This window comes from Mustela erminea, chromosome 15 (genome assembly GCF_009829155.1).
Source record: "Mustela erminea isolate mMusErm1 chromosome 15, mMusErm1.Pri, whole genome shotgun sequence".
Classification (NCBI taxonomy): domain Eukaryota; kingdom Metazoa; phylum Chordata; class Mammalia; order Carnivora; family Mustelidae; genus Mustela; species Mustela erminea.
This window is the reverse complement of record NC_045628.1, coordinates 22,372,027-22,444,115: the sequence shown is the minus strand read 5'-3', so window position 1 is coordinate 22,444,115 and position 72,089 is coordinate 22,372,027. Positions and strand designations below refer to the sequence as shown.

At 34.7% G+C, this 72,089-nt stretch overlaps 2 pseudogenes; one reads left to right on the top strand and one right to left on the bottom strand.

The window, feature by feature from the left end:
- Positions 1 to 25,125: 25,125 nt before the first annotated feature.
- LOC116574176 lies at positions 25,126 to 25,595 on the top strand (annotated as a pseudogene).
- Positions 25,596 to 37,785: 12,190 nt separating this feature from the next.
- LOC116574050 lies at positions 37,786 to 62,008 on the bottom strand (annotated as a pseudogene).
- Between the last annotated feature and the right edge of the window lie 10,081 nt (positions 62,009 to 72,089).

The window sequence follows — 72,089 nt, the reverse complement described above, 5'->3', positions numbered from 1 at the left end:
GGTTGCTGGAGGGGAGAGGGTGGATTAAATAGGTGATGGGCATTAAGGAGGGCACTTGTTGGGTTGAGAACTGGATATTATATGTAAGTGATGAATCATTAAACTTTACTCCTAAAACCAATACCACGCTGTATGTTAACTAACTTGAATTTAAATTAAAAATTAATAAAATAAAATAGGGGTGCATGGGTTGCTCAATTGGTTAAGCATCCAACTCTTGATTTCAGCTCAGAACTGATCTCAGGCTCTGGGCTGGGTGTGGGGCCTACTTAAGATTCTCTCTCTCCTTCTCCCTCTGCCTTTCCCCCCTAAAATTAATTACTTAGCTAGTTAATTAAAATAAAATAAATTATCTTGCTTAAGATTCTCTCTCTCCCACTTCCTCTACCCCCCACTTTAATTAATTATTAAAATTCTGTAGTCACAGAGCATATTTGTATGATTTCACCAATTTTGTATTTGTTGAGACTATTTTAGTCCAGTTTATGTTCTATGCTGGTAAATGTTCCATGTGTACTTGAAAAAAAGTATATTCTACTCTTTTTGGGTAGATCCTTCCATAAATGTTAAATGATGAAAGTGTTGTCAAATTCTTTTGTGACATTACTGATTTTCTGTCTGTTCTATCAATTATTGGGAATACAATGAAATAAAAAAACACTTGTGAATTGAAACTTCAGTTACATTAACTCATTAAATTTATCCTATAGCTCAGCGGCATTCCTTCCTTTTCTATGGGGAAGATAAATCCTGTCTTTGATATTTCATTTTGGTCCAAACCTAAGTGTTATGTTTCCAGTCATTTACCTACCCTGGATCTCTACAGAGGAAAAGCAACTACCATGATCCAGTTTAACATACCCACAAGACATCTCCCTTACTTCATTTTAATAACTGTGTATCACTTATTATTTTGTGCCCTATGCATTTAAAAAATCATATGTTATAGTTTCTGTCTTTTATTTTTTGTTTTTAGAAGATCCACATAGCAATTTCAATACTACCTTTTGAGGATTTTCATAGAGGTATACACATAATAACATAAAGAGTATTATTGGCATTCAAGGCAGGTTTAATTGGGAACTTGGCAGATATTCAGCAAATGCTACCTAGAAGAGTTGATTACAGAATTACATTTGAATTGATGATTTGGAGTTCTCAATGGAAGAAGACACAGCATGAAAACATTTCAGACATGGGTAATATGAAAAAATGTGCAAAGGTGTGAATAGAATATAATGTGTTTGCAAAATCTCAAATAGACTGCTATTTCTGGATTATGAAGTGGAGTTCTGGAATGTTAATTCAACTTTGAAGGATGAGGTTGAGCTTGCAGGCTGTTACCAGATCAAAAAAGACCTTGTCTCATAGCCAAACCCTAGCTGAGTATAATACTTTGATGGGGGTAGACTAAAACACTAAATAAGGACAATAAAGTCTTTGATAAGCCATATTGAGTGTCCAAAAAACACTAAAACATATAATTTGTAGAGTTAATTATTCATATAGTTATAAGATTTTGGCCTAGTATCATTAAGTCATCATGAAATCTCTATAGCAAAGGACAGATAATAGGTTGATTGTAGGTGTAGGTTTGTAAAGGCTGTTCGACTGATGAAGCAGAGCCAGGGGTTTTATGGACGATGCTAGGAAACCATGAAATGATCAGTCATGAATTTCAGGGTTAAAAAAAATGAAAATAATGATTTTAGTAGAAGTAGGTTATAGTTGGAAAAAATAGGAACTTGTTTTCTGAAAGTTGAATAGAAGAATGTAAGATTTAGGAATCAGCAGTTTTATTACAATGATATTACACAAGATAAAAAAAAACTGTTAACCAGTTTCTCTCATAAGTTTGTGTCTTGGAAAATAGTATTACCCATTGCCAGTGCCATAGCAATTTATGACAGGTATCAATGAAGTAAAGCATGATTTATATAAAACTTCCATGCCTAAAGTCAATCTCTATATCATGGCCCCCTTCGATATTCTAATCCTAAATAGGACCCCCTACAGTTCAAAATGCATAGAAATTTTCCATCCCTCCCTTGTGTCACTAACACTCTAATCTGAAACTGGTGGCACATAACAATGCATATCGGGACCCTCCTCACAATTACCTTCTCTTTTTTTGGACAAACTCCTGCTCATCCTCGAGGTTTCAGCTTTAATGTTACATTTTCCAGAAAGCCACATGTTCACTTTTCCGTGCCACCCTCTCAGTGAGGTTAATGTGGCTTGTCTGTAACTAGGAAACACCTCTAACTCTGCAGTTATTCTGATGTGGTATTGCCAGATTTCTTGGTCCTATGTTGAAAACCAATATTTAGAGCAAACCTTAGCAGTCTTTCTGAAAATCACCAATGGACGTATGAATAGGTTGTTCCCATTTCTTCCTCTTTCTTGCTCATGACCTCATTGAAGGAATCATTTTTCAAGAAGGAGCTTTTCCACTGAGTATCTGTATTTTTGTTTTCAAATAGTCCTTAAAAGGTACTGAGAGAATCATCATGGATTGCGTGTTGTGCACCCTGGAATCCTTGAACTGTCTTCTGATAGATCTATGTCACCTGTGTTTGCTTTGCTAATAGTAGCCTAGGGAAAAAATTATACTTTCACTGGCACAGTGGCAAATGTTATTTCTCTGTTTTTGTCAATGTCTAGGATGGGAGACTTACAGGGCTCCTTAAGCATTTCTATCCAACATTGCTGCCTGAGGGTGTCTTTGATAAGCTCACAATCACCATTGTCAGCACCAACTTTTCTGGACCCGCTATTTTCCTATTCTTATTTCTCTTTTGGTTCTGGCTGCTATTCCCCGTGGTGGTTATATTTACTGCAGAGCATACATCTTTACTGCTGGCAGCGGCTGCATCACATTGCTACATTAATGCCTACAGAATTGCCAACAGTGTCAATGCAGAGATGCGTGGACGCTGTTTCCCTGTGCCTCCATGTCTTTGTGGTGTGCTATCAAGTACAATGGTTTCATTCATTCCCCCAGCAGTGACCCTGGGATTCTAATGAGTCACAGAACCTCTTTAGTGAAACACATCTTTCTGGTTTTTATTTGCTGTTATCTCTCCCAGGAATTCTGATCTCAGTCTATAGGCATTAGAATGGGCAATTAAATGTACCCATTTGTGTAGGCATTTGCTCATTCCATCAACATATTTTTATCGAATTCCTATTAAGTTCCAGGTGCATGGGTAAAGAGTGAAAAGGCAACAAAGGTACTGTTCATTGCCAAATCCAGTGGATAGTCTAATCTGGTGGAAGAGAAAAAGATTCAAGTTGTTTTTTTTTTTTTTTTTCATCTTTTAAAAAACATATGTCTCTCATTCAGAATAGAGTAATAAACGAAATTGACCAAGAGCTTGCTGTTTTGGAAGTGAAGTCTTTCTCATCATGAAGAGAATTAATGAACAATAAAAACATAAATAAGTAGTGATAGCTGTTCTGAAGAAAAACAGCAGAAGAATAAAACCATATTATATATGATGAATTTATAGGGGAGTAGGCTTTAGATAGAACATCTTCTCTAAGAATTTGTCGCATAAGCGGAGCTCTAAATAAGGATAAGGAAAATAGACTAATCAAAAGGACAATAGGCAATTACAGAAAAAAAATTCAAAGCCACTGTTACTATTGGGTTTTAAATAATATCTCTTTTAAATAAATTTTATTTTGATTATTGCCACATTTACTGAAGCATTGTGTTCCTCTTTCCATGTTGAGTATATGTATTAAAATTATTCTCAAAAGCCTTTTGCCTCCTCTTTGCCCCTCCACAGTTAAAACTATAACACGAATGAACTTGGGCAGCAAAAAACAAGTGAATTCAATCAAGCAGTTTTTCAATTTAAAACACCGACGTAGTTACTGGTTACTAAACGTGGATTTAAATGTAGTCAATCTATTCTTCCAAAAATCAATCATTCTTTGAAGTCAATAGGCAGAGGCAATCTAAACATGCATATTGATTAATCAACTAACAGGAGTGATTGCATCAATGAAGTTACAGATGATCATTCCAGCCATTGATAATAGGTAATTAGATTCGTTTAATGCCAAAGGGAGTTGGGGGAGTTCAGATCTAGTTCTTTTTTAAAAAAGGATTTCATTTCTTTATTTGTCAGGGAGAGTGAGAGAGAACAGAAGCAGGGGGAGTGGCTGGCATCCAGAGACAAAGGCAGATGCTTAACTGACTGAGCTATCCAGGTGCCCCCAGATCTAGTTCTTTAGGAATAGTTTACTCTGAGAGACTGATCCTCTTTTCATGTCATTGTTATTCTAAAGGGACACTACACAGACTGATATATATTTATTGTTATATATATATAGAGAGAGATCAGAAAACTCTCATTCTTATTTTGTCAATGCAATACAATATAAAAGCTCCTAGAGTGTACAAAATTGATGCTAGGTTTTTTGAATCCATGATAACTTTGGGGATTTTACACACACACACACACACACACACACACACACACACACACACGTATCTAGTCAGAATACATTTTTTTATGTTAGGAAACTTTGCATTGTATGTGATTTTTGTCCCAGAAGTGATTTTTTTTCCCATTGTCAATTGACTCACCAGTTAAAATTAAGAAACACATTGATAAATTTGGAACTACCTCTATGTGTGTGTGTGTACACATATACGTGTGTGTATGTGTATGCATATATATATTTTGTTTTGCTTTGTTTTGTTTGCGGTTTTTTGTCTTTTGGTTTTATTTTTTTTTTTATTTTGAAAGAGAGCACAAGTGGGGTGAGAGGGGCAGAATGAGGCAGAGAGAGAATTTTAAGCAAGCTCCAAGCCTTGATTATAGAGCCTGATGCGGGATTCTATTTCATGACCCTAAGAGCATGATCTGAGATGAAATCAGAGTCAGACACTTAACCAACTGATCCACCCAGGCAGCCCTGGAACTACTTGCATTTTTAATGAGTAAGATAAACACTATTTTTAGCTATGATTTGTCATAGTTCTTTATTTCTTCATATTTAATAATGTGCATTTAAAAAGACTGCCCAAACATTGTGTGGTATATCTAAAAGTTTGGAGTGTCATTCTTAGGGCATTGAGTTCCAGACATATTTATGATCTTTTGAGTAGACACAAAAGTGTATGCAGACCCCTATAATCTACCTCAGGGATGTTTAATGACTAAATATAAAGTCAGTGTATAAGTTCTCAGAGGATTTCATGTAGCATAATCCTCAAGGTAATTTCCAATTTGGGTTCTATCCAGTTGGTTTTCTGTCTGTCTTTATACTCGGATAGGGTAAGGAGATTCTGATGTCCTAGGTCCAGTTCAAGGGTAAAGTAGTAGTCGCATACTTTCAATTACCTTTTCCAACAGTAAAACAATAAAAATATAAAATTTTTAGAATGTTTTAAAAGCTTAAATTTGATTTACAAAATCAAATTTTAATCATGAATCTTAAAAATATATTTTCTTAAGCATTATCACTTCATCACTGAGAAAACCTAAAAAATAATAATAATAATAATAATAACAATAAAAATTAAAAAATGACTCGGAAGCAATGTACCATATTTTCACCTAGATCATGTGAGTAAATGATCAGAGACTGGAGATTTGGAAAAGAACTATGTGATTGTAGGACAGCTTGTCCCAGAGATCAAGGAAGAACACTCAAAAAAAGTAGGTTTTTTTGATGACACCAAACCTAATATAAGGACATGCTGCTTCCTGAATATTGAAGGATATGTGCATAGAACTAAATATTACTTTTCCACTGGAATATTCGAGAGGAAAGTATTTCCACCATTGTAGGTACTATGATCTTCACTTCTTATAAGAAACAAGTCATAGATGACAAGTCATTCACATTTAATGACATTTCTAATGTAAGGCTGTCATGTAAGAAGAAAAACTATAGTATTATAAAAGTCACCATTTTGCTCTCTTTAATGAAATAATAGATTCAGAAAAAATCATCAATAATTGTTAGCATTGGTTGAAAGGTGATGCCTTCTTAATCCATTTATTACCTTCTAATTGAAAAAGGGACATGCTTTTACAATGGAGAAAGCTGGCAGCCATCACTTTAAAAGATTAAAATTAGCATCACTAAAAGTTAAATTACCTATAATAGGTGCTGCTTAATGAAATGTAACATTAAGTAACCAGAATTACTATGAAGAATGCCAAAAATATTTAACCTGATTCCAATTAAAGTTTAAAGTTATCCTCTCTTTGGACACAAAATTAAATGATACCACAGGGAAATAGGTAAATTTAGAATGTTTAATTTCTATGAAAACTTGTTTGATTGCTTTAAAAATCCAAGTCACTGAAACAAAAAAGAGTGATAGATGCCATTTTAGTTTAAAAGAAATGAAGAATCATAACAGCAATATACAATTGAGGAATCTGAATCCTGGATCTTAACTTGAAATAAAGGTCCATTGTAAAAGCCAAATGCAGAAACTCAGTGTTAATAAATGGTATTAGGAAAGTTCATTTCTTTTGGTATGAAAATGATACAGGGTTTTTTATATAGACTAGGGTTCAACGAACTACCATGGCCTTGAGCAACGAGTGGGTATGCTTGCTACCCATTATAAAAACTTGGTTTCCTAAATTTGAAATTCTCAACCCACTGCACGTTTATCTCGACACATCTGCATTGCGCTCCCATGTAGCACTAAAATAGTTCTACCATTTAATGAAAAATCAGAAATGAAGATAAACTGTATTGAATTATTTGAGTAGTATGAGGAGTGCAGAAAACAGAAGATTTTGTTTTGTTTTGTTTCTTGTTTTACTTATAAAGAAGAATTAATTTCTTAGTAAAATACTATCAAGTCACTTCTGGCAATGGTTTGATTCTTTTAATGCATTTCAAGAATATACTTTGGCTAGTTATGTCTTATTTCACAAATTCCATGTCAGTCTCCTTTACAGAGACTTTATTATAAATATTTATATCTATAGATAAGTGACCAATAGAAGGTAGTAATTTTGATGAATTAAAATCATTAAACAACAAAAATTTTTTTTTCCATTTTGTTATGTAGATATAACCAAAAGTCTGTCTCAAATTATCTTGTCATCAAAGGAAATCAAGAGATATCACTTTGTTCAAGAACAAGACAAATATGTCTGCTTTTACTGTTATTTCATATTCTTGTGGAAATTTACTTAATGTAGTAAATAGTAAAAAAAATACTGGAAGGTGAGTGTATTGCCATCTTTCCTACATGTAACTATTACTGGCTGATAAACAATACAAGAAAATAAGAACATCAAACATTGGAACAAATATTGAGATTATATTGATACAAAACTTACGTAGAGCAATACAGAAATAGCTATCAAAAATTTAAATATTAACTTTACCTCAACAGTTCCAATTTTAGGATACATACATCTAAATTCAGATACCTAGATATCTATATCTGTAGTTATATCCATATCTTTAGATATAAATATATATCAGCATTATTTGTGTAGGAAGTTATTTAAATAATTTGAGCATGAAATAATGAAGACCATAACTCTAGCAATATACAATGTATATGAAGAATTTAATGCACTTATGAAATATTTTGCAGTTGGAATAAAAAATACTTCTTGTCTGTTTTAATATGAATAATCAGTAGAAAATATAACCTTAGATTTCTTCTGGGCTTTTTCTTATGATCACTGGCAATGGGGAATGCTAATAGTAGAATTTAGAATATGTGTAGCAGAACTTATTTGTCAAAGATTGATGTGAATTTAGATTTGGACTAGTTGAGTGTGTGATGCTCAGGACACACCCAGGTTACAGATATCCGTGGAACAATCAAGGAAAAAATATTATAAAATAAATAAATAAATTATTAAACGATGTTCCAAGTTAGAGGTCTGGGTGAAGATTTATTCTGAGGATATAGATTTTAGCATCAGCATCATATAAATGATTGTTTAAACCATGACTATGAATGAGGACACCAATCTGCATAGCTTTGCCTTTTTCTGCAGTAATGTTGAGAAGCAAATGTGTAGGAGTAGAGAAATCAAATATTTATATGGATGATTTATGGCTACAACTTGACCTAATATAGCATCTGAATCCTAAGAGTACAATCTTTTCTTATACATTAATCATATATTTCGCCAAAGTTGGTTGGTGACTTTTCAATGTATTGGTATATATCCTGCCTAAATTAAAACGCTTGTGTGCACAAAAGCACATACACACACACACCATGTAGAATATAGAACATGCTATTCTCATTTAGTCTATAGAATATAATGCTCTGGAAATGATATTAGCATTTTATTATTTCTAAAAAATGTCACTTCTAACAGTACAAATCTCCCTATACTAAGTATAAAAATAATTTATGGTTAAAAGTTATTAAAATTTATTTTTATATTGATAAAGCAAAATAGTGTGCTCTTATAGTCCACCAAATGCTTACAGAGTCTGACATGTCATTAAATGTTCTCTTCAGACCATTTGGCTCATCCTGCACTCGGATATTGGAAATATTCCACTTTCTAAACCTTATATTAACATTTAGACACATGTGGTGATTTTGTATATTGCTCAGTAGATGGCTTCCAATTTTACCCAATATGTCAAAAGTGGAGAAAACTATGTAAAACATTAGGAAAAATCTCATATGCTAGGGATAATTCAAAAGTCTGTGACCAGACTGGTAATTTAAATATGTGAAGTGGCAAGTGTAATACTGTTGTGAGCTTCGGTCACTGCTCTACCAGAAAAAATAGAATCCCACTTTGAAGCATCAAAATTTATTTCACTTGCAGGGAGCCATGGACAAACAGGGAGCCATGGCTTACTAAAGGTTCTCATGAGTGGAAAAAACATGGGAACCAGTTCTGGGTCAAGAAACTTGAACTGAAAAAAAAAAAAAAGAGAGAGAGAGAAAGAAAGAAACCTGAGCTGTAATTGATAAATTTCTGAAGTAACATTGTGGACAAGTCTAATAGTTAAAACTTTGGAACCCAGTCTTGGGGCAGAGTGGAACAATTTTTGTGTATTTCGCCTCCAGGAGCTTGACCATCTTCAATAGTTAAGTATTGGAGAAAATTCCCTCATGCTTCCAGCAGGGGGAGAAGAAAAGGAATTATCTTGAAATATTCCAGAGCACTGTTCTTAATAAGGCCTGCCCTCAGCAGAGACTGGTTAACCAGATCCTATACTGCTGGGGTATTTTCAGAGAAAAACTGACCTGGAAGAAGGGAAATGCCCAACTCCAGCCCACTCTAGCCGTTGTCTTCCACCAGAGTGGGGAAGAAAATAATGTTGCTCCACCTATTCATTCGTTCCTCTACTGTAACCTCTGACAACCACTGATCTCTACTGTATTTTCAGTTTTGTCTTTTCTAGAATGCCATAGAGTTGGAATCTTACGATATGTAAGCTTTTTCAGATTTGATTGCTTCACCATGTGCATTTATGATTCCTCCATGTCTTTTCATGACTTGATAGCTTGTGTCTTTATAGTGTTGAATAATAGTCCATTGTCTGGGGGTACCAGAGATTATTTATCCATTCAACTCAATTGCTTTCAAGTTTTGGAAATTATGAATAAGACTGCTGGTATAAATGTCTATGTGTAGGTTTTTGGTTGAAATAAGTTTTCAACCTCTGTGTGTAAATGCCAGAAAGTGAAATCATTGAATCCTATGGTAACAGTATGTTTAGGTTGGTGGGGTAGGGAGAAACCTGCCAGGTTGCCATCCAAGGGTCTGTACATTTTACCATCTCACCAGCAATGAGTGAGAACAACTGGTATTCCATGTCCCCTCTCTAGCATTCAGTGTTATCAATGTTCTGGATTAGGACAATTCTAGTAAGTATATAGTGTTATCTCATTGTTTTAATTTGCATTCCCCTAGTGATATATGATGTGGAGCACCTTTTCACATGTTTATTTACCATCTGTTTATGTTCCTTGATCAGGTGTCTGTTAAGGTCTTTGGCCCATTGATTTAGTCAGATTGTTTATTTTCTTTGAGTTTTATTTGTTTGTTTGTTTGTTTGTTTAGAACTGGCTGAGATTCTAAGCAGGATCTGCTGTGGTCTCAGAGATGGTGTCAGCTTGAGACTGGGGCAGGCTTTGATTGGTCTGGGCTGAAAAATGCATACCCACATGTTCTGCCTTCTGGTAAATGCCTTGGTTAGGAATAAGAAGAACGGGTTCTCAGAAAGCTTGCTTCAAAACAAAACCTAAAAAGAAAGATAAACCAGGATAGATAAGATAAACCAGGATAAACAGATAATTTTGGAGGCTGGCTCCTGAAATTATATTATATGTATGCTTATGCAATTTTGGCTTTAGTGAATAGTAGTATACAATACTTTTATTATATAGACTGTGGTCATTATAGTTGTTACTTTAAAATTTCAACCTCTTTTAGACTTTGATTCACAATATGTACCATCAACAATCATGAGATACTGTTTTTTTAAATTTTTGTTTTTCCTGATTCAGCTCATATTCATTTTGAACAAACTTAGGGCATTCATTATTCCTTCATTTCTCTTAAAGATAAGCCTCTCAGCATTACCTAAATCACCATTTTTGTGTCCATTAATTATTTTTCCTTTTTTTTTTTTCATTTGTTTGCCTTTCATGAACACTCTCCTTAGTTTTAATGGTATCATTTCCAATGTTTTCAGGTTCACTCTCTGCCATCCTATCTGATTTATCATTCAGCTTGCTCCTGTATTATCAGGGAACACATTATTAACTTTATTGCTCTGTTTCTCCTGGCTGGCATATTTAACAGGATTAAATAAAATTTTCTTTTCTTTCAGTTAAGATGAAGACTCACTATGCTTTTCACTAGTAATGACTTCCTTACTATATCTTTTCATTATTATGATTATGTTCAGTTTTCTGGGTAGTGACAATTTGACTGATTATCAACCAGAGTTTTGTTTGTGATTCCCTGTGTATCTATGATTAAAATCCATGAATTCTTCATCAGGTAATTCAATATTAATTTAATATATAGCTTAACACATTATCATTTTATTTCCCTATTTGCCTAATTTACACAGTATTTGGTGTAAGCTTTGGCTTTGTTTAGATTGTTTATAAGTTGTTGTCACAAGGTTAATCTTATGTTTATAATTTACTCAATAATTTATCTTATAGTATTGGGGAGAAAACCATATTGTAATTCACTTGTTTCTTATTTACCATATTTATTATAGATATACACAAATGTAAAAGTCATAGTTGAAGATGTTAAAATCATACAGATTTATTAATTTATTAATGAACTGAAGATGAAACAGAAACAAGATCAAAGTCAGAGCAAGTTTACTGTTGCTCAATAAAGTAAAGAGAAGTTGGCCCACATAGACTTCAGAGAGATTCAGGGCTCAGAGTCAGCAGGCAGGAGAGTTGTAATGAAATTCAAGTTAAAACTAAAGGAAGCAACTCAGAGTCTATATTAGAAAGCCTGTTCTAACCTGTAGTGTTATACTCACGGGAAACAGAGACTAGGGAGCCTGGGTTACCCTCAGACAATCTAATACTGATGTGAATGCCTATAAATAAGGCCTTCTTGTATTAGCATTTGTAGTGTCATTAGGAGTGTCCATAACCCAACAGCATTCACATCTCCTCATCTTTTTTTTTTTTTTTTTTTTTAGATTTTATTTATTTATTTGACAGAGAGAAAGAGAGTAGGCAGAGACGCAGGCAGAGATAGGGGGAAGCAGGAGGCACACCGCTGAGCAGAGAGCCTGATGTGGGGCTCAATCCCAGGACCCTGAGATCATCACCCGAGCCGAAGGCAGAGGCTTAAGCCACTGAGCCACCCAGGCGCCCCCACATCTCCTCATCTTAAAGTGAGTTCCCCCGGTTGCTTTTCAAAGGTGATCTCTGGAAAGCTCATTAGGAACAGTCTAGCTTTTAACAGATTCACTTAACCCAACAACAAAGAAGATAAATTCCATCTATACTGTCAGTGGGCTTAATTTATGAATTAAGAACAATTAATCATCCTCATACTTAAGGAAGAATTCTTAGCATGATCCATGACAACTAAACAAACAAAAAAGAAAAACAATAAATAAACACATATCTAACCAAAAGAAACATATTGTTGAGAAAAAGGGAAATTTTACAATAAGCTTAATTTAAATTTAACCAATTAAAATGCATTCCTTAAAAATTCTATGGAAAATAAAAATTAAAAAAACAAAAAACAAAAAAACTAAAAAACTACAGGCACCTGGATGACTCAGTTGATTAAGCATCTGCCTTTGGCTCTGGTCATGATCCCAGAATCCTGGGATCAAGTCCCGCATCAGACTCTCTTCTCAACAGGGAGCCTGCTTCCTCCTCTCTCTCTCTTTCTCTCTCTCTCTCTGCCTGCCTCTCTGCCTACTTGTGATCTCTATCTGTCAAATAAATAAATAAAATCTTTAAAAAAAAAATACTCCCCCAAAATCAGGGCACCTGGGTGAGTCAGTTGGTTAAGCATCCAACTCTTGATTTTGGCTCAGATCGTGATCTCAGTGTAGTTGGATCAAACCCGGATCTCTCTCACATGGAGAATCTTCTTGGGGTTCTCTCTCTCCCTCAAACTCTGTCCCTAACCCTGCTCTCTCTCTCACTTTCCATGTCCCTCTGAAGTAAATATCTTAAAAACAAAAACAAAACAAAAGAAAAACTTTGCTCCAAAATGTAGAGAAAAATACTGAAATCAAACTGGCAAAAGAAAAGATGGACATAAATAATAAATTTTAGGAAATGTACAAACTTAAGTGTAAGTGTGGATGATTCCATTCACATGTATGAGGAAATCTTACTTAAATTATGTTAAGAATGTATTTGCTCCTGTATCTGAAACGTCCAGAGATGAGATAAGTAACGGAAATTCTGTGGAAACAGCTCAACCTTTTTTTCTTTGTTTTAGCTTTGCTCTGCTCCCATGACCTTTGTTCTCTGGCTGCAACAGCAGTTTCTCCATTGATACTTATCCAGATAAGTGAATATTTTTCCAAGCAGATTCAGCACAATGGAAAGAAAGCTTCTTTTCCAGAAGCCCTAGCCAGAGTGAACCTCAGAAGCTTGCAAGAATATTTCAGAAAAGGTTCACGGTGACAGTTTTTCTAGCCTTAGCCTGGGAGCCCATGGTGTGTTGAATGAGGCTCCTGATTCAACAAAGCCTTTTGCCCACCTCTTCTGTAAGTACCAAGAATACCCTGGAGGGAAGTTTGTAAAACCGTGGGGATCACCTGTCTGCTATTGGTTAAGGCTGTGGAAAGTGGAAAGAGGAGGTTGACTTCTTTATCCTGGGGGCAGGGGTCCCATGGTCTGCTGTCTGGCAGGAGGAAGGATAGGCACCTGGTGTGTTGCATGAGTAGTCTTACTGTAGGTCAATGGGGCATCTGTCAGAGTTTCTACTCACCCTACAAATACCCTGAGGGTTCAATGCCAAAGGGAGCATGACATTAAATAGCAAATAAAAACACATCAAGAAAGAGACAAAGAAAGAAAGAAAGGAAAATATGTTATATTGTGATACCTTTCATGGCACTTGTCCCCCTTGCTTTTTGAACAGACCCTCTGTTTTCATTGCCATGAGCCCTGCAAATTAATTATCTGGCTCTGGCCTCAACATATATTTTTTCTTGGTATGCATTGGCCTAAATTGTGTCATATGTCCAACCCTGAATTAAATAGGATGGCCAGGAGAATTACATGTAAATTTGAAAGAAAAAAAATAAAGATAGAGGTAGGATAACTACTCTGAATTTCATTGTTATATTGTATTGTTGTAATAACCTCAATAAAACTCAAAGTTCTATTTACAGGAGGCATTCACTGCTAAGCAAATGTCTACAACAATCTATGCAATAAAATAGCTATAAAAAGAAGAGGAAAAAATGGATGTGATTCAGCTATCAAATAAAAGAAATTTACTTAAGACATTAAGTAACATAAAGGAGTTAAGATGAACAGAATAAATGAAAAAATACTCATATCTATACACACGTCTATAGAATTTCAAAACACAAAAGATATATAGAAAATCCTTAAGGCAGAAGAGAAAGAGAGGGGGGGAAAAAGTGTATTTCCCAATACTGAAAATCAAGATAGCATCAGGAAGCACTTGATATTACAGATACTGCCGTCTTGCTGTCAAATTTCTGAGGGAAATGATGTTTGGGATCGTTACCTAAAATTCTGCTCTCTGCTAAATTAATAGTCAACAGTGAAGCCATAAAAGATGTTTTAAAGGACAATGAAAATTTGTTTCTGCTGACTTTTTTAATGCTCTGCCGAAACTGTAAGGGCAAAGGTGTCAGAGGGGTAACCATATAGAAAGTATGGCCCAGGAAGTGATGATTCCATGTATAAAGCATTAGATAAACAACTTACAGTAGTCTTGTGAGTGTCTTCTCAAAAGCATGCAGAGGCATTTAAAAGGGATATTTCTAAGAAATAAGGGATATTTCTAAGAAATAAGGGATCAGGATAAATAAGTATGATGGAAAACTGAGAAAAAGATGATGGTGATACAGGCAGAAAAATAAAAAATTAAGAACAATCAGAGGTTTCATAAAAAATATTTATGTATAAAATTTACAGTGCAAAGACACAAGAAGGTAAAAGATGTGATGGAATGATCAAAAAATTCAAGGTTATAATAAAATCAATATATTTGTTTCTGAAGCTAAGGATCATCATAGTTGAGGATAGAGTGATAGCCATGCATAAATGAGAATAGAATATTTAAACTATTGACACATAATTAAGCATAATTTTCTAGTGAAAATAATGCAAAAATTATATTGCTTCATAGTCAATCTAGGGACACATTATTAAAAAATCAGTTTTAAAGGTTGAACATAAAATAACTAAAAATCTTGGAAATGCTAATTTAAACATATTATCAATAGATACTGGGGAGATTGGAAGGAAAAATTACTGCACTACAGGTCTGAAATTCTGTTAACAGTTGATTGAAATAGATATAAAATTTTATGTTGATTTTAAAGTTGAAACCATAATCAGTGATCAAATGATTCAAAGGAATCAAAAGACTCCATGCTATAAATATTATTTAGGAGGGGAGACAAGAGGTTAGGATAAATATATTATGTTTTATATGAAGGAATCTGTGCATATTTTCTTACAATGATAAATGGAAAAATGAGTTAAGCATGTTTAAAAAAAATAACAGAAAAAAATTAAGAATTTGCCTATGAGGAGTTTGACTTGGATGGACAAGGAAGGTTTTGTAGAGACCATGGTATTTGTCCATGAACCTTGGTCATTTTTTACCCTGTGGATATAAAAAAGACAATTATCAAATCGTCATGCCTCCGTTTGGGATCATGCAACTATGGGAAGTGAGTCAGCTCATGAACAGCTCCCCACTTAAACTTTTTTTTTTTTTTTCCTCCTATCTACAGCCAGAACCACTTAAATTAGGGCTGCCCAGCACAGAACAGCACAGAAACCCTTCCAGGATATCCACATCACTTTGAAAGAGCAACAAACATTTTATGTGTCAAGCTGCAGAAATTTGGGATTTGTATTTTATACCAGCTAGATATAATCCCACTAAATAATTTAGACAAGAGAACTGTTTTTGTGATAAACTCTTCTAAGTGCAAATGATATGTTGTCATGGGTAGGTATCATTCTGATGAAAATTATTTTTAAAATGGCAAATAAAACAGAAGAAAGAACTTTTGCTCTTGTTTTACTGAAGTTAAAATTGCATGCAGTGCCATTTTCTCAATATTATATCTACAATGCCAGGTTTCAGATTTACACTATACGGAAAGTCTATGATTTCAATGTCTTTGAAGTTTATAAAATCCGTATTTTTCTGAAGGAAGTGAAACACTAACTCAAAAAGATATATGCATCCCTGTGTTGGTTGCAGCATTATTTATAATAGCCCAAACATGGAATCATCCTAAGTGTCCATCAGTGGATGCATGGATAAAGAAAATGTGGTATACATACACAAAGGAATAATATTCAACCATAAAAGGGAAGGAAATCTTTCCATGTATGACAACATGGATGAACCTTGTGGACATTATGCTAAGTAAAATAGGTTAGGTGGACAAAGTATCATATTATCTCACTTATCTGGAATCTTTTTTTTTTTTTTAAAGATTTTACTTATTTGACAGACAGAGATCACAATTAGGCAGAGAGGCAGGCAGAGAGAGAGGAGGAAGCAGGCTCCCCGCAGAGCAGAGAGCCCGATGCGGGGCTCGATCCCAGGATACTGGGATCATGACCTGAGCCGAAGGCAGAGGCTTTAACCCACTGAGCCACCCAGGCGCCCCTCACTTATCTGGAATCTTAAAAACAAAACAAAGCAGAATTCATAGATACAGAGAGCAGATTGGTGGCTATTAGAGGATAAGTGAAATGAGTGATAGTAGTCAAAGTTACAGACTTCTAGTTATAAAATAAATAAGAGCTAGAGATGTAATGTACACTATGATGGCTGTAATTAATAATACCAAATTGTATATTTGAAAGTGCTAGGAGGGGGCGCCTGGGTGGCTCAGTGGGTTAAAGCCTCTGCCTTTGGCTCAGGTCATGATCCCAGGGTCCTGGGATCAAGCCCCACATCGGGCTTTCTGCTCAGCAGGGAGCCTGCTTCCTCCCCTCTCTCTCTGCCTGCCTCTCTGCCTACTTGTGATATGTCTGTCAAATAAATAAATAAAATCTTTAAAAAAAAAAAAAAGAAAGTGCTGAGAGTATAGATGTTAAAATTTCTCATCACAAGAAAAATATTTATAATTATATATAGTGATGGATGTTAACTAGATTTATTGTGACGATCATTTCACAATATATGCAAAGAATGGAGCATTATCTTGTATATCTGAAACTGATATTATATGTCGATTATATGTCAATAAAAATAAAAATAAATGATGATATATGTGTATATTTAAATGAAACTAAAATGTTATTAGAATAATTAATTCAGTAATATTCATACTCATAAGTGAGTGCCTTCACAAGAAACAAGATAAGGCCACTTTTTTGGCCAAAAATACATTGAATAAAAGGGAGCGAAGAATCAGCATAGAGCTCAAACAAACCTCATAAATGAATACCGTATGGGTGCTTTTTGAGGAACTCACAAAAATGCATGCAATAATTTAAACCTAATGGACTATAGTAATGTTACAAAACTGTTTTATTAATGCAGGAGAGTGTGAAAGAAATGTTTTTGAGGACATATTTACAAAACCATAAAACGATTACTGATTATTCTGCAGTGCACTCTGGCATATTAGTAAGCCTACTTCGATATTCATGCGATACATTAGCTTTACACTGCCCCATCATAATTTAACCTTTTAAATAGAAGTGCTACCCCAGACTACTTTGTTTACAAAGTATAAAAGCATCAAGAGTGCATCAGTCAGATTTTCCTGCATGGTAAACTAATACAAATTTAGTAGCTTAAAGTAAAATCATTTTATTTCGCCCATAATTCTGTGGCTCAGCTGTGTGATTCTTCTGAGGCAGCTCAGCTGATATATGCTGGGTTCTCCCATGCATCTGTTGCCAGCTGCTGAGTCTCCCAGCTGCTAGATGTTCGAGAATGACCTGACTCAAGTGTTAGGCAGTTGGCAGCCTGACAAAATAGGGAGATATGCTGGGACAACACATTTCTGCATCTCATGGTTCCTCATCACCCATTAGGCCAGCCCAGACTTCTTTCTGTGATATTTCATGGTAGTCTCAGGATTTCAAAGGGCAGCAAGGAAACGTGTTAATGTGTGAACAACTTTTACAATGTAATAGAAAAGGCAACTTTCAAAAAATTAAATGTCAGAGTTAAAATATACTTTAAATAAGTATATACATTTCTATTTGTGCATTTGTGCAAATGATATGTACATATACTATTATATGTACACTAAACATATATGCATAAACACATAGTTTAGGCCTTTTTTAAAGCATAAACTGATGACATTATGGAGTCTTCCTTTTTAGTTGCCTTCATGGACCATCACCCAATCCCCAGAAATCGTATCATCCTGGGATTCACCTGTTCAGAACTTGGAGAACACATATTATTCTCTAGTTCAGGGACAGTTCTTTACCTAGTCCATGAATATCTACTGAGTTCCTATAAAGTATAAGCAGTATTCCATACACTCGATATTTAGCAATGATAAAAATTTTAAGTCTGTAAACTAATTTTTTAACACAAGTAGGAGAAAGAAAAGTTAAAAATATACACATTGAGAAAGCATTTTCAGACTTTGCTTGTAGATTCTGGCTTAGTGTATCCACAAAAAATCAAGAATGTGAGTTTCTTCTAGGATAATAAATATATAGGCATTCCTTTGCAAGTATTTGATTACAAGTACTTTCCTATAGCAACATATTTTCCTTTTTATCACTACTCCTTTCATAAAGAGATGATTTGAATTTCATGTAGAACAAGACTTCAGTACTTGTGTGCTTCTGAGAAGTGATTAAAGTGAAATGTAGTGAGTAATTTTGAATTCTACAGTAGCCCTAAGATTCTCTTTCTTCCTATAATGATACTATGACACCCTTGTCTTGTAATAGTGATATACCCATATACAGTAAAAAATACTCTTATCCTCCTAAATAATTTAGCATAATTACATTTAATTGTCTTCAGCTTTCTGTGTAGATTAAATAGTTCAAACATACAGTTACTATATCAGTTGTTGGTTTACATAATTATAACACTTCTGCTGGTACATTCCTGCAGATCTTAATTTTTTTATTTATTTAAACACAAAAGATACCTGGTATAATATACTTAATGAAAGGCAAAAGCAATCATTAAACTAAATTTATCTAATTTTGGGGTAAGCACAAAATAAACATATCTCCTTTATTCAAAATATCTGAAACCTGCAAGCAATCAAGAAATTTTTCAGTAGGTAAATTGCTAAAAAAAAAAAACCAACTATAGTCCATCCCCACAATAGAAATATTATTCAGTGATTAAAAAAAAAAAGAGCTATCAAGCCACTAAAATGCATAGAAGAAACTTAATACATATTAAATACTCTAGAAAGTAGCTTTCTGAAAAAGCTAAATACTATGCGATTCCAACCGTATGACATTGTGGAAAAGGCAAAAGACAATGAAGAAGCATCAGTGGTTTCCAGTGGGTTGAGGGCAAGGTAGGAAGGGCTGGTAGGTGGTAGGTGGAGCATAGGGCCTTTTGGGGGCAGATGATATTGTTCTGGATGATACTGTAATGGTGGATATATGTCATTATGAATTTGTTGAAACCCATAGAATGTATGACACAAAGACTGACCTTAATAGAACTTGGACTTTAGTTAGTAATATTGTATCAATATTGGCTCATGAAGTATAACAAACATACCTCACTAGTACAAGATGTTAATAAAGGAAACTCTGTATGTGTGGGTGTATGCTTGTGTCTGAGTGTGTGTGTGTGTGTGTGTGTGTGTGTGTGTGTGTGTGTGTTGGGGAATAGGAGCATATGAAAACTTCCTGTACTCTGCTCATTTTTTTGAAACTTTTTAAGTATTCTAAGAAAATAGAGTCTATTAATTTTAAAATGACATTTCTATAATGTAGACCCCCAGCTAAGCCAAATAACACACAGAGAAACACACAAAGGAAAATTGTAGTTAAGGGGTAAAGACTTGTGCTATGAAGGAAATAAAATAGATCTTCTTTTTCTTCAGAGTATGCAGAGTCATATTTATTTGGACCTCAATTGAAAAGCCTAATTCCCACTAAAAGGATTAGGTCATAATACTTCTTCACCTTAGTGCACAAGATATTACATCACAGAGATGACATCAGGGAGTTTGACCAAAGCCACTGGTAGCAGTTCTACTGGTGCTACTAATGGTGATGGTGAGGGTAAGAAAAGAACAACAATGATGATATCAGTGTTAACTTTGCTTTTGGTATATGACAAGTTCTTTATGAGTCCATTTCATGTCTGGTCTCATTTTATCCTAACAACTCTGTGATGCAAATTCCTAGATTACAAGGGAATAAAAGAAAAAAACAGAACTGAAAACAAATACTCTGACATTAAAGCCAGAATTTGTAATAGATAAGGTAGTGATACAATGTCTTCGTTAAACATAGAGGGAACAATAAGCAGCACTTGGCAAGGAAAATAATAGAAGTATGTTAAAAAAAAAAATTCATGGCCATACCAGAGTAAGAATTTGAATATATACTTTTTAAGAAAGGACTTTTTAATTGATATTGTATTGCTATAAACTACAGTATGTTAATTATAATATTGACTTACAATTTCCTTACTTCAAAGGGAATATTTAATATGTATCTATATTATCTATGTTCTTTATTTAAATATATATGCATACTGATAAAGATGTCACATGGCAATGCTACATATTGCATATATACATATGCATTAATATATAATGTAAGTACATACACATATACACATGCATTCATATATGTATATTTACATATACACAATATTGTAAAATTCTTCTAGTTCTTATCGTGTAATGTTTTAAAGTATTATCAATAAATAACTGCATGATTTAAATTATTCCCAATATAATTAAGATTCAGGACCCCAACTTAGAAATATAAGTTAAATAATAATCATTATAAAATAACTGCTTAATTTAATATTTTTAATTCTCTTTGGAATGTTAAGCAGTACAAAAGCAGGTCAAACAGTTCTAACAAACAAAAAATCATGGTATATATTAAAAACTCATGAGCTAAACTTCAGTTGATTTTTTTTTTTTCTGAAGGATAAAATCTCAGACTTCTAATGAAACATTGGACTCTCAACAGTTATTTCTAATATATTTAATTATGTATTTTCAAGGTGTGACTAGTGAGAATGGTGGTGAATGTGTTTGAGGTTTGTTTTTTTTTTTTAAGATTTTATTTATTTATTTGATAGAGGGAGAGAGATCACAAGTAGTCAGAGAGGCAGGCAGAGAGAGAGGAGGGGAAGCAGGCTCCCCGCTGAGCAGAGATCTTGATGCAGGGCTCTATCCCAGGACCCTGAGATCATGACTTGGGCTGAAGGCAGAGGCTTAACCCACTGAGCCACCGAGACACCCCTGTTTGAGTTTTTATTGTCTCTTGCACTTATCCCCTAAATAGGTTCAATGGCTTCCCATTATTTTAAATAACCAAGAAAATAAAACTTATAGCAATGTTTAGTTATTGTTGCATTTACCTAAAATACAATTCTATCATGTGTGTTTTGTGTATATGTGTGACTATTGTTAAGGTTATTTGGTTATATCTATTTGTTTAAGAAATAATAATAGTGATAATTATAAACTTACCTATGCATCGATATCCAATCTGCTATCATTTACTAATAGAATGTGATTTGCATGATTCTGTTTTAAGGATAACTGTTTAAAGCTTCCCTTTCTAAAATAATAAATAATGGCTGCCCAATATTTCAACTAACCATGAAAAATATTATTCTCTTTTTTAGTAGTTTTTGTATAGTATAACATTTGTAGCCATCCTCCTTCAATTGTAATATATTTTTAATCTCTAGAAAATACCGAAAGGACATGTTAGCTCTTAGGGGAACTGAATATGCTGATAAATTAGCATCTTCAAACTTTTCAAACAATTGGATATTCCTTAACTATGCCTGCTTCAAAATTATAGCTGCATGTAATAAATGTAAAGAAAAAAATATTAGAACATTCTCCAGTTCTAAGATACATCATTTAAATGGGATTTCTGTTCTGTAAATTGAATCAAACCATTTACAAAGTAGTGCTTTCATACTTTTCTTGATGGATGTGAATGAATTCTTTATCATTGTTGCTATCATACCATAGTAGAGAAATCTAAACAGATAGCTACAATTTGCACTAAGAACAAGATCAATTTCACTTTTTGGCAGTTTCTAAATTGTGTTTGTCAATTGTTAGTGAAATTATGGAGATAGATGATCCCTGGTCCTGACCTTTCATTACTCCAAGGCCATGGTGTGAAGGAGCAGGTTGCTGCCATGTTTTCTTGCTTTGTTTCAATTTGCAGGATCTCAGGGTTATTTCTCAAAGCACAAAAGGAGATAACTGGAAAAACTTATGGAACTTCCTCTCTGACATTTTAGATATCAGATCTAACTTCCAGGGTTTTACAAATCTGCTCATCCTGTTGTGCCCTCTTACAACTCAGTTTGTTTAATTATACACCTATAAACTTAGATTTTTTGTTGTTGGTGGTGGTGTAACTGTCCCTGGTCCTTTTATTTATACACTTATTTTTTGAGTTTACTTCACTATAATTTAAATTCCTTAGTACGCAATACCTAGATTTGCCCTTTCATTTTGAAAAGTGTTTCAAGCTTAACTTTTTAGCAGGAAAAGTGCTTCCATATGCCACAGATCTCCCAATTAACTTTTTTTTATGCAGATTTATTTTAAAATCAGGAGTTAATGCAGAGAGTGATCCAATGGTGATCCGGAAACAGCTCTGGACTTTTCTATAAACACTCTTGATTTTGAGTGACAGTACAGCTATGAAATATAGCATGTATTGGGATCTCTATTGCTGAAATAAATCCAATATATATATGCACTGGTATCATCCAGTCATCTATAGGATGGAAAAGTAAATAAATAAGTCACTAGTCACTTAAAGATTTCATATATGTGCACTTACATTTTAATTTTGAGAGCAACACTTATCACCATTCCTACTGCCCATCCACAGCTCCCACCGCCCCCAAACACACCACTCCAAGGAAATGTGTTTTGAAGAAAACTATACCTTTTGATGAATAGTTTATACTCACAAATCACTCTCTAGAAAATTGTTAATATCTGCAATGCCAGAATCCTCCATCTACATTGCGAAGACAGACAAGCTGATTATAATTTGAGGCTTGAGGGTTATTGCAAAAGGATCTTATTTCTTTCAAAATATTTTCGTTTATGTTGAAACCATTCAGTTATAGTTTGTACTAAGGTATTCTCATTCCAAGAGCTTTCTATTAGTTAAATAAACCTTGGTGGTAGTATTCTTATGTATTTCCATCCATTTTCATCACTGAGATAGATTAATATTCACCAGGAATCAAAGCTCAGTGTCCTAAGGAATGTGATAAGACCATTCTTGAATATAAGAAAGTACCATGTGGATGTTATTGCACAACAGACTTTAAGAAGGATAAGAACTAACACAGCTTCCTTATAGGTTGTTTGGGCAGATGGTAACTATGTAAGTTAGAGGCTTAATCTCTCTTACCTAAAGTTTTATTTGCTAATGCTTTATTATTTTTATACATTTATTTTTCTGTTGCAGCTTTCTATCATATTGCTGTCCATGCCTTAAACCTTAGATGCTATTTATCTTGGGTTTCCAGTGTCATAATAAATAGAAAAAACGAGGAATTTCCTCCAAAATGATGGAAGGGAATGCAATGATTTTTTTTATCCAATAGACTCCAAACTCTGAGTGCCTGGGTTTTTCACCCCCAGTTAATTAGATCTCCTACTCTTTCATACACTGTAGAGAAAGTTAGTAAGATTTTTTTGCTCCTGCATATGGCTACTATAAGGTTGTATAGTTGACCATTTCAATAAAATTCTGTAGCAGCAACAATATTATTATTATTATTACTATTATTATAAAGAAATCATTTTAAATACATCATGGGCTTTGGCCTGTTATACCCTTTAAGTTGCAGGGTATTGGAAGACATATGTATTTTGCTTTGTTATCATTTGTCTTTTTTTAAAAGATTTTATTTATTTATTTGAGTGAGAAAGAGAGCATGCCCATGAGCTGAGGTGGGCAGAGGTAGAGGGAGAAGCAGGCTTTCTGCTGAGCAGGGACCCCAACTCTGGCTCCATCCCAGAACCCCAGGATCATGACCTGAACCAAAGGCAGATGTTTAACCAACTGAAACACCAGGCATCTCTCTCTCTCTCTTTTTTTTCATCAATGTTAATTTCACTGTCACTTAACTTAACAAATTCAATTAATATGTAAAATGAATGGGAAGACTTTTGAAAAAATTCTGTCCATGTTTGTCTTCTATAGACATATAAGTATACAAATTCAAAGATTGTTTTCTAGGTAATTATCAAACTTATTCTTCAATGTTTCCATAACCTAAGAAACTAAAACATTTTACTTCTTACTCTAAAAAATCTGAATAAAGAAAACTATATTAGAGCATTATATTTTTATTATATTCTTCTCATTATATTTTAACATTCTACTATGTGCTTAAAAGAAACAATTGTGTTTTACTCTTTTCAATTTATGCTCCTAGTTTTTACTTACATGTAATTTTTTTTTCTACTTAGATTTTATGTTCTTCCTTTTCCATCTATCTGTAATGGAAAGCAAAGCATTGTGTTCTTTCCATAATTTTTTTATGATCTCCTTATACTGAATATCTGTTAAAAAATGGAGAGAAAAATACTTTAAAATGTAGTAAAGGGAAATGGGGAAGATATGACAAAAGATAAAGTAGAAGCTGGATGCTTTGCTTGGAAGGAATTTACATGTAATCACAACACTGGGAAGACTATAGTTTGTGGCCATTACCCAAACTGAACCCAGGATGTAATGATGTAATGCTAGGTTTGTTTTTTGTATATAGCCTCTTTTGTTCAATATTATGTTTAGAAGCTCATTCATGTTATGTAGTAATAGTACATTCTCTTTCTTATTTCATTTTTTTAATGTTTCATTTTAAAATAATTATAGATTCAAAGGGAGTTTCAAAAAGAGTATGGCAGTGTTTCCTGTACTGCAGCTAAATTTTTAAGACTATATAATATTGGTGCCCAAATCAATTATAAGACAATGTATTTATTCACAGATTTATATGCAAACATACAAAGATAATATATTGGCATATTAAATCTAGAAACAAAGTTTAAAAAATAAAACCGTGATTAAGTAAAGTGTATATTGTGAATCTAAGAATGTGTTAGTATTAGAAAGCTGCTCAATATAACTCAACAGAATGTTGAATTTCAAAATTAATGGAAAATAAGCATACAATTATATCAATATATTCATGAAAAAACATTTATATTATATTGGTTATAATAAAGTTTCTATATAAATTTGGCCTTTTTACGAAGATGGCACCGAAAGCTAAGAAGGAAACCCCTGCCCCTCCCAAAGCCGAAGCCAAAGCAAAGGCTTTGAAGGCCAAGCAAGCGGTGCTGAAAGGCATCCACAGTCACAAAAAAAAGAAGATCCGCACATCACCTACCTTCCGACGACCCAAGACTCTGCGTCTCCGAAGGCAGCCCAAATACCCTCGCAAGAGTGCCCGCAGGAGAAACAAGCTTGATCACTATGCCATCATCAAGTTCCCCCTGACTATTGAGTCAGCCACGAAGAAAATAGAAGACAACAACACACTTGTGTTCATTGTGGATGTCAAGGCCAACAAGCACCAGATCAAACATGCTGTGAAGAAGCTATATGACATTGATGTAGCCAGGTCAACACCTTAATCAGGCCTGATGGAGAGAAGAAGGCATACGTTCGGCTGGCCCTTGACTATGATGCTTTGGATGTTGCCAACAAAATTGGGATCATCTAAACTGAGTCCAGCTGGCTAAATCTAAATACAGTTTTTTCATGATAAAAAAAAAAGTTTCTATATAAATTTGAAGTAAATGAGAACTTAAATTTCCAATACAATATATTAATTAAAAGCTTTGATTAATCAATTATACTTGTGAAAAATTTCTGGGTTTACTGTTAAGTTGTTAAGTTGGTGGATTTTTACGGTCACTGTCACTATTTTTTTATTTTCCTGGAGTTTTGGTTATCTCAATAAATATGGAAATATCATTAAGAAATTTACCTGTTTATGATCAAGGCACTTTATAAAATAGAGATAAAAGGAAATGCTTTACTTAGCAAGACAATAAGCTCAGGAAAACCAGAATTCTTACATGAAAATATTGCTAAATATGACATCATAAAAAATGAGAAAATTTTTAGCAAAAATACTTTAAACAACAACAAAAATTGATTAATAGGATTAGTAACTTCTATGTGTAACAGTTATTCAATTTTTTTGATATATTAAATGTGTTTATACATCATCTAGAAATATTGTTAAATTATACATCAATAATTTTACATAAAAAATAAATTAAGGTTACTTTTACATCCATGGCACAATATTGAATTTGGTAATAATCAAGTAAATTTAAATTAAAACAACAATGAGGTGCCATTTAAAAACATCAGTATAGGGGCGCCTGGGTGGCTCAGTGGGTTAAGCCGCTGCCTTCGGCTCAGGTCATGATCTCAGGGTCCTGGGATCGAGCCCCACATCGGGCTCTCTGCTCAGCAGGGAGCCTGCCTCCCCCTCTCTCTCTCTGCCTGCCTCCATGCCTACTTGTGATCTCTGCCTGTCAAATAAATAAATAAAATATTTAAAAAAAAAAAAAAAAAAAAAAAAAAAAAACATCAGTATAGCAAAACCAAGTAATTTATAATATACATTGCCCAAGAAATTATAAGAAAGCCTGAACACTCATATGCTCTTTATTGATATTCTGAATTGCTTCTACAGTTTGTTAGGGGTTAGGTGTGGCAGAAATGGCAATCTTTGGCCATTAAAAAAAAAAATTTTTTTTGCTGTGATTCACAAATTACATCTCTAGGAATTTACCTTACACACATACTGATACGCGAGGGCAAATTGTAAATAGTAATGTGCTATTTTTTTAAAAGCAGTATCTGGATGCCTGGGTGGCTCAATCAGTTAAGCATCCAACTCTTGATTGCGGATCAGGTCATGATCTCAGTCTTGTGATTGATCTTGCATCATTCTCTGCGCTGAATGTGGAAACTGCTTAGGATTCTCTCTCTCTCTTCCTCTGTCCCTTCCCTTCTTTGTTCTCGTGGGTGTGCATGTGCACTTTCTTTCTCTTAAAAAACAACAACAACAACAACAGTATCTGTTACTATAAATATACTAGCAAATGACTGCAAACAATCTGATCACACTAAAAATGCTGTATATCATCATGACTCAATGCATTATAAATGTAGTGAAGCCAGTGAAGAGAAGTAAAAATTATTATGCATAATTCCCTTATTTTTTAACAATATCTAATGATTCTATAAAATTCTCTCCCTTTGTCAATCCATTAGTTTACTTATATTCCTCTAATAATGGAATATTAAATGCTTATAACTAATCAATGCAATTAGAAGATAAACTTAATTATCACCTCTGTGAGGGTAAAAAAGATAATTCTGAAAATCCATAGGTCTTAAAACCCTCCATTATATTCAATAGAATATATCTACATAATTTTTTCTCATGTTTATCACAATTATATGATTATATCTATGTTAGGGATCCAAAACTACAGAATCAACTGCCTAGGCAAACAGGATAAGCTCTGTCAAATGAATGAGCTGAAAATTAGCATCATTTCACTTAATGTATCTAGATAAATCTATTTAGATGATTTACTTTTCTAACACACTGAAGAATGTTTATTCTTGCGAAAGCTGCAAATTATAAACCATATGGTTTGTTAATTTGGCTTGGGAGCATGTAATCTGCACCGTTTTTACTAAAATATGTATCAATAACATATTAAACTTTTTAAACAAGTTTTAATTGTAGGGTAAAGGCACTATATAAGTTTGTCTATTTAGAATGACCCTAAAATACTAACAAGAGTTCTTTTGCTTTATGATGTTTTGGTCACCTTCAGCTACGAATTTGCAGAAATATATGTTCTCTTATTATTATTTCATAGTGGAAAATATTCAGTGTAATTATTTTAGGGGAGTTCCTTATTTAAATCTTTAATCTTTCAATCTATTGGTATATCATTTTACTCTAATTTTCAACAATTGAAAGACTAATGATCATCAAATATTTGAGTATATATCTGAGTATATATATATTTTATAAGAATGTTTAAAGCACTTTTTATCAAAAGAAGGGCATACATGTGGTTGAGTGAATTTTTTTTAATTGCTCTTTTTCTTTAAAAGAGATTTCTTTGGCATTTCTAATAATTATCATCCTTTCCTTTCTGGGGTTTCTATTATTCTCTGAGTGCTGGCACTGTCCAACTGCCTTGATAATTATTGCTTCTAAACTGTGATTATGTTTCTTGATTTAAGAGAGTGTTTTTTTTGATCACAACAGAATATCTAAATTAAAACTGAAAGAAAATTACTTTCTCAATGTTTCCATTTATACTCTAAGTATCTATCTACCTATGTATCTAGGTATAAATAATATAATATGTGGAAAGTAATTTAAAATACAAAATGTTTAATTATCCAAGAGTATTTGATCTTTGGGCACCTGGGTGGCTCAGTCAGTTGGGCAACTGCCTTCATTTTTTGTTTGTTTGCTTTGGTTTGTTTGAATTTAATTTTTTTTTAAGTTTTCCAAAATTCATTGTTTAGGCACCACACCCAGTGCTCCATGCAATACGTACTCTCCTTAATACCCACCACCAGGCTCACCGAACCCCCCACCTCCACCCCTCCAAAGCACTCAGTTTGTTTCTCAGAGTCCACAGTCCCCTCTGACTTCCCCCAGTTCACTTCTCCTCTCCATCTCCCAATGTCCTCCATGTTATTCCTTATGCTCCACAAGTAAGTGAAACCATATGATAATTGACTCTCTCTTCTTGACGTATTTCACTCAGCATAATCTCTTCCAGTCCTGTCCATGTTGATACAAAAGTTGGGTATTCATCCTTTCTGATGGAGGCAAAATATCCCATCATATATATGGACCATACCTTCTTTATCTGTTGAAGGGCATCTTGGTTCTTTCTACAGTTTGGCGACTGGGACCATTGCTGCTATGAACACTGAGATATAGATAGCCCTACTTTTCACTATATCTGTATCTTTGGGGCAAATATCCAGTAGTTCAATTGCAAGGCCATAAGGTAGCTCTATTGCTAATTTCTTAAGGAATCTCCACACTATTTTCCAAAATGGCTGCACCAAATTGCATCCCCACCAACAGTGTAAGAGGATTCCCCTTTCTCCAGATCTCTCCAACACTTGTGTACTGTCTTATTGATTTTGGCCATTCTAACTGGTGTAAGGTGGTATCTCAATGTGGTTTTGATTTGAATCTCCTGATGGCTAATAATGAACATCTTTCATGTGTTTATTAGCAATTTATATATCTTTTTGGAGAAGTAAATGTCTGTTCATGTCTTCTGCCCATTTTTTGATGTGATTATCAAATGTGTTTTTTGTGTATTGCGTTTGAGAAGTTCTTTATAGATCTTGGCTATCTGCTGTGCAGAAGCTTTTATGTTGATGAAGTCCCCAAAATTCATTTTCGCTTTTGATTCCTTTGCCTTTGGAGACATGTCTTGAAAGAAGTTGCTGTGGCTGATGTCAAAGATGTTACTGCCTATGTTCTGCCTCACACTGAGGTCTTTTAACCATTTCAAGTTTATCTTTGTGTTATGGTGTAAGAGAAAGGTCAAGTTTCATTCTTCTACACATAGCTGTCCAATTTTCCCAGCACCATCTATTAAAGAGACTGTCTTTTTTCTACTGTGTATTTTTCCTTGCTTTGTTGAAGATTATTTGACCATAGAGTTGAGGGTCCATATCTGGGCTCTCTACTTTGTCCCACTGGTCTATGTGTCTGTTTTTATGCCAGTACCATGCTGTCTTGGTGATCACAGTTTTGTAGTAAAGCTTGAAATCAGGCAACGTGATGTTTTGTTTTTCTTTTTTCAACATTTCCTTAGCAATTCAAGGTCTCTTCTATTCCATACAAATTTTAGGATTGTTTGTTCCAGCTCTTTGAAAAATGCTGTTGGAATTTTGATCGGGGTGACATTGAAAGTATAGATTGCTCTAGGCAGTATAGACATTATAATAATGTTTATTCTTCCGATCCATGAGCATTGAATGGTCTTCCATCTTTTTGTGTCTTCTTCAATTTCTTTCATGAGTGTTCTGTAGTTCAATTACAGATCTTTTACCACTTTGGTTAGGTTTATTCCCAGGTTTCTTACAGTTCTTGGTGCTAGAGTAAATGGAATCAATTCTATTATTTCCCTTTCTATATTTTCATCATTAGTGTATAAGAAATCAATTGATTTTTGTACATTGATTTTGTGTCTTGCCACACCACTGAATTGTTGTAAGAGTTCTATTATTTTGGGAGTAAAGTCTTTTGGGTTTTCCATATAAAGTATCATGTCATCTGTGAAGAGAGAGAGAGTTTGACTTCTTCTTTGCCAATTTGAATACCTTTTATTTCTTTTTGTTGTCTGATTGCTGTTGCTAGGACTTCTAGTACTATGTTGAACAATAGTGGCAAGAGTGGCCATCCTTGTCATGTTCCTGATCTCAAAGGGAAGGCCATCCTTGTCATGTTCCTGACCTCAATCCCCATTGAGGATGATATTCACTGTGGGTTTTTCATAGATAGAATTCATGAAGTTGAGGAATGTTCCCTCTATCCCTATGCATTGAATTATTTTAATCAGGAACAGATGCTGTATCTTGTCAAATGCCTTTTCTGCATCAATTAAGAGGACCATGTGGTTCTTCTCTCTTCTCTTATTGATTTGTTCTATCACATTCCTTGATTTGTGAATGTTGTACCACACTTGCATCCCATGGATAAATCCTACCTGGTCATGGTGGATAAACTTTTTAATCTACTGTTGGATCCTATTAGCTAGGATCTTGTTGAGTATCTTGGCATCTATATTCATCAGGGATATTGGTCTGAAATTCTCTGTTATGGTGGGGTCTTTGCCTTGTTTGGGGATGAAGGTAATGCTGGCTTCATAAAGAGTCTGAAAGTTTTCCTTCTGTTTCTGTCTTTTGAAACAGCTTCAGGAAAATAGGTGTTATTTCTTCATTGAATGTTTGGTAGAATTCTCCAAGGAATCTGTCATATCCTGGGCTGTTGTTTTCTGGGAGGTTTTTGATTACTTCTTCAGTCTCATTACTAGATATTGGTCTATTCATGTTGTCAATTTCTTTCTGATTCAGTTTTGGATGTTTGTAGTTTTCTGGGAATGCATCCATTTTGTCTAGGTTGCTTAACGTATTGGCATATAACTGTTGATAATAATTTCTGATGACTGTTTCTATTTTCTTGGTGTTAGTCGTGATCTCTCCCTTTTTAGTCATAATTTTATTAATTTGGGTTGCTCTCTTTTCTTTTGGATTAGTTTGGCCAATGGCTTATCAATCTTATTCTTTCAAAAAACCAGCTTCCACTTTCAAAAAACCAGCTTCCATTTCATTGTTCTACTGTATCTCTAGTTTCTATCTCATTGATCTCTGCTCTAATCTAATTTCCCTTCTTGTGCATGGGGTTGGCTTAATTTATTGTTGATTTTCCAGTTCTTTAAAGTGTAAAGGGAGCTGTTGTATTCTGAATTTTTCAATTTTTTTGAGAGAGGCTTGGGTGGTTATGTATTTCCCCCTTAGGACCGCCTTTGCCATATCCCATAGGTTTTGGACCAATGTGTCTTCATTCTCAATATGTTCCATGAATTGTTTAAGTTCTTTTATTTTCTGGTTGATCCAAACATTCTTAAGCAGGGTGGTCTTTCGGTTCCAAGTCTTCGAATTCCTTCCCAAACTTTTTCTTGTGGTTGAGTTCCAGTTTCAGTTTCAAAGCATTGTGGTCTGAGAACATGCAGGGAATAATCTCAATCTTTTGGTATTGGCTGAGCCCTTATTTGTGACCCAGTATGTGGTCTATTCTGGAGAAAGTTCCATGTGTGCTCAAGCAGAATGAGTATTCTGTTGTTTCAGGGTGGAATGTTCTGTATATATCTATGAAGTCCATCTGGTCCAATATTTCATTCAATCCTCTTTTTTTTTTAATTGATTTTCTGCTTGGATGATCTATTACTGAGAGTGGCATGTTAAGATCCCTTACTATTAATGTGTACATATCAATATGACTTTTTATCTTGATAAATAGTTGGCTTATGTAGTTGGCTGCTCCTGTAGTGGGGGTATCAATATTTACAATTGTTAGATCCTCTTGGTGAATAGACCCTTTAAGAATGATGTAGTGTCCTTCTTTATCTCTGACTACAGTCTATAGTTTAAAATCGAATTTATCTGATATCAGAATCACTACCCCAGCTTTCTTTTAAGGCCCATTGGCATGTAAGATGCTTCTCCATTCCTTCACTTTCAGTTTGGATGTATCGTTAGGTTCCAAATGGGTCTCTTGTAGAGAGCATATGGACAGGTCCTATCATTTTATCCAGTCTGCAACCCTATGCTGGGAGCATTTAGGCCGTTCACATTGAGAGTGACTATTGAAAAATACTTTTTTATTGACATCATGTTGCCTATGAAGTCCTAGTTTCTATAGATTGTCTCTGTACATTTCTGTTCTATGTCACTCTTGGGTTCTTTCTTCTTTTATAGAACCCCGCTTAACATTTCTTGTAGTGATGGCTTGATGGTCTCATACTTTTAAACCTTGCTGGTCTTGGGAGCTCTTTATCTCTCCATCCATTCTGAATGTCAACCTTGCTGGATAAAGTATTCTTGGCTGCATATTCTTCTCATTTAGTGCCCTGAATATGTCTTGCCAACATTTTCTGGCTTGCCAGGTTTCTGTGCACATGTCTGGACATTATTCTGATGGACCTTCCCCTGTACATAAGGAATCTCTTCCTCCTAGCTGTCCTCAGAACCTCTTATCTAAAATTAGGATTTGTCAGTCTCACAATCACGTGCCTCAAGGTCTTTCTAGATTCATTGATCTTGGGGCATTCTTTCTGTCTCTAGGACATTAACACTAGTTACATCCCCCAGATTGGGCAAATTTTCATGGAGAATATGTTCAACTATATTTTCTAATCTTCTCTCTTTCTCCACCTCCTCAGGGATCCCAGTAATTCTGATGTTGGAACATTTCATGGATCATTTATTTCCCTAATTCTGTTTTCAAGGCTTCTGAGCTATTTGTTCCAGGTCTCCTTCTGATCCTTTTTCTCTATCAGTATTTCCTCTAGATCACTAATTCTATCTTCTGCCTCAGTTACCCTAAGTGTTAGAGTATCTAGATTAGATTGGATCTCACTGATAGCATTTTTAACTTTTTCCCAGGTGACTTTCACTTCTGTCTTTAAAGATTCTATGTGGTCACTAATGGTTTTTTCCAACCTAGCCATCGCCTGGGTAATTGTTACCGAGAATTCCCTTTCCAACATAGTTTATGTCCATATCCAATAGCTCTGATGGAGAGGACACAGTCTCTGAATTTTTCCTCTGTTGGGTGTTGCTCTTCCTAGTCATTGTGGTGAGATATTGTTAAGGGGATGTATAGCGGAATATATCAACCATGATCCAGGCATGCCTCCTGGAATGTTGTGCCACAGTCACATAGAGGATGTGACCAATGCTCTAGGATGTACTGATGCCAGAACTCTACAGAGTGGAGCTTGGGCATCTGCCTTTGTCTCAGGTCATGATCCCAGAGTCCTGGGTTGGAGCTCCTGGTCTGGCTCCCTGCTCAGCACGGACTCTGTTTCTCCCTCTGCCCCTCACCCTCCTTATCCTCTCTCTCAAATAAATAAGTAGAATCTTAAAAAAAAAAAAAAAAAGAAAGAAAAGAAAAGAAAGAAAGAGAAAAAGAGAAATAAAGAAAGAAAGAATTTTGTATTAGTTCTAAGCAGAGTGGACTCTGTATTAGGTTCAAGGTAATTATATACTCTAGTCAGTTTAGTGTCAGCTGGGTTAAATATACTAAGTTGAAGAGTGGATAAATATTTAATGGTAGCATGAGTAGCTCTTTACTTATGCAACTTATAGAAAACAAAAATCCTGAACTAAGTACGGAGCCAGTAAAATGGCAATAGCTTACTCTTCCTTCAACTAGGATATAATTAAAAGCATTCGTGTTTTCCCATTATATTGGTTAGCAGAAATACTCATGTTGATTACTTTCCAATTTAATCATCTCAGTAGAAAAGCTGAGCATTTCCAAACTCACAAGAATCTGATGGCTTGAATTTCCATCTTCTTAACATTATAATTTTATTATTTTTTGCTATGACATTCACTACCCAATGTTTATTAACCTCATTAGCATCTCAAAGTTAGATGCAGGTTCCTGGTTCCTCAGTGGTCTGTTTTCCAGAAGGCTACATTCAAGAATCTTCTCTTTCTCTCTGTTTTTAAATTTTTGATTAGATGGTTAAATAATGTCAATAGAGAATACATATGTATGACACAAAAGCCAAGAAACAAAAGGAGGTAATGCTAAAAATAAGTTTTCTTGAGGCACCTGGGTGACTCCATTGGTTAAGCATCTGACTCCTGATTTGGGCTCAGGTCATGATCTCAGGGTCATTGAATTGAGCCCTGTCTTGGATTCCACATTCAACTGGGAGTCAGCTTGAGATTCTCCTTCTGTCTGCCCCACTGTTTGCTCTCTCTCTCTCTCTCTCAAATAAATAAATCTAAAAAAATAAAATAATATAAAATAAAACACACACACACACACACACACACATATATATATATACTCTTCCATACTTCCTTAAATTAAAAACCTATCTTGAAGTTACTGTCATATTAGTACCCATGTATTATAAGGCTGAATTTAGAAATCAACAGGCTCCACTGACCTTAAGCTAGATGTTCGCTACATGATTACATGTGATATTTGTATATTTTGGACTTAGTTCAGATGATCAATGGATGTTTCCAGGCTAGGGATTCTATACAAAATGATAAGAATCACAATTACATCTATTATCAGAATTATAAATTCAGTATTCCTGGATATTTTTTATAAACTTGTAACTAGAGAACTGGTGCAAATTTCCTTAGGCTTGCTCTTTGATGAAACCAATTTGTAATAAATCATTTAAGACACAATAACTATAAATGAATAGATTGTAAGTAACTTATTCCTAGTCTCCTATAGCCCGTTAGAAAGCTGACCTACATGGCAACAAAGATTTTCAGAAAATTTTTTGCTTCAATATGTGTAATCATAGTCTAAAATCCACTTTAGATTTTTGGCACAATGTCATCCTACCAGAAACTGATACCATGTGATGCATGTTTATCTCCCTAGTATCTATACAACCAAATTCAGATATTTGATATATCTTTTATTGAGTAAATTATTTAAATACATATCTCCTATCAGGCAATAAATGATAATCTGGAAATACTCATATCCTACATTTTCCATCATACCACGTTTTTAAAAAAAATCAATTAAATGATATTTTGTTACCTACATCTGTTATATTTCATATATAAAATATCAGTTGCCAAAAAGACACTCTATTTTTCTTATAATTACAGCTGTTTCAGAAATAGAGAAAGTGAACTGAATTGTGTTTTGGCAGATTCTACTTAAACACTGAACAAAGACAAGGCATGTATGTGATAAATCTAACAAACCAGCCTCAATTATATATATAACATTTTGCAGATTTAGCCTCAAAAAGCTGCTGCCTCTAACCTCTTGTCTTAACTGCAAAATAGTCATCAGGCAAACAAAAATCCCTTTGTAGCTTCTTGAATGAAATGTGCTCTCCAATTCCTATACATTTTGCAAGATCTGTTGGAGAATAGTGTGAACATTTATTGAAGACATTCTGACAGCCTCAGGTAAACCAGGCAACAGTATTAAATCCCAGGACTTTGATATACCATTCACTGCACACCTCCTCCAGGTCTGTTCCTCTGTTATATCAGTCTGGGCATTTGACACCTAAATCACAGCTGTCTCTTCATTCCAAACCAGTAACAGGATACTCAAATAAGCATATGTATTATCCATCCAATCCTCCAGAATTGGTTTCCAACTCCCTTATTGTCAGTAACTTCCATTTATATTTTACTTCAGTAATTCAGTAGCAGGTCCATTCTGAATTGGTGGTCTTTTAACCTTGCCACCACTATTTTGCCATCTGCCCCAATTACTTAAGCACATTTTAAATTAGTTCCCTTACCTGTAATGCTGGGGATGATCAAATAATAGCACTAAATTCATGCTCATGTAACTAACTTCTCTTCAATCCTCTCATACAAATAATTCCCAGGATTTTTATCTTGGTTCTTTTGCCTACCGATTCTGTATAAATTAAATTACTTCATATTTCACAAAGAATAAGATAGGCACTTGTGGATTTGGGAATGGGAAATAATTCTTAGTCTGCCACCAGTTCTCCTTTTTTAATTCCTACTAGGCCACATTCCTCTGTCCACCTTATGTTATAACTACACTGAGCATTTTTCCATGCTTTTTCATATCTCTAGTCCGTGTGTCCTAAAATGCTCACTTTCTTTCTGGAAATTCTCAAAGCAATCTTCATATTGCAAACTGAAGCATATTATAAGCAAAACTTCTACAAATCCACTATAGTAAATTTGAGAACTTCTCCACTATGCATCCACATTTATTACTTCTGCTTTTAATTTTTAAAATATCTTCCATTAAACATGTTACTGATATACAGCATACTACAGAAAACTAGGGAGCTTATAAATTTACAGACTATTGAAATATCACACCTATGTCAACACCAATCAGGCCAAGAAGTTGACTAATACCTAGAACTATTTAATAGCCATTTCCCTGCTCTTACCTGAAGTCTGTGAGTATAACATCTTATCTGAAACAGCTTATCCATTAAAAAAAAAAATATATATATATATATATATATAATTTATCTTCTTCCTACTTTTAAAATTTGTGAAGTTATGATCCTCATTCATTTTTCAAATTCTTTCCTGAATTTTTCTCCCAAATTCTTTTTCATGTCTTAGAAGGATATATTACCAAGTAATATAGAAAAAAATATGATATGGTTGTACTGCTTAAACAACCTGATCTGTATCTATAATGTGATCTGTAATTAACTTTAAGACCTTTTAGCATAGATGATCAAGAGTACTTTGTTGGCTTTTGAAAGACTCAGAAATTTCTTCACTTGGGAACACAGCCTAGGTACTGGCAAACCACATCCCAACTACAAATATGAAAATGTTTTCATGCAATTTAACTAGAAAGTGAATTGAATGCCACTACTAGATTTATTATAGTTATATTAGAGCCGCCAAAAGGCCAGAGAGCTGGTGACTTCTTGAAATTTTCAAATTGGCTTCTGTAACTATTTCCTTGTTTCCTAATAAATGTTCGCAGGTGTGACAGAATTCAGTCTGAAATTCACTTTCTTTATATCTTACTGATAACATGCTTGTAGGAAGGAGACTTATAGTAAGAATTTGAAAATATCCATTACAGGTGAACCACCCTTAGGTCAGTTCACAGAAGCACACCAAGCCAATCTTTGTTTTAAAATATATATTGCATATTTGCATCCCACCCTCCCTTCCTGTCCTGATTTGTCCTTATTAATAGGAAGTTTATTTTTCTTAAAGACCTCTCTTAATTGATCAAAATTCCAGAGCTTTCTGTATATCCAGCTAAGGTCAACCCTGCTTCCAAATATTAGAGAGAAACCGCGGCGTTTAATCAGTCTGGCGTAACTACTGATTCCCAGTGACTTGAGTTAGCTGCTGGTAAACTAGACCTGCCCTTTGTAATTGACATTCATTCCCTGATAATGTCATTTTTTGCTTGTTTCAAATCCCCGGACAGTGTGGTCATAATTGAGCACAGTAGCCCACACACATGCAAATAATCATCCGTTTATATTCCCCAAACACTATGGTCCTCTTTAGCCATACGCTTTGCTGAAGCAAGCTCCCCTTCAGGAAATTCTTTCTATTGTATTGACTACCAGTCAATCACCATGAGGTTCATATCCTTCATGAAGTGCTCCTCTAATCTGTGTCTTCTCCTCCAAACACTTCAGACCATCAGAGGGATCCTGCAAATTTGAACAATAGAGTGGAAAGACTGAGAAGATCAAGCCCTAGGCTCCCAGGAGGCTACTTGCTCAGCAGTAGAAGTTCCCATCCCTACCCTGCAGCCAGAAGCTTTGTGAGGAGTTCCCTTTGTGAGGACACAATAGTCCTTTTACACCCTCACTGAGTCTAAATGTGCCTTCTGGCATAACATTTGCATGAATAAAAAAGGAAAATCATATATCTTCTTAGCAGAACAAAGATGATATGCCTCAAGGTGACTTTCTGTTTCCAGATATAAGGGCAAAGAAAAACTCGACAAAAAGTTTAATCTCCCGAAAGCAATAAGGCAGAATAGTTTGTGTCTATTTTCCCATTTAAAATCATCTTGCGGGGCACCTGGGTGGCTCAGAGGGTTAAAATCATCTTGCATGCTGAATGATTTTTCTTCAAATTAACTTTTCAAATAAATAGATGTAAATACTAAAATTCATTTTTGAAATTATCTTTTTGTCATTGAGGATATCTAAATGACATTATTCATTAAACTTAAATGAGTTATGTATATACTAAAAATTAAGATTTTTGAAAAAAAAGACATCAGGTAACACTTGAAAGATTGATTACACTTGATTATGTATTATAGATTGAAAACACTTACAGTTATTCAGCTTTTTGTTTGTGTCACCATGCATATGGACACCAAATATACCTGCATAAACAGATTATCTTAAGCACTTAGCACTTACACTGTCATTTGAACAGATCATAGAGAAAGACTTGCCTGTGCATTATTAATTTATCCACCTGCGGGCGCCTGGGTGGCTCAGTGGGTTAAGCCGCTGCCTTTGGCTCAGGTCATGATCTCAGGGTCCTGGGATCGAGTCCCGTGTCGGGCTCTCTGCTCAGCAGGGAGCCTGCTTCCTCCTCTCTCTCTCTCTCTGCCTGCCTCTCTGCCTACTTGTGAACTCTCTCTGTCAAATAAATAAATAAATAAAAATCTTAAAAAAAAAAAAAGAATGTACTTTAAAAAAAAAAAAAATTATCCACCTGCATTGAAATGCCATTATTCAGTAGGTTTTTTTTATTGTGTTATTACTTTATGTCAGAAAAACAAATTGAAGAGCCAAGGACTGACATATTTCAAAACTCTAAATATCCTTTTGGGAGCCTTCAAGCTTTATTCTGTAGATCAGAATTTTCATTCCTGAGTAATCTCTGCATTTCTCATTATTTAATTCCATAAGCAGAACCTGATCAATTCCAGGATTGTTTCCAGATATGCCTCACAATTTTCTAGCTGAAATTTGGTTTTCCAGCCATGTCCCATCTCTAGCTGCAATTTTTTCAAAAGATTATTTTTCCTGGAGGTAATTTCCACTTTACATTGTACTCCATGGACATCAAGCTGCATGGGTGTGCAGTGTCCGTAGAAAAACAGATCTCTTGTTTCTGATATTCTCATGGTCGCAGAGACTTCGATATTGCCAATAACGAGTTTCTTACAATGTTTCTTTGCTAGATGCACTAAGAACCCGAAATCAAAGTTTGCCCACAACTTCCTTAGTTTATCTTGTTATCCCAAGTATCTACCTGGTTCAGATTTCATGCCGAAATTTTCTCTCTACAATCGTGAAATGTAATTCAAAGTTATATTAAGATGCCAGGGAGGGCTTGCATTGTATTTCCATTTTTGGCTGTGGTGCACAGTGCATATCCACACAGCAGAGTTCCTGTTTTAACTCATGGCCTAACCTCAAAACATACCACTAGTAACCCTTCCTACTTTTCCTGGATATATTCAGGTTCCACATAACTAAAAACTCCATTTCTGAGTCTACAGTCACTGATAAATTGCAGTGTTCTTGGACCTAAGTGGTTACAAACAGCTAATCTCATCCAGCTTGCTGGGAAAAGCATTAAATACCGTTGTCCTTAGGGCCATTTGTTGAACTGGCTAGAGGCCAGACTTTTGGTCTATGAGGTCAGTAAGAAATGTAGGAATTTACAGTGAAATTGTAGATACAATGTAAGAATAAATAAAAATGTCTTCCTCTATTTACAAAGGGCAAAGAGATAGTTTTCCCTGATCAAGACTCCCTTAGTATTCCCTCAGTGTGATTCAACTTTAAACAGATTTCTTTCCAAAGTCTAGATGCTGACCTCCCTTTAGAGCATTTTCTTTAAGAAATGCACTGTGTAAATCCTTTCTCCACCCATTGAAATGCAAATCCTCTTCCAGTCTTTTGCCACTTTTATAACCCAGGAATGTCTTTCTAAAAGGAACTGGGAGTCATCCCTTTGAAATGTGATCTTAAGAAAGACCGAACCCCCATCACCCAGTTTCTGTGGGTGGGTAGGAGCCTAACTTTGATTAAGTACCAATTAGGGAGCACACATGGTCTAATCACATTGACCTACCTCCCCAAAGTGTCACCCAGGACTTTTCCACTAGCTGAATGAGCATTTACAAGCTCTCCCACACTTGCTTTCAGTAGAGCTGAGTCCAATCCTTCTTACCTCTTGCAATAGTCTTGAGTAAAGTCTTCCTTGCCTGTTAACTCAATCAGGTACAATTTTTCTCTGGCATTCCATTGCACTTTTTCTCAGACTGTTTCTTTAGAAACATGTCAGTCTGAGTCCTACTCTGACCAGTGGAATGCAGATCTCTCTGGAGACTGAGTTTGTTTTCCAGGCTTTACAGTATAGGGTAATCTTATTTGCATAACAAGTGACCTCTAGGTATGTAAAAACACACCACTGGAATTAGCTCAGTATTCTCTCAAAAGATGTAAAGAAAACTGTTTGGAGGTATTGTTTTGGTCTCTCAAGAAATTTAGGGAATTTATTTTTTCTTCTGCAATGCTGTATAAAGTGTCTGAGATTTTAATTTTGTATTTCCTTCTGTGCAACCTTACATGCTTGTTATTATGTTTAATTACGTAGAAAGAATAATGACTTCAGAAAGGTCCCCAGTCCTAATCCTCAGAACTAGTGAATGTGTCACAGAGTAAAAGGGATTTTGCAGATGTGAATAAATTAAGAATCTGATATAAAGGATTACCCAGTTGTGCCCCATGTGACTATGAGAATCCATGCAAGGGGAGGAAAAGCAGAAGAGGCAGAGGCAGAATAAGAGCAAAGACAACAGAAGCAAGAGGTTGAAGTAATGAAAGTCTATAATCCAATGGTTGGTAAGCTTCTAGAGGCTAAAAAAAGCAAGGAAAAAGCTTTTCCCACTACGGTCCACCAAGTATGCAGCCCTACAGACATACTGATTTTACGATTTCTGACATGCAGATCCATAAGAGAATATACCTTTATATGGTTTAATCCACTAAGTATATAGTATTTTGCCACAGCAAAATAAACAATGGATATACATACACAGTTATCAGTTGTGTTCTTTTCTGTGATACAGAAGAAACTTTGGGTTGGCAGGATTGTTTTATTTTCTCGACAGTGTATCATCATATGATAAAAGTAAATAATGGTCTGCAATTCCTGTGATGGTCATCCTGAATGTTTGTTTCTGCAAAATTATAACCCCCAAAGTGATGATGTTAGGAGGTGAGGACTGAGAGGAGATTAAGTGTGGAATACTAATGAATGGGATTATTGCCCTTATCAAAGGGATCCCAGAGAACTCTCTCACCCTTTTTTTATACCATGTAAGAAACAGTGAGAAGACCTCTGAATTGAGCCCTCACCATACGCTGAATCTGCTGGCACCTTGGTCTTGGAGTTCCCAGCCCACAGGGCTATGAGAAATACATTTTGTTGCTTAAGCCACCCAGTGTATGCTTTGTTAGAGCAGCTGGAACTGACTGACTATAGACTATGGTGTTTCATCATTTCTTCTATTGTGTAAGTCTAAAGTCACTTGTCTTTTATTGGTTAATAATGCACTTTTAAAATTCTGTAGTAAGCCCCTTTGGTAAAAATGAGCTAGCAGAGAATAGTGCATTTTAAATGAAATATATGTACAGGCATTTTCTTTTTTGGAAACTCATGATGAACAAAATATTTCTTGACATTAGGCATCTACTACAACAGAGAAAGGTAGTGGGTATATCATTGATGTCATGAGACCAGACAACTCAAATCTGCTGCAGAAATATCACCGTCCACTCCAACAGTGAGTATTTATTGAAAGAACATAGTAAAAATGTTGCATGTGCAGCTGCAGAAATAACATTTTCATATCACTCCAAAGATTCATTTTTTTAAAAATTTAGGTCAAATTACTCTTTTTCTTAAATTAATTTTGATCATTTAAATCAAAGTTCTTTTTTTTAATGTACCAAGAAAATTCAATTGATATTTTTGAATTTATTAGCTTAAGAAATTATTTACAAACAGGTAAAGGCAGACAGTTTTATAACAATATCATCTAATGCATTGAACAGAAAATCTGGTAACTGCAAAAATGGTTCGAATATATTCATACAATTTATGAAATCAAAGTAAACCTTTTGAATGTACATTTCATTAAAGGTAGATTCTATAAGATTTTAAAATGTTATAAATTTAGTTAAAAATTACACCAATAATAAAATTATTTTTGCAATGATAAAATGAATTCTAAATTTGATGAGGCAAATGTCATTGTATAATCATTTTTTATTAAATTCAGAAAACTATGGAGCCAAATGACTTTGTGATAGGTTGTGGTAAATATATATCTCCTGATTCTAACCAAACAAGATGTAAAGTTCTACCAATCAGTGAGAAGCTTAAGTTATTAAAAGTTACACACACTCATGTGTACACACCACAACTTCTTTATTTTAATAGAAGGAGCCTAATGCTAATACTGAATAAGCAAAAATACTCCAGCATAAGCATGTGCACTTTCTGCTTTGACTGCTCATTGTTAATGAGAATTTAAGATGTTATAAAACTGGGACAATTACTGACATGCGCTCACATTTATTAGGTCGGCGGCCCTGGGTATGCAGGAGGAACAATAAAATGGCTGCCAGGCCACCATCTTCCCCTACTCAGGACTTTCCCGCCAGAAGGATATCTGTCAAGGACATGTCACCTTGAGTAAACTGAAACTTATTTGAGAAACAGAAACCAGGTACTTTGGACTTTCCAACCTCCAACCTCTAACCTTACCAAATATGGTTATGAGCCCCCGCCCTGCCCTGGCCCAATAAAAGCTCACTCAACCCCTTCTTGGGTGCAACTTCCCTGACTCTTCTCTCCTGAGTCATGGAACCTTGCCTGAGGGAGCCTTTAATAAACCTTGCCTTGTGCCTATCTCACCTGGTGTCATGTGTATCTCACCCGTAAAACCTTACATTTGGTGCCGAAACCAGGGTGGTGATTGAGGACCCACCCTGGTGAGGAGGCTCTCTCCTCTTCCTACTCGGACCTGGATCTGCCTCTCAGAACGCCACTTCTGAAGCCATAGCTGGATCAAGGCATTCGCCACCGCTAGGGAAACAGCAGACGTGGTTGCCATGATTCTCATTGAGCACACCATCCCAAGATTTGGACTTCCTTGAACCCTACAATCAGACAACAGACTAGCCTTCATCTCCAGCATTACATAGCAGGTCTCTAGGAGCCTCAACATCACCTGGAAACTCCATATCCCCCTATCATCCCCAGTCCTTGGGTAAGGTCGAGAGGGCCAACAGCCTCCTCAAGGAGCACTTCACTAAACTCACTCTCAAAACTCACCTCTCTTGGCCAACCCTTCTCCCACTAGCACTCACCTGACTCAGGGCCTCTCCTCACGGACCATCAGGACTCAGCCCCTTTGAATTCTTGTATGGCAGGCCCTTCCTGCTCAATCACAACCTCCCTGCTTCTCCTCCAACCCTTCTATCCTATCTGCCCTATCTGACCCTCCTACCCGAGCCCTTTTATGGGCCTATGCAGATGCAACCATCCCCGCCCCCAACAGCCTGGGTGGAGACTTCCTCCAGGCCTTACACTCACCAACCGTTCCAGTATGGGCAACCTGTCCCACTGCTTCATCTGTGCAGCTCTAGGATCCAACTCAGTTATAAGGTGCCCTTACCACACTCTTTCAATGCAACCACTCCCACCCCTACTCCCTTAGTGGCGCCCACCACCCTACAGAATGTTCCCTCATTTATCGATCCTCAAAACCCAGTATTCCCATTCTGCTATTCATCCCCAAACACCTTCTTATGCAATTCAACTAACTCATCCTCCTCTATCCATGCTCTTCCGGGAGGATTCTTTTGGGGTAATGGCACCCTATCAAAAACCCTCAACTTTTCAAACACTCTCCTATGTGTCCTAATATCCCTGGTCCCTCAACTAACCATCTATATACAAGTGGAAATGGCCATCCTCACTACCCCCCTCCCCCAACAGAAAAGGGCTGTATTTCTTCCCCTGGTCATCAGGGTCTCCTTAGTGTCCTCTTTAGTGGCCACTGGACTGGGCACCAGGGCGTTAGCCCACTCCATAGACGCTACCCGAGATTTATCCAAACAGCTCTGGACAGCCACCGAGGCCTCAGCTTAGTCCTTGGCATCCCTAGAGTGGCAGATTACCTCAGTGGCCCAGGCTCATACGTGAGGTTTCCAGAGTCATGGTCAACCAGCTCCTCCTGCATCCCTACTCCCACCTGCCCACATCTGAGGAACCCTATGACCATGCCCCCTGCCAGCAGGAAGTAGCCAGATCTGATTCGCCACCCCTATTACACCAAAACGGTTGGAATGTTAGGTCTGCAGCCCTGGGAATGCAGGAGGAACAATAAAATGGCTGCCAGGCCGCCATCTTCCCTTACTCAGGACTTCCTGCCAGAAGGACATCTGTCAAGGACACATCACCTTGGGTAAACTGAAACTTATTTGAGAAACAGAAACCAGGCACTTTGGACTTTCCAACCCCCAACCTCTAACCTTACCAAATATGGTTATGAGCCCCTGCCCTGCCCTGGCCCAATAAAAGCTCACTCAACCCCTTCCTGGGCATGATTTTCCCCTACTCTCCTTTCCTGAGTTGTGGAACCTTGCCTGAGGGAGCCTTTAATAAACCTTGTCTTGCATCTGTCTCACCTGGTGTAGTGTGTATCCTGCCTGTAAAACCTTACAGTATTCAGGGTTTTTTTGTTTGTTTGTTTGTTTGTTTTTTTCCAAGCTGCCATTAAAAACTGCCAAATGAAGCTCCAAAATGTTCAACTTCTGGAATTTTGTGGAACATTGGAATTAATGCAAAAAAAAAAAAAAAAAAGCAAGCAAGAAGCTATCAAAATTCATCCCACAAAAGCAAGATAAAATAATAGGTATTATTTTGAGGTGAATAGAGGGCTCTAGCCTCTTTTGGTCCCTGGGTCCCCTTTGCTCCTGCTAAGGCCAAGAAAAGGACCAATAGCCATCCCGTTTGACTAAGATAAGATAACTAGTAATTGCTCCTGCTGAGACAGAAGAAAAGACCAGATGCCCAGTCCTGTTTTGAATAAAAAAGAAAGAGGAAACAGCCCCCAAGGTGATTTAGCACTCTCCTGAGATGCCTCCACATAGATTATACTTCCACATGAAAGGACCATTTGGCCTTTAGAGACCACAAAAACACCCAGCTACCATCCCCCATTGCCTGTAACCATAAAAACTCACTCCTGACCCTGTCAGTTGCTCAGTCTTTGGGAATGATCCCACTGAGCCCGCTGGCATTAAGAAAGCTGTGTTCTTCTATCTCTCCATGTGGCATTTGGGTTTTCTCCGTCATCGGATTTTCCGCAACAATTTAATTTTAAAATTATTTGATTGAACTTTGGAATTTTGAAACATGGAAAGAGTCTTTTGATGGGTTCATATTTTAATTGGATAAATTCATAATATTTGCCTGAATGGAATAAAAATGAAAAATCAACAATTTTGTAGCATATACATTTTGCAATATATTCAAATACTTGTAAATAGTGATAACTTAATTGATAAGTATTATCTTCTTAAAATACTTGCCAAAAATTGAATGGAGGCAAAACAAAAACAAATTATACTTGTAAAAATATTTGGCCTGTATTTTTTACAGATTTCTGTTAGAAATGGAATTTTAAAAAGTCTGGCATTTAACTAAATTTATTTATAGCTCACCAGGAACCTCAGCCTATCTAAGGAGAATATTCCTTAGAAAAAAAGTATATTCTATAAAGAGTAAAATATACAAAATCTTTCCATGCCTTCCAAAATTTTTAATCATGAAAATGCAATGATACGGAAAGCTCTACACAATTATTTAAAAAATTAAAAATAACAAGATCATATTGAAAAATCAACTAGCTTTTATTTTTTTAATTTTTTTTAAAGATTTTATTTATTTATTTGACAGACAGAGATCACAAGTAGGCAGAGAGGCAGGCAGAGAGAGAGGAAAGGAAGCAGGCTCCTTGCTGAGCAGAGAGCCGGACACAGGGCTTGATTCCAGGACTCTGGGATCATGACCTGAGCCAAAGGCAGAGGCTTAACCCACTGAGCTACTCAGGTGCCCCTCAAGTAGCTTTTAAGGAAAATAGAGTGATATTAGAAATAGCTAAGCTCAGAAACTCATTGGAGTATTTGAATATGTAGAAACAAATTACACTTTTATCTCCTCTTTTGATATTTAGATAAACAACATACTTCCTTATTGGACTTTTATTTGGATGAATATATAGTATTTTCATTGTATAAATAAGCTTATTTTTGAGAATGAATCTTGAGCAGAATTATTCCATAGGTCTACCAACATAGTACAATAAATTTATCAGACAATAACAAAATTACCAAATTGTATTCATTTTATTGCATCATTTCACTCTAAAATAATTTCTGGTTTTGACATTAGATATATGATCACATCAATCACACCTTATCTTATTTGCACAGAGGAAGAGACACAGAGAGAAATCTGATCCCATATGCATCCCAATAAGAGATGATTCTCTAAAGAACCATTTATCACATTAAGACCACACCCTTCTCTGGACCACACCCTGCTCTGGTCCTTGGAATCTACCTACTTAGTTATTCCCTGATTTCCCCATACCTCTTCATGAACTCACTCTAGATTTATTTATTTTGCACAGAAATTTTTGCAAACCAGGGCACATGCATTTCCCTTTATATCCTATCTGCATGCAGTATGTCCAATGTTAAATATGTTGTTTTGGGGATACGTGTGTGTGTGTGTGTGTGTGTGTGTACGTGAGACAGAGAGACAGGGAGAGAGAAAGAGAGAAGTCTTCCTTTGGTGGGGTAGAGGTAGGGCTTGTGGCATGATTTGCAATGAAAACACAGCACTGAATAGATACAGTTGTACTGAAATCATGGATTGGTGGAGAATCAAGATTAATTTAAGTACTTCCTTTTTACACTTTCTTTGAGCCTTTCCACAGGGATATCTCCACTTTGCCACACTTCCAGAGTTTTTGGTTCCTCCAGTCATTCTTAGGACCTCTGTAGCTCTTGAGATACCTCTTGATGTATTTTTATTAAAGGTATATTAAGAATAAACAACCAATATGCAGAATATAGGAGGATTTTCATTAGTTATATAACTATTTAGCCAGTAATCATCACATGTTTAAAGAAAGACAGTTAAATCTGAATATATCAAATGCAGTTCTAAAATGAAGTTGTCAGTGGTAGTATAAAGAACACAGTTTCAAAGTTTCAGATTATTGAAAAGATTTTTACAAATCTGTGGTATAATTTAAGAGTTGAGAAAATTTAATGCTACCTTGATGCCTGAAAACAGTGCAAGGGGATGGTCATATTTGACTTATTAACTATTATAATTATTAAAATATCATAGTTATTATGATTTGTATCTATTTTTCAAAAAACATTATGAATCATTTCTCTATGATGGTATTTGATTTTCTAAGCTTGAAAAAAAAGCTATTTTAGAGTAGAAATCAGAAACTGAAGTTACATAAGAAAGATACAGTACCTGCATACCTATTCAGAGACACACATCACAGAAAGAATTCAAACAAAACAGACTAATGCTTAGAATTCTATTCTGAAATAAGTCAATCAGAGAGAAAGACAATTATCATATGAATCTCTCTGATATGAAAAATTTGAGAGGCAGGACAAGGGGCCGTGGAGGAAAGGGAGAGAAGAAAATGAATAAGGTGGGACCTGGGAGGGAGACAAAGTATAAGAAACTCTTAATCTCAGGAAAGAAATTGAGGATTGTGGGGGCGGGGGGGGGACTTGGGGGGGTTAGGGGGAGGGATAAGGTGGCTGGGTTATGGACATTGGGGAGGGTATGTGCTATGGTGAGTGCTATGAATTGTGTAAGACTGATGATTCACAGACCTCTACCCCTGAAGCAAGTAATACATTATATGTTAATTTTTTTAAAAAGAACCATCTATTTTAAAAAATTCCATTCTACTGTCAATAATGTACATATGACTTACTTGGTTTGTTCTTGAAGTTTACAGATGATGTAGTAAAAGAATATTTTGTTAAATTATTTCTTATAAGGGTCTCTTTCATAACAGTTGTGATAAATTCATGCTGATAGGGAATTATAAGAAATGTCCCAAAAATTTTTTAAAAGGGAAAAAAAAAGCCAATTTCCCTTTTCCTTTCCTCCCTGATTTCTTTTTAACACATTAATGATTTTAGATACCTGAGTTAAATGCTATCAGTATTTATGAACAAAAAAATTCAATATTTTCAGTTACAACTTCATGATTTTGATATGCAGTAGGGAAAGAAATAGGAAGCAGTACATCAAATGTGTAGAGCCACAAAAATTAAATTGTAATCATTCAAGGGGAAAAAAGAAGCACCGAGGAAGAGTGTAGCACAGTCTCCTTTTGTCTTTCAAGTCTCTGTGATTTTGTCTCTGGCTTTCAGTCTGTGAGATCCTTCTTCAATCCTTTCAGCTGGACAACTGCTCACTCCAGGGAGTAAGTCCATATGGTTCAAACCTTGCAGTGTGCAGAAAGAGAGTCCCTTTTCTCCGAAAGCCTCACTCTACTTTTTGACTGGAGGGTTGAGATGGGGGGAACCCACCTGACAATCATCCTGAGAGTATTTTTTTAAAAAAGGAAAAATTTGACTAGAAGGAAAAAAATAAATAAAGATATACTCTTTCCCACTCTCTCTTTAACCAAAGATTTCACATTTTTGTTGAGAATCACCTAAAATACCATTTGAGGTGAAGTGAAAATTTATCCTGTGGTTTAAGACAAGAAAAATTCCTAAGAGACAGAACTTAACTTCAATATTTTAACTTCGGACAACAACAAAAATTACTTATTTATCCAAGTCATTCAAAAATACAGTGTCAAAAATAAATAAATCTTTTATAAAAGCATTATATGATTTCACATTATAATTAACTATTTTGAAATATTATGGAGATAGAAATTTGTGTAGAAATATACACAAGTAATATACATATGTGTTTGCTTTTTTGACTTTTTTGGGTATTATTTTCTCATATAGGAAGCAGCAGCCTATAAGGTTTTTATCTCTGTATAAATAAGAGGTTTTTTTTTTTTTTAAAAGATTTTATTTATTTATTTGACAGATGGAGATCACAGAGGAGCAGGCAGAGAGAGGAGGAAGCAGGCTCCCTGCTGAGCAGAGAGCCCAATGCGGGGCTTGATCCCAGGACTCTGGGACCATGACCTGAGCTGAAGGCAGAGGTTTTAACCCACTGAGCCACCTAGGCGCCCCATAAATAAGAGTTTTAAACAACACATTTATATCATATCATGGAAAATATGAATGAATTGAAATTTATTAGTAGAGGAAACTGGGGATTGTGGTTCTGGTCTGTTTGGTTACTAGGAAAATTATTCACTAACACTTAGATGTACTAAATAAAAGAACAATTAACATTGAGTAATCTATACCATGCTCATGGATGGAAAGAAATAATGTCATTACTGTGGCATTCCCCACAAATCATTCTGTAAAATGAATGGGATTCCAAAATCAAAATAACTTCTGTAACAGATTTTCTTAAAAGCTCATATGAATAAATGAAGGCCCTCACATAATTAAGTATGTTTTATTAAAGGTTTAAAAAGAGTGACTAGGAACCCCTGGGTGGCTCAGTCGGTTGAATGACTGCCTTTGGCTCAGTTCATGGTCTCAGGGTCCTGGGAACGAGTCCCACATTGGGCTCCTCACTTCACAGAGAGCCTGCTTCTCCTTCTCCCTCTGCCTGCCACTCTGACTACTTGTGCTCTCTATCTCTCTGTCAAATAAATAAATAAAATCTTAAAAAAAAATAAAAATAGAAAAATAAAAAGAGTGACTCCACAATAAGATATTTGGGTTTATTATCAAATTGTAGTACTTAAAACTGTATGCCATTGGCACTAAAAACTCACAGAAACACACCCATGTATAATTAGAATTTTAGTATATAATTTAAAATCACAGTATTATTACAGCAATTAAATTATAATTATGGAAACTTACTCAACATGTCTTCTCCCTCATATTTTCAGTGTTGCTCTTCACTGAAAGCCTCTCATGAAAATTAAAGGATATACTATGCTAGTTGCTTCCTTCTTGTCTAACTGCACAGTGCCCTTACTCTCCAACCTTGTTTTTTTTTTTTTTTAAAGATTTTTTATTAATTTATTTGACATAGAGATCACAAGTACGCAGAGAAGCAGGCAGAGAGAGAGAGAGAGAGAGAGAGAGAGAGAGAGGAGGAAGCTGGCTCTTTGCTGAGCAGAGAGCCCGATGTGGGGCTCGATCCCAGGACCCTGGGATCATGACCTGAGCTGAAAGCAGAGGCCTTAACCCACTGAGCCACCCAGGTGCCCCCCAACCTTGGTTTAATACCATCCACAACAGAGTAAAAAATTGATTAGAGAGAAGGAGAAAGTCTTCTTGATGGCTGGAGTTGTAATAATTTACTAGATCCTTTTGGATTTAGAGACTGACATCAGTCCTAGCCAGATACTATTTTTAAATACATCTACTTTCTCTTCTTTTGTACCATTGTTTCCCTTCCTGAACTTTTCTAATCACATACTCATGCATTTTGCTGACTTTTTGTTTAGGAGCATATTTTGTGGTTTGAGAATTTTTGGATGGCACAGGTAGTCTGAATGTGGAACCCAAGTGCACTTGAGGCCCAGTTTGTGGTTACATATTCTTAGTCAAAAATTTGTTTCCTCCACCCAGTACCTGTTTTCTGGCAGGAAAATTTTTGCAATTTATTCTGCAGGATGAATTTATATTTATTTCATCCTTATTTGAGGTTTGGACCTTTTTGGTCTATATTCATATGAAAGCTTTTATTTGACTCTGAACTTTGGTCAAGTTCCAGATTTTACCTCTTTTTTTTCTCAATTCCATGTGACCTTCTAATAGGAACTTAAGTTCACTATTGTTTAACAGATGTTTCAAATGTAAGATCAAGGTCAAAGTAAGCATCACTTGGCATTCACAGCTCTATTTGGTTTTGACTTCTGAGCATATATACTATTTTTTTAAATGAGGTTTCTTTTTCCTCTGTCCTCAATCCGTCTCTCACTTTCACCATATTTAGTGATTATATTTGTGATAAAATTAAGTGCCATTCTGCAGGACACGGAAGTCTTGCTCTGTTGTTAATATACTTTGTGGTAATCAATCCAGATTCTGACAAAAGATTCAGATAATAATTACTCTTTTAATTTATTATTATACATATTCTAGAGGACATGCATGATAGGATGAAATAAGTACTAGCCACATACTATTTAATTACATCCACTTTTTTTCTTCTGTATCATTCCCTCTATTACTGAAGTTAGTCACATGCTCACTTTTATTTTCCTGTAGGTTGAATAAAACTACATGAATGCAGTTTTAAATATGTACCTGTTCACTGTTTTGAGAAATGCCATATTTAATGCTGGCTATGCTGGGGGAAAGCAACCCTAAAAATCGTAGCACTCTTATGAACTTGGATGGAATACCATAAAAGGCTAAATTTATCCTTCTACTAAGTTATATTTTAAATCTTTTTTGTTCATGGCCCTGAAGACAGTAATGTAATTAGTGTCAAAATTTTCAAACAAGGCTACTTGCTATTAACTAGCCAAAGGGTAGTAATTCCTATCAGTCAGTGGTTAAAATAACAATCGTTCTATTCAGCAACACTGATCTCAAGTTTTATACATCCCTAAGTTGTAGTAATGTAACAGACTTAAAAATCTACCTAGAGTATAATGCTTACACTAATACAAAAATGTCTTGGAAAATGAACATTTTCTTTGTGAAACACTACAATAGCCAAGATCTGGAAACAATCTAAGTGTCCATGGATGGATGACTGGATAAAGAAGATGTGTTATACATATATAAGGGAATACTATTCAATCATAAAAGAGAATGAAATCTTGCCATTTGCAACACCATGGATTAATGTTGAGGGCATTATGCTGTGTGAAGTAAATCAGGTAAAGAAAGACAAATACTGCCTGATTTCACTTATATGTGGAATCTAAACAAAGAAACAAAACATAACCCAGACCAATACAGAGATTAAGTTGGTGGTTGACAGAGAGTAAGAGAGTTGGAGAGGGGAGCAAAATGGGTAAAGGAGATTAAGAGGTACAGAGTTCCAGTTGTAAGATAAATAAGTCATGGGAATATAATGTACAGTGATAAATTGTATTAATTTTAAAAAGTGACAGTGACAAATGTTCCCAAGACTTAACTGTGGTGATCATTTCAAAATGTATACAAATATATACAAATGTGGAATCACTGTGTTGTATACCCAAAACTAATATAATATTTTATCTCAATTATACCTCAATAAGAAAAAAAAAAAAGAACACCTCATTGAATGAAAAAAGAAAAAAAAAAAAGACGCACCTTGGTTCTTTAGGATCAAAGGAGGTATAATAGAAGACATGATTTATGGTCTAAAAAAAACAAAATTTGCTTTTAGCATTTCCAGAAGAACCACATTTAACCTCTCCTTGGTTCTTCATTAGATTTTACAATAAATTTTATTATTTGCTTAATTCTATTATATTCCTGGTCTAATGCCATGATGAATTAAACTTTGTTCATTGATATTCTAGTGCTTTTCAAATATCTAATTATACTAAACACACTGAATTTTGTTACATCTCATCTCTTTCTCAGAGAGTGATTAAGAATGCAGATTAATAATATGAAAAGATAACATTGTTCTAGTAGGTCTGATGTACATTCTTTTTTTCTTTAAGAATTAATTAATTAATTTATTAATTAATTAATTTATTTATTTTAGGGAGACAGAGAGAGCGAGTGAGAGTATGAGAAGAGGGGAGGGTCAGAGGGAAAAGGAGAAGCAGACAGGAAGTCCCACTAGGGACTTAATCCCCAAACCAGACAGATGCCTAACTGACCGAATGAACCACCCAGGCCCTGCTTGATATGTATTCTTATTCTTATGTTTTTGGGTGGAACGTAGGGAATTGGCTAGATTTGGAGACAAAAATAAAAATAAAAAAATTAAAAAGCCATAAAAAAATTGCTTTGACTAATGCCCCTGTACCTGGTACTTCCCATCCCCCACCATTCAAAGCTTGACTCCAATGGCTCATCATCTCATTGTCTATTAATGTGACCTCACCAGATTAACTATACTGTTTCAGTTTTGCTTTAATTTAGGCCAATTAACCAACCTTCTGTATGTTCAAAGCAGCTACGATGACCACATTATTTGTAAGAAACTGTCCCTACATGTACATTTGCATTTTACTGGATACTTTCAACCTGTCCTTGTCTATCCCAGTACACAGCTGTTCTCATCTATTCTGAGATCCATATCATTCCTTTTAAAAATTACTCTCCTCTTAGCTCCATGAATATGTAATTCTTTCTAATTACTCCAGTTTGTCTAGGACAAAAGTATTGTAAATGATTAATTAATATTTGATGTTTATTTTTCCAGTAAATGAATTTTCAAAGTTATTTTATTTCCAGATGGTAAAGGCAATAGCAAAAATGAATGAACAATATCAAATGAACTGCACATATACTTCTACTGTGTATGCTATGGAAGGCAATTTTGCCTTTTATGTATTTATATATTTCTTGATAACTGAGATTTTTATGTTGGAAAAAAGATAGTTACAATTTTATCACATGATATTAGCAATCAGTTTGTTAAAACTTCAAGTGGTTTGCCTCTCTAAATATCACCACCAGATTCATTGAAACCTTTCTAATATCCATTAGTTGGTATTTCCAGGTATTATTTTATTTCATAGATTTTATCTACTTAAAAGTTAAAGCATATAAGAATTTCCATTTTTAATCTGCACTATAATGAGGAAAACTGAGCATAAAGTACATTTTCATCCAGAATATATAGAGGTAAACTTTATTTTTTTTTTAATTTTTACATTTAAATTCAATTAGCCAACATATAGTACAACATTATTTTCAGATGTAGAGTTCAATAATTCATCAGTGCATGTAACACCCAGGGCTCATCACATCGTGTGTCCTCCTTAATATCTATCAACTGATTACCCCATCCTCTCTATTGACTCCCTCTCCAGCAACCCTCAGTTTGTTTCAATAGTTAATAGTCTCTCATAGTTTTTCTCCCTCTCTGAAGACTTCCCATTCATTTTCCCTCCCTTCCCCTGTGATCCTCTGCACTGTTTCTTATATTCCACACATAAGGAAAACCATACAGTAATCGTCTTTCTCTGACTGACTTATTTTGCTCAGCATAATACCCTCCAGTTCCATCCACATTGATGCAAATAGTAAGTATTCATCCTTTCTGATGTCTGAGTAATACATGTATATTACTCAGTACATACATATACATATTACTATTATATTATATATATATTTTATATATATACTATATTTATATATATATTTTATATATAGTATATATGCTATATATACTATATATTATATATGTACTGAGTCATATATAATATGACTCAGTACATACATATACATATTACTCTATACATACATATATATATATATATATATATATATATATATATACACACCGCTTCTTTATCCATTCATCTGTTGATGGATATTTCAGCTCTTTCCACTGTTTGGCTGTTATGGATAAGGCTGCTATAAACATTGGGGGTACAGATGGTCCCTCAGACCAATACATATGTATCTTTGGGGTAAATACTTGGTAATGCAATTGCTGGGTGGTAGGGTAGTTCTATTTTTAACTTCTTGAGGAACCTCCATACTATTTTCCAGAATGGCTTCACTAGCTTCATTCCCACCAACAGTGTAAGAGGGTTCCCCACTTTCTGCATCCTCGCTGACATTTGTTGTTTCCTGACTTGTTAATTTTACCCATTCTGACTGGTGTGAGGTGGTTTCTCATTGTGGCTTTGATTTGCATTTCCGATGCTAAGTGACAGAACATTTTTCCATGTGTCTGTTGGCCATTTGTATGTCTTCTTTGGAAAAATGTCTGTTTATGTCTTCTATTTCTTCACTGGATTGTTTGTTTCTTGGGTGTTGAGTTTGTTAAGCTTTCTACAGATCTTGGATACTAGCCCTTTTTCTGATATGTCATTTACAAATATCTTCTCCTAGTCCATAGGTTGCCTTTTAGTTTTGTTGACTGTTTTCTTTGCTTGCAGAAGCTTTTTATCTTGATGAAGTCCCAATAGTTCATTTTTACTTTTGTTTCCCTTTCCTTTGGAGACCTCTCTTGCAAGACCAGCCAACATAGAAGAGATTGCTTCCTGTGTTCTCCTCAAGGATTTTGATGGATTCCTTGCTCACATTCAGTTCTTTCATCCATTTTGAGTTTATCTTTGTGTATGTTGTAAGAAAATGGCCCAGTTTCATTCTTACACACGTGTCTGTTCAATTTTCCCAACAACATTTATTGAAAAGACTGTCCTTTTTCCATTGGATCGTCTTTCCAGCTTTGTTGAAGATTAGTTGACCATAGAGTTGAGGGTCCATTTCTGGGTTCTCTATCCTCTTCCATTGATGTACGTGTCTGTTTTTGTACCAGTACCATACTATTTTGATGATTACAGCTTTGTAATATAACTTGAAGCCTGGAATTGGGATTCCTCCAGCTTTGGTTTCTTTTTAATACTCCTTTCTGGTTCCATACGAACTTCAGGATTATTCCTTCCAGCTCTGTGAAAGATGTTGATTGTGTTTTTATAAGGATTACATTGAATGTATAGATTGCTTTGGGTAGCGTAGGCATTTCAACAATATTTATTCTTCCAATCCTGTGCATGGAAGGTTTTTCCATTTCTTTGTGTCTTCTTCAATTTCCTTCATAAGTGTTCTGTAGTTTTCAGATTACAGATCTTTCACCTTTTTGATTAGGTTGATTCTTAAGTATATGGTTTGGGGGCATTGTAAATGGGATTGATTCCTTAATTTCTCTTTCTTCTGTCTCATTTTTAGTATATAGAAATGTAGCTCATTTCTGGGCATTGATTTTACATCCCACCATGTTGCTGAATTCCTGTATGAGTTCTAGAAATTTTGGGCTAGAGTCTTTTGAGTTTTCCACATAAAGTATCATGTCATGACTTCTTCTTTGCCAGTTTGACTGCCTTTTAATTATTTGTATTGTCTGATTGCTAAGGTTAAGACTCCTAATACTATGTTGAACAACAATGGTGAGGGGGGCATCCCTGTCATGTTTCCTGACAGAGGTAAACTTTATAAACAAATATCACATTTATTCCTGAGAAACAGAAGAATGGATTTTTCAAAGAGACAACTTTTTCCAATCCTAATTACTTACATATCAACACCATCAAAAAGTTGAGAGCAAACACAAACACATGGACACACACACACACACACACACACATAGAAATATAGAATTCTACGTTCTTCCCAGAAATGAGTAAGCCTGAAGTAAGCGTCTGATTCACAATGTACTTGATAATAGTCTTTCTATAAAGGGAATAGGTTATTTTTAAGCATGGATGCTCCTCTAGATGACATGAAAAAAAATTCAAAATGAAATTTTCTGAAATATAGTATGGGTACTCCTTTTATTTAAATATGCTTATATATTCAACTAATTTTTATATGTTTTACTGAGCAATGTATTCTATAATAAAATTAAAATATGAAAATCCTTGCTTTTTAGGAATAATGTAGCTAAATCTATTTTATCATTGTTTTGATTATTGAATATGAGAATGCAATAAAGGAATGCATTATAGGAATGCATTATAAAATACATGTTGGGTGTATTCTCCACATGTGAAATTAATTATTGAAAAAATAAGACACCACCCGAGTAGGGAGCAAGCATTATATTTCATGTGATTTCTTTTAAACTTGAGCTTTGGGTGCCTGGGTGACTCGATTGAGTGTCTAACTTGGTTTTGGCTTGTGTCATGATCTCATGAGTGGTGGGACTGAGAGCCATGTTGGGCTCTGTGTTTAGCGGAGAGTCTGTTTGAAGATTGTCTCCCTCTGTACTTCATGCACACTCTCTCTCTCTCAAATAAAGAAATGTCTTTAAAAAAATAAATGAATTTCAGCCTTTTTTAATTATTTGGAATGTTAAACAATATTCTCTGATTTCTACTTTTTTAAAACTTTTCTAGCTTTAGTGAGATATAATTGACACAAGACTTGATTTTTTTGAATGGGGAGTATATTAGCAATGCAATATATTGAAAATTGAACATACTGTCTAATTTATTTTATGATCTTTTTACATTTTGAAAGGTTTAATGGAATTATTTATCATTTTTAAGTGACTTTGGGGATGTTTAACAATAACACTTTTCCCTTTGTCCTACCAGTTCAGATGGGATCTTTTGGAACTCTTTATCCTAAGTACCTGGTAGAGTTACTTGTGATAAGCTTCATGAATGTACAGGGACCCCTAAGACTATACCTCCAGGAGTTTCTCATTTTCAATTTAATCCACACCCATCTTTCATAATATTTATAAAATTATAATTTAAATGTTCTTAACAATTTATAGTTCTAGGAAATTTTGTTCCAGGTCAGCAAAATCTCAGTTGTATTTTTCTGGATATGTATGTCTCTCCAAATGTTGGAATGACAGTTTCCCTTTCACCCCAGATCCCTGAGGTTACCAAGAGAAATTATTGACTTTCAATTTGACTTTTTTCCTTTTTGTAAGAACAGGATTAATGTCTTCCATGTTCTTTATATATCAGAGATGAAACTGGAAGTTTGTTTTATTTTTCATCACTGCTATACAAAACAAAATGTATCAGCAAAGGGTTTGAATGTTTTTATTTTTGTTATTAAATACATATATTTGTGTTCTTGTAACTGTTTATTTTTTATTTTATATTTTTCTTAGCAAGAAAGCATAAATTTTACTGTTAAATATGCAGATCTAAATATGAGGAAAAGTGAGTAGATCAGTATTGCAGCAATCTAAGTGTATTTTTTATTATTAAACAATGCATGCTATTTTAATGTTAAATAACCAATTTTGGTCACATTTTGAAACCACAAAATAACACTTTATCACCAATAGTGGCTGATTCACTGATTGGATATTTACTATACAAATATGTCATTTCTGGGGAAACAAGATTCCCAGGAAATAAAAATAAAGTTTTCCAGAAAATCAAGGTACAATGTATGTGTGTCATATCACTATTTAGGTAGACTTTAAGGTTGGTGTAAGCATGTTAAAAAGTATGCCCTGAGGTAAGAGTTATTTTAGAAAGATAGAAGAAAAGTGGATAAATAATAAATCTCAGAAAATGAGAAAAAGTCATTAAAAATACTAATGACTAGGATGATTTTCAGATTACTATCATGGAAAAATACAATAATCTTATTTTTCAAATATGTATCAGTTAACTAATTTTGGTTTTCAGGTATTTTTGTTTTCATAGAAGATGAATACTTAAAAAGTCTTCCCTTTATCATCATATGAACTAAATTAGTTATGTCTAAATAGTTTGAATCTATTAATGCTAATATTTATAAATAAAATTTATAATTTCTAAATTGACAAATTAAATGTAACAACTTTTTAAAAGTTGTTTAAGTATTCTTATATACTGTTACCTGGGCATTAAATATATTCTGTCTTCCTTATTCCCAGGAGCTTAACCTATGTATTGTTATCCAAATATTTTCAGTTAATTACCCACATGTAACACATGATCTGGACTAGTTGAATCAGAGCACCTTCATTCCCTAATGACATGTTAACATGAGTATTAAATCTGGCCATTCAGAGACAACCACAGGACTTTTACTTGGAATTATGTTTCACATACAATTTCCAAGCTGATGGTGAATATGGCTGGATATTTGATGGGTATTCAAATTTATCCTGAGAACTTTAAAGGTACGAAAAAGTGAAATTACAGAAAACAGATCAAAGAAATGGAAAGAGTCTGGGACTGGAGTGGCATTACTGATCACTTTTGATCTTCTGAACACACAGATACATTGACCAAAAAATTGTCCATAATTTCTATGCATATTAAGTCAGTTTGAATTGAATGTCTTGCTATCAAACATATCTGTCAAAGATGACTATTTCAACAAAGATAAAATTATGACTTGCCTCCTACAGATCTGAAATGAACATGTATTAAAAGTTTTCTTTTTAGCTCATTATAAAAGATGAAATGAAGCAGGGTTTACATAAAATTTAAAGAATGCAAAAAGAAGACACAATTATGGACCAAGCATAGTAAACTAAACTTGCTAATGTTTGCTAAACTTTTTTTTTTTTCCCCTCTGTGGGAATGGAGTGTGAATCCCTTCACAGAACAGAATTATTTGCATCTGCATTGCCATTAATTTTCCACAGAATACCTAGTTTAATATAGCTCAAACCAACGAAAGTCTAGAAGCTGGTGAGCCAGAAAAGTATGTGGCCATTATAAACAGTGAAAGATTTTCCACTGCAGATATTGTAGGGTAAATGAAAACTCCTTCTCCTTTTATAACTTCATAGAACCCTTCCTCTTTCTCCATCCTCTTGAAGGGTTTCCTTATAGACATAGTGAATCTGACTGCATATAGAGATACATCTCATTAAAGATTAAGCCCAGTCTCCAGTTTTTACAATCTCTATTTATCTCCAAGTTTTCAGACTAGATTAACATTTAGATATGTAAAAATGCTCCACCAGAATTAGCTCTGAGTAGTCTCTAAGGAGATGTACCAGAGACTATCAGGAGGCCTTTGTCTCTTGAAAAGATAAAAGAAATTTCATTGTTCTTTCTTCTGCTTTATTGTTTAAATTTGCGTGATTGTCTTTTGTATATGAATGCAAATATGAATGCTTACTGAGTAATTAACTGTTTCTTTATTTCTCTTCTTTGTTGGTACAGAAGTGTTTTTTGCTAGCAGAAATGATTTATCCAACAACACACAGAAATAATTTTTGCTTATTCCATATTTACCTACATATCTTAGTGGATACATATGCTATAGGGATTATAATTTTCAGATGTCTTTAAAAAAAGAGAGAGGTGATGATGGATCAATTTTTACCCAATTTTTATTTTGATGTAGTTCTTTAAAAATTAATTTACTCTTTTGTTATTTATTAGTTACGATGTTCTTATTTTGATTTAATTTTATTGTTATATATATGAGAAAACAATCCCTTGATCTGAGATACTCAAAAACATTAATCTAGAATATACATTTACTAAAATATCATATGTTCTATTTCCCATATATACATACAAATATAGCTTTTTTGTTGCAACTTACATCAAATTTTGTTGTGTTCTTCCTCAGTCATTTGAAAGAGACCACATTATTTTAAATTACATTTCTATCTACTTAAAAAGTTGATTCCTTGATGTTCATTTATTGAATTTTCAGAGTTAAAGTTGAAAACTTGTTTTATTTCATCCTTTACACAAGTTTATTATATTTTATTTTCCATCTGTCCTGAAATTTTAGAGCTAAATTTTTATAGTCTTTATGGATTTATTCTTGTTATACTATTTCTGTCAAGAATATTTACTCATGCACATATTTATTAAATAAGATTTACATAAAATATTCAACCTTTTGCTTTAGAATTAATTCAGTGCTCTTTGCATGTCACTGTATTCTAAAACTTTGCTATTCTTAAGTTCTTTTTTTTTAATGTCTGATCTATTTGCTACTCTTAGAAAATCCAATTTTGGGGGCACCTGAGCGGCTCAGTCAATGAAGTGTCTGCCTTCGGCTTAGGTCATTATCCCAGGATCCTGGGATCCAGCCCCGCCTCGGGCTCCCTGCTTATTGGGGAGTTTGCTTCTCCTTCTCCCTCTGCTTGCCATTCTCTCTGTTTGTGCTCTCTCTCTCTCTCACTCCATCAAATAAATAAATAAAATCTTAAAAAAAAAAGAGAGAGAGAGGATCTCATATTTGACTGGACTCAGACTTACAGGTAAAAACTCAGACAGTCTCTGTCTCTTGGTGATTTGTTTCTGGCACTTTTCTTTGGCCTCCGTCATTCTCTTGGCCAGAAGATTAGCATATTCTGCAGTCTTTTCCTTATTTTTCTTAGTATGCTGTTTCTAAGAGTGATATGCTGACATTTGTGTTGGAGGACAGGTGAAGTAACGAGATGCTGAATGTTGGACCCTTTGGTGCTAGCTTTCTTACCTTCTTTGTTTAGGGATTTTTCTTACAACATACAGGCAGATGTCATCTTCTTTAGAAAGTTTGAAAATTTTGTGAATTCAGCTAGCTCTTTTGGATCCCAGGCAATGAGGCACAGCAGTATCAGTGAGTCCAGGTATATCCTTCTCTCTCTCTCTCTTTTTTTTTTTTTTTTTTTTTTAAAAAATTATCAAGTTGAGAACACTGAGATTGGGATACACTATGCAGCCTCATACAAATTTGGGCTCACTTTCACCAGTCCTCCCTGGTCTGTAGCAGGGATACCCCTGACTCAGGAACAGGTGGACATGGTCACGGGTTAAGACACTCTGTTTCATGAGGAAGTCTTGTTTGTTGTTACCACCACTGATTCGGACCACACAACCCTTCCTTTCTTCACCCAGGGCATCAGCAGCAACGTCTGTGCCATACACTTCTCATAAAAGTTGTGAAGTTTGGATTTATCATCCACTTCACTGAATTTCTCCAGAAATTCAAAGGCTGAGAAAGAGATGCTGAGCTTTATCCTAAAGGAGTCTATCACTTCTGAAGTGCTGTAAGAAAGAGTTTTAGTTCTTAATTCTACTTCATCATACATGGTATTGAATTAAAAAATATGTCAAGAGTTCAAAATCCATTTTATGTTTCCTTTTCCTTTTTTTTTTTTTTCTTTTTTTGGCCTGGAATATGATAGATCCTATGAATCTACATTAATCGTTTTTTTTTCTTTTTTTCAAACCAGAAAATAATTATTTTCATTAGAGCAATAGTATAAATACTTAAATGTATAATAATAAAATACAACCAGAAAGATTTATAATGAAAAATAGCAGGCATTCCTTGTGCTTTTCAATTTTTGCTCTGCAGGTGAAGCAGTGTGTGGTTCTTTTTATATTCCATGTGACTTTCGTTTCTTCTATATTTTCAATATCATGTTTAGATGGCTATTCCTTGTATTTTGAATTCTCAACCATACTGACTTTTTTTTTTTAAAGATTTTATTTATTTTTTTTGGCAGAGAGAGAGATCACAAGTAGATAGAGAGTCAGGCAGAGGCAGAGGGGGAAGCAGGCTCCCTGCTGAGCAGAGAGCCTGATGAGGGGCTCGATCCTAGGGCCCTGAGATCATGACCTGAGCCAAAGGCAGAAACTTCAATCCACTGAGCCATCCAGGCACCCCTCAACCATATTGACTTAAAACAATGAATGATAAGTAGTATCCCTCATAAACCACCCAGTATTGTTTCTCACATATTTACAATTTCCTTATATTTAATTAATATTTTCATGTACTAATTACCAATTCATCAAAATACCCAATATGCAGTGTGTTTAATATAGTTAAAATCATCTATAAACTACTTGATTTCTTTAAAAATATCTTTCCCACATCTTTCCATCTTCTTTTTTTGTTTTCTTTAAATATTTACTTATTTGACAGAGAGAGACACATAGTGAGAGCAGGAACACAAGCATGAGGAGCGGGAGAGGGAGAAGCAGGCTTTTCCCTCAGCAGGGAGCCTGATGCGGGGCTGGATCCCAGGACTCTGGGATCATGACCTGAGCCAAAGGCAGACACTTAATGACTGAGACGCCCAGGCACCCTATTTTTTTTTTTTTTTTAAGATTTTATTTTATTTACTTATTTGAGAGAGAGAAAGACAGCATGAAAACAGGGAGAGGGAGAGGCACAAGCAGACTCCACGCTGAGCATGAAGCCTGACTAGGGGTTAGATTCCACAATGTTGAGATCATAACCTAAGCTGAAATTAAGGTTCGGATATTAACCAACTGGGATTTTCGATTTGCTAGTTTTGCTGATTTGCTATGTAACCATGTCCTTGCCCTAATACTTTAGAGAAAGCTGTATAACTTTAGCTAAAACAGTAATTCTCAGCCTTAGTTATTTGACTCTTAAGACATAATGTGAGTTGATTTCCCCTCTTTGAGAATCATGTGAGCCTGAACTTTCAAATTGTTCTATTGTCATTACTGCTTTTAATATCTCAGTAATGAAACATTTCCAACTCATTAACGTTTGTAACAGTGGCTTTTAGAGTTAAACCATCTGGTATTTTCATATTTTACTTAACCAACTTCACATATTGAGATTACCTCTAGAATGGTTTATCCTCTTATTATGTTTTTTAATCTTCATTTCCAGTAGTATTAGACAGTACCATTAAAAACGTTTATTTTTCTTTCAACTCACTCCAGTGTTAAAAGAAATGCCCTAATATAAGCAATCTTTTAGTGAATAAAATGAGTACAGGTGATTCAAGAATCAATTTGTCACTGTGTCCCACCTTTAGGAGTATTTGGTGCACATGTGTGCTTGAATTTTGCTTTGGAAAAACAAATGTTTTTGCAGTGTTGGTGTGAAGGATGTTTCTAGAAGTACCAGACACTGTAAGTGGCCTGCCAACATCTCTGGAACTTGCTATTTTTTTTTTTTTCTTCATGTGTACCAGTCAGAATCTAAACTCTAGGACCTACAAATCTTTGTCTGAGGTTTGGTCTGGCCACCCAAGTCTTGCTGTTTATAGAGAAGTCTGGAAGTACCATGCGTTTAACCAATTATTGACAAAATTTTGGGGGTAAACAATCTAGCTTCTTCTTTCTCAGAGACCATTACAATTAGAACTCTCATCTGCATTTAATTAGGATGGTACTCAGGTAGGAAGAAATATACTGGGACGCCTGGGTGGCTCAGTCAGTTGAGCCGCTGCCTTCAGCTCAGGTCATGATCCCGGGGTCCTGGGATTGAGTACCACATTGGGCTCCTTGTCCAGCAGGGAGCGTGCTTCTCTCCCTCTGCCTGCCACTCTGCCTGCTTGTGCTCTCTCTCTGACAAATAAATAAAATCTTTAAAAAAAAAAAAAAAAGAAAAAAAAAAAGGAGATGCACTGGCCAGTGTAATATTTTTGGAATTTTCCAAAAATAAAGAATATTTGAAAATTCTCATAGACAGCTGATTTTTCTTTACTATCATTAACAAACTTAAAAATAAAATAACTTACATTGTCAGATCAGTCAAATGCCAAGCCAAGGAATAGTGTGAAAGTTAAATAGATTTTATATAAACATTGAAAGTTCCCCTCTCCTTCAGTGACTAGAGTTAACTATGATTAAAAAAAAAAAAAAATTCGACTGAGGATCTCATGATTGAGTATCTAAATTGCTGCAATGGTTGAATTCACAGCCCTGCAAGTCTCTATAGAGTCAGTCCCTAATAAGGAAGGAGTGCCTTTCTGCCACATGGAATGCTGACATGTGAGTGAATGTGCTAGATATCTTTAATTCCCAGATTCCCCTGAAATCTCTGGGTAAGCAAAAGTTGCAAAAGAATAGTTACCTTTGTCCAGAGACTATGTATGGGTCTTTCCTCGGTTTAGATAACTTTCTAGATGATGTTTATTTTATCAAGAATTGTGAAATGTCTGACATTTCTCCTATTTGCCAGCTAATATGTCAGTATACCACAGTCTTATGGATTCTAGTAAAAAACAAAACAAAACAAAACAACAACAAAAAAACCAAAAAACAAAAAACACAAAATTCCTGTATCAGAGACAAAAGTTTGTATTACTCAAACCATACTAAGTATGAATGGATTTCCCTCTTTCTCTCAGTAAAACAAAAAGAATACTCTGCCTGTATACTTCAGAATGTTTAGTTTTCTACTCTACTGTCAGAGCCCTGAGAAGATTGTTTTTCTTGGCTCTTTATAATGGGAAGCTAATGGAATTCCTGGAGCTAAAATCTACAATAGTTGGTGTGTATGAAGTGGTGCTATGGTGTCAGTCCCTTGGAGTTTTTCATGCTAGCCACACTCAGCCTCCAACAATTCATGAGAGTTCTGACTGAAGGTTCTTAACAGTTTATAGCTCCAGAAGCCTCTCTGTTCTAGGTAAGCAGCTCATAGCTATAATTCTTTTCATTCATATATCCTTGATTTTCTGATAGTTCCAAGAAAAAGAAATCAAGATTTTTTTTTCTTCAACTTTCTCAGTTTTTTTTTTTTCTTTCTTTTTTTGAGAAAAGGAGTGACAAATTCCAAGCTCTAACATGTCAGCACTGAAACCAGTACTATTTATTTATGACTTGCCTGAACTTCAGCAACAACTTGCTAACTAGTCTGTTTTTACTCTTCCTGTCTACCCTGATTTTGCAACACAGAATCTAGAATTGGCTTTCAGGATCATAAATTTCCAATGGATTCTCATCATACCTATAATAAATATAAAATCCTATCTGCAGTCCTCAAGACCTGCATGACCAGGTGTCTTCATACCCTACTTGTCTTGCCATTCACCAAAATATTGCTTTGCTGTGTTGAACAAGCCAAACTTGTTCCAAATTCTGGACTATTTCTGTTTTCTCTACCTTGAATTCTGATCAGGTAACTCGGGCCCTCATTTCATTTGGGTTTCTTGAAAGTTGTCTTCATCACCATAGTCTTGCTATCAGTTCTACCTAAAATCAATACCCAAATAAACCCACAGCATCATTTACTGTTTTCTTTTTCTTCATGATATTAACACTTTCAGAAATTAGATGATATAATGAAGTATCTATATATTAAGCCCTATGAGGGTAAGGAACTTTTCTTTATTGTTCTCTACTTATTGCAAACGTGGCATCTAAAGTATGTATGACATGGTAGGTGATCAATAGTATCGATTTTATAAATGAATAAATCTCTGACATCCAGAATAGTGTGCTTTAAAATGTTGGTCAATGAAATTGATGGGAACATAAGATAAGTAAAAGGCCTTTATATGTGAAATATTCTGAGTTTTGTAAGATTAATAGTTTTGTAAATTATTCATCATTCCCTTGGTGTCTCTGTTGCTTATTATAGGATTTGGATTTCTACAGTGATTTCAGAGGTTTTAACTAAAATGGGATTGTAAAAATACATGACAACACAGGTGAATTAAATAAATACAAAGTATCATACTACTCCTTTGAGGCAGGGTTTTTACTGTTACTTTTCTATCTGCTTCTGTGGGTTATTGAATTAGTAAAGCATTCTAAGATTATGCAACTTAAATTGGCCTTGTCTTTCTGTTAGCCCACAAATATTAGGTAAAATATTTTAAAATTCCACCATCACATTCAATGAAGAATGTATGGTGGTCACATTTAAAAATTGTATAATAAACTATTTGTTTTATAGATATGTCTTGCATAATCAGAACTCTGAAGGGAGAATTTCAAATGTTGAAATACTGGATGTGGAAATTATAGTATAAATTTTTGCAATTGTTCAAATTTTTATTTCTTTACACCCATAAATTCACAGTTTGTCAGTGAATTTGATTATTTTAATTCCTTAGACTATACTGCTCTGCTTTTGACACTAACATTATTTCATTTATGACTATGTCATTAGAATTTATAGCTGATTTCATCAGTTTTATTTAAACTATAATATGCCATATGTCATACCTGAAAATATTATAAGTTTTAAAAAATGTAGCAATGAAAACTATAGCTTTCCATTTTTTGATGAGGTAAAGAAACAATATCATTCATGCTGTCATTTCTCCAACTCATTCTTGAAGAGTTCATGGAATTCTCGAAGAGACAAATCTGTCAAAATAAAATGAATGTTAGGGGAAGATTTAGGGAGCTTTAGAAAGTGGATGGGTTGACATTTATGTGGTAACGGGAACTCGGAGAAGATGGAAGAGTCCCATTGAAAGGAAATAATGGAAAGAGTGGGCAAATGTGTTTTAGGTAATCCTTTTAATTCTTTCTGGTAGTGACTAGAGGACATTCAGACATCAAACAGCTGAGTACCTGGCAGATTTACCAGACTGACCTCTGATTTATTTATTTATTTTTAGCCCTGGAGTTGTGTCAATGGTTGACAACATGAACATCAACACTGGCTGTCACCTTAGTATTCCCTTCCACCTATTAACTTACTTATTTTAAGAATTAGAGTTATATAATATATTTCTACAATATTTTTAATGTCTGTAAAATCAATCCAAATATTAGCTGAGAAATTTGAACTAGTCTTTGAAAGCTCTCTATTGTTTTATAAAGTTAAGAAAATGAATCTCTGGACCATTGGGGGAATATGTTAATTTCTCTTTTATTCCTTTAGAGATAGGTAAGAGCTTTGCTGGAGGGCAGCAGCTAAGAGTGAATTAGAATTGCATAATGACTATTCTGTTAAGTTTCCTTTGATGATTTGATTTTAATTCTTCAATATTAATATTGGTTTTTGATGTTAAAAAAGGAACTAAATTTTTCTTGGAAAATACTGCTAGAATATTTGTCTTTACTTACAGTCTGGCTTGACACACTGAATGATTGGTGAGTGTGAAATAAATGCAACTGAATGTTTGGAGAATGCCTACATTCATTAGTTATATCACTAAAAATAGCCACAGGAATTTACATATGTCCTTTTTCATATCCATTTATCAGAAAATTGATGATGATGAAGAACCTAACACTGTCTAATTCAACAATTCTCAGTTTTTAAATTTCATATAGGCAAACAACAAATATGAGATTGTTTGCTTCTTCTCATTTCCACCAAATACAATGTCACAATCCTAATATTAGCTTTGAATACCTGAGAGAGAAATAAGAAAAATTGGGATATGAGTTTAGATTGTGATATGTCCCCAATTTTAAGCAGGTCATACTTATTTTCAGTTCTGGCTTTGACATACATATTGGTGGTTTGATGTTGAGTGGTTTATTTAACCTACCTTAACCTCAGTTACAAATTTCATTTGTGAAACACAGAATGTGAGTCCAGTTTTCAGAGTTGGCAGGCGCCAGTGAGATTAGTATGGCAAAATAAGCACAAAATCAGGCACTTAGAACTCAAAGCATGCAAATTAAAGATGAGAATTAACATAAGCTAATTAACAAATTATTGAGCCAAAAAGTAGTTTTTACATGTCAATAATTAGACATTATAGTTAGATTATGTGTGTATAGTGAATACCCTATCTTGGAAAAGTGAAATAATTCACTGTCAAAAGTATAAATGGAAAATTATTGCATTTAAATTTTATATAATCAATACATGTAAACCCAAAACACTATTACACATTATGACATGCTGCATGTTGTGACTTTCATGATTTATTTAGCTGATAAATTTTTATTAGAATCAGAAGTAGTTTCACAAATCTTTCATTTTTCTATTTCTTGGCTGGTTGAAGAGTACATTTATTTATTTTGGTGTACTTGAGAGCATGCATGATTACTTTGCCCTTAATAAATATTTCACTACAGTAACTAAATTGGCACCTTTTTTGTTCTACTCTTAAAATTTTTTAGACTATTGACACTTCTAGGTTGATTGTCCTTTTCTGACAACCTATCAATATCAAACAAATACTGTTTCATGCTCTTTGTGGAATGGTCAAGATGTATTGATTAGAAACACAAGTATATCTATAAACTTCACATGACCTTAACTTGTACCAATAATATGCCATATAGTTTATGAAGAAATGTGTTTATGGATTACATAGAGTTATTCATATGATATTGGATGACATTAAACTTTTAAATAAATGCCTCCAAAATTTCACCCATGCTGTATGAAGACATGAAAGCAAGCTCATTTTTCCATATCTGTATTTTTACTAGAGTGAGCATGTAGGTTTGCCCTTTGGTACTTAGTTCCTTATCTTGTTCTGTTTGCTGATTATTTTAGAAATTAGATATTACTTAATAACCCAAGATAATTTTGTTCTTATGCCTGGAAACCAGGTGATTTATTTTTCTCTAGCAGTAACACTTTACCAAAATATGAGCAAATACTAGGGTCCATCAAAATGAAATGATTTTATGGATGGTAAAAGGTGACGTTTTGGCAGCCAAATAATTTTTCCTATGTGTTGATGTAATATGTAAAACTTCAATTCTTTTCTGTTTGCAAGTAATCATCTTCTTACTGTGTCCTCATATGGCAGAGAGAAAAAAAGCTCTGATCTTTCTTCCTCTCTTATTATACACCAATCTCATCATGAAGGCTCTAACTTCATGACCTTATCTACAACCTAATTACCTCCCAAGGCCTCACTTCTAAATGCCATCACATTGCAGGATAGGGCTTCAACATATGAATTGTGGGAATGCTGTTCCAACCTTCAGTCCAAAAAAAAAAAAACAAGTTATTGTGGGATCCCAGAAAAAAGGAATACTTTCAGATAAGTATTAATATATCAGATAAATGTTTTGGAATTAGAAAGAGGTTTATGGGCACACCCAGAATGGCTAGATAATCCACACAGAATAAAATGAACAAATGGAACAGACATGACACTGTATGGGCTGTTCAAGGAATAAGGATAATTTGGTATGTCATGAGCTATTTATGCATGGGTAAGAGCACTGGCAGGTTTTGTGAAAGGGACCCCTCACTGTGCTAAAACTTACATAACTCTTATATATTAGTCTATTTTTGAATTTCCTTAGTTCTCTACTTATGAAATCCTGGTTTTTTCTTGAAGGAATTTGGGTAAAAAGAAAATCTTTCCACACTCTTTCAAAAATGAAATTCAAATAATTTATTTGTGTTATCAATTTCCATGTACAATTAGGTTATAATATAGATTTTCTCTACTCTGGTAGTAGGCAGTGGAGGAATGCTCCAGTCCTGGTTAAATACATAGGGATAATTTCAACCTCTTTAGGTTTTCAATGCATTTCTTATCTTTGGCAGAATTATAAGATGACCCCTCAAGATCCTTTTTTTCCTCGTGTACATACAGTTTTTCTCTACATTATTAAATCAAACAGCAGATTCGGTGCTGATATGAAGGGGTTTGAGAACATCTTTCAAGTCACAAATCAGTTATTGATAAAATATAATATTATCCTTGACAGGTCTAACCTAATTAGATGATCACTTAAAAGAAACTTAGCTCCTCCTAATGAAAAAGATGTAGGGTGCCTGGGTGGCTCAGTTGACTGAGCATCTTGGTTTCAGCTTAGGTCATGATCTCAAGATCATGAGGTTGAGCCTAGGGTCAGGCTTTGAACTCAGTGCAGAGTGCACTCTGCTTCAGATTCTTTCTCCCTCCCACTCACTCTTCTCTCTCAAATAAATAAATAAAATCTGGAAGGAAGGAAGGAAGGGAGGAAGATTGGGAGGGAGGGAGGGAAGGAAAGAAAGATGCGAAGCATGAGAGGAATGAGTAAGAGTAAGAGTCTCCATTTCTGGCTTTTAATGTCACATAACATTAAAGGGGTCACATGACAAGGAAGTCCCATTACTGCTAGAGACTGGATTTTGACAACTTGAATGACCTTAAAGTGATTTTTTTATTGCCTAAAAAAACATGGACTGGTCTTCACCCTGATTTCAGCCCGCAAATCTTTGAGCATAGAGTCTAGTTATCTTGCAACCAGATTCTTGACCAACAGAAATTATGAAATAATAAATGGGTGTTGTTTAAGCCTCTAAAGTAATATTTCTTTGTCATACAGCAATAGAAACCTAAACTGTTTGTCTACGTTCTTCACAATGCACAGTGTTAGGAATGATTTTTTTTTTTTTTTTTGTAGTGCCTGGAAAATAAAATGTTTTATTTTATATACTTAATATATGGAAACTAGTGGTAACAAGTTCACTAGTGACTAAGTTTAAACCACAAATATTAGAGATATATTAGGGATGGCTCATAATGAATGGAATTTTGATGGCATGCATTATGCTATTTGTTTCTGTTTATCCTAAAGACCAACATAATTAATTACTTAACTCTTGGGAGCCTCATTACTTTTGGCTATGCTCATCACTATTTATGTATTAAAGAATTGCATTAGTGAGTCGCCTGGGTGGCTCAGTTTTTTAAGCATCTGACTCTAGATCTCAGCTCAGGTCTTGATCTCTGGTCCTGAGTTCAAGACTCGTCTTAGGCTCCATGCTGAGTGTGGTGTCTACTTAAAGAAAAAAAAAAGAAAAAAAGAATTGCATTAGCACTAATCACAATCAACTGATGGTAACCCCTTTGGCAATTAGCTGACAAAGTAAAATCATGACTACATAATCAATTTGTATTTAATTACCAAAAATATCAACTATCAAAATATCACTTCAAGATATATAATGAATGAAATTACCTTGACTTCAAAAAAGAACTCTGCTACTATTTTGTTGAAGACATAGATAGTATAACTCAAGGAAATGGTTGTAAAATGGTTGTAATGGTTGTAACTGTAGCTAAATATTTATATGTCTGGATATGCTCCCTTTTTCTTTCTCCATTCATATGTAGTTTTTTTGATAGTCTTCCCAATGTGAGATGCTATTGTTTAATAACATGTATTTAGCACTAAAAAGAGATTAGCTTTGTTTCAGAACTTAGAAACTAATCAGGATCCTACATTGAGTTTGGAGAGGGGTGGGGGGAGGAGAAGAATCAGTACCACAGTAAATTTTCAAGTCAACGTTTCTATTAGTCCTGCTTAGACAATGCAAATAAGCTGAACTTATTATTTACTGACCTGGACTATATATTGCCATCTTGTATAAATAAAGTAGATTCCTACCTCTTCTCTCTATAAATTCATGCTTGTTTGCATGTCTGTTTTTCTGATTCCTCAGAAAATGGTTTCACTTTTGCTCTACTCATATCTTCCTGGATAATACCACCTCTTCTAATATTTGTAAGGTTTTTAGAGGTATTC